Genomic DNA, 72,089 nt, shown 5'->3' on the forward strand with positions numbered 1-72,089 from the left:
CACAGCATACAGCTTTTTGCCAAATGTGCGTGTCAGTGGTCATCATGTTTTTGGTTCACATGTGAGTGAGGGAGTTGAGCATGGAATATGGGGAGGCACGGGTTACTGGGGATCTCAGAGACATTCCTGGTCAAATGACATTCCAGTTGAAATATCGCTTTCAGGTATTTGATGACATAATTTGCTAAGTGTGTTTGATAGTGTATGGGTCTGACCTTCCTTGAGCACTCATTTCTAGGGCCTCTCGATTGGTTGAAAACATTGTGCTTGTGCAAGGATGGCCACAGAACCTTCTGGATTACAGGCAGTGTATGGTTTCCCATTGTATATGGAATTTGTCATTGGCAATTGGTTATACATTTACTCACCAGGGTCTGCTTGAGTTCTGGCTCCAACCTCGTCCACACCTATGCTCTCCCGGCCAAGCCATGTGGAGTACAGAGCTGACCCTCTCCTCCCATTGGGTGAGCTTAGGGGATCAACTGTACATCCTGCTGTTTCCCTGTGATTTTGTGCGAGCAGTGAGCGGAATCTGGCTTTTCAGTGATTCCACCTCTTTTTAATGTCTTTGGTGTCTCAGGGCACCATCCCTACTGCCACCAGTTTATACCACACAACCCTCCATATGGAGGCCATCCTCAGGTGTGAGGCTTTCTTGCTCTGTGCCCCACATAGCTCTTTGGAATGGCCCACAACCTCCTCTTCCAATACAGTGATCTCAGCTTCCATGAACTTTGGCTTCCTGAACTATGTTTTGGTCAGTTTACTTTTAACTTTTTCACAAGACATGTTTGCATCCTCTTTCACCCTTGGATGGCTGCAGTTTGTGGGTGATTTTGAAAGGATTGACATTTTAAATGTGGCTGTCGTGCAGCTTCCCATTTTCTTCATGATGCTATTTCCTCATGGTGCTAATTCTGCCAATGTTTGGCGGAATTACTGTTTGGTAATTCCACCAACTACTGTTTGCAATATAATTGGTGGATTTAGCACTCAATAGTAGATGTTGGTGATAATTGCTCCAGGCAGATTTATTGTTACAACCAGGTGAATTGCTACATGGCCACGGGCTGAGAATATGACCGCAATTCCTCCAGACACAGTGGCAGTACAGTACTTCAGCCTGGAGGAATTACCATCATATTTACCACCTGACTCGTAATGAACCTGAAAGCTTGATTTCTTTCTACAGTCTTCTAATAAGCCTTTCAATGTTCTCACTCCTCACTTCTCCCACCTGCACTGTGATTTATTCCTAATTAGGAATATGCTTTCTCACTGTGACCATATAATAACTGTTCCTCATTCCCATGTTGTGAGGCAGTTGCGCCACACATTGACACCCTATCTTCAACATTGACCACATCACTCATGTCCTAACAACACTACACTGGTTCCCAGTAAAACATTGCATACCTTCAAAACAATGTGCATAACACACAGGGCAATTGGTGGTCAAGGAGCAGAATTCCTACAAAAGAAAATAACAATCTACAAGCCAACGAGACTCCTCAGATCAAGCAAAGAAATCTGGCCGTAACAAAAACCTTACCTTAAGAGAAAAACTTGTAGACACCTCCTTCTACAACCTAGCCACAAAAACCTGGAACAACATCCAAAAAGAAATAAGAAACCCCAAACATCACCTAAAATTCAGGAAATTACTAGAAACCTGGCTCTTCAACACCACAGACTCAAAGTGAAAACCGAAACAAGAGAAAGGAAAAAGGATGACTAAACTTATTAGGACACTGACAACACCCAGAACCGACTAAGAAAATCCCACCACAACTTGACAGATAACGCCAAGTGAAATAGAACGCAACCGACACCCATTAAGACAGAATCAACAACCCCAGCGATGCCCAGCAAACATCCTCACTCGCCCCGTAATTGCTACCAAGTACCACCCTGTTATAGAGTTATCTAAATGTTAGCAATCACCACATTCAAACTGAATTATGGATATTAGCAGGTACCCGGCCGTATGAGTGGAAATGGAAGGCAGGTAAGATTATGAAAGAAGTAGATGGAAGTGGAGGCCAGAGGTGAAAGGGAATGTGAGTACCGGACAAGCCCAGATCAGGACAGAGAAATGCTCCCACACCCCATCTGGGAGATTACGCAAACCCAGCACCTCACTACGAGACAGAAATGCCAACTAACCAATCCACTAACAATTTGTCCCTCTGCATACACCTCTCAAACTCCAAACCAAACACAACCACAAACCAACAGCACAACAAACAACACAAACTTCACTACATTGCAATAGCAAAACATAAAACACACATAGACTCACACAAACACGCCAGGCCCAGCCAACGGACCCACTGGGCTGAGGCCGCCAACAGCACATCACTGCTCTCTTGCACTTTTCCAGCCTCCTCCCACTAACTCCCCTCCCCCTTCCCTTCTTTCAGAGCTGCCAGAGCGCCAGGGGACCACTCCGGTGGTGATAGTGTGCAATACAAATGTCCTTTAACATTAACATTAACATTAACATTAACATTAACATAAAATAATAAAACATAATTAACCCAGTGATCTAAATAGGCAGTCCACACGTTTCATCTCATTCCCGGAACAGATGAGCAAAACCAAGTGAGAATTGTTATGGTGCTGCTCATGGAAGCAAGGAGCAAATAAGAGGAACAGAAACACCTTAAATGTTCTGTGTTCTACTCACTCAGTCCTTATATATTGCACAAAAACATGTAATGGAAGTAAGCTGTAGCCAAGCGAGCAAGGAAAACTCCTTTTCCAAGAACCTGGAAAGGAACCAAGGTTAGAAAATCAGGCAGGTATCCCACTTGCACTCAAGGGGATTGTTCATCTCTCCGTTCATGTATCTGCTCTCCTTGAGCACTTAACAAGTCCATGTTTCTAGTGATGAAAGGTTTGAGACTCAACAGCGAGCAACATGATACCGTGACCTCTTTGAAAAATACTATTTGAGAAAATCAAGTATGGAGAATATCCAAATATAGACCACGGCAGACACTGGGACAGTTATGGTCCTATGGTGAACTGCCTCTGCTGCATCTGGAGACCTTACTTTGGTGACTGTATGGTCAATCTTTCAAGTGTGGCACTGTTAACATTCAGGGATCTAACAAGCAATAAGCTTCCCAACACCCTTCTGTGACAGAACATGGGGTTTATTGATTAAGCTTTCTGACTTACCAGTCATGTGTTCTGCTAGTCAGTTCAAGCAGTGTGTGTAAAGATGATCCAGAAGATACATTTATGCTCTAATTTTAACACTAAGGCCCTTTGGAAATGAGGCACACCAACATGCAGCATGTCGCAGGTTTAGAATAACTGTGCTAACTGCACAAAAACTCCTTCTGCCAGTACATTGTGACATCCCATATTCCACTTCTTAGTCTACATATGTAGCATGCCAGTTTTAAGAAGCTAATGGTTGTGATACTGCCTCATTGCTTTTCAGTGATCTTTTGGGGTTAGTCTTCCTACATCGTACATCTCATTTAACTCATTTAAAAGGTCAAATCTCCCACCTGATTATAGGTATATTTTTCTCTGGAGCAGGAGAGACTGGGTTTGTTGGACTATTTTTCTTCACTGAAAAGAAAAGGGACTATGACTCACACGGTCGGAATTCTTAAAAAGGCTATTTAATAAAAAATGTGTGATTTTCATTTTCTTTTTTAAGGCTAGGTGGTTATCAACATTGAACACCTGCCAGTTAGGTATTCCAAATAGAAGAAGATTGGACGGACAAAGATTGCCTCCCCATCTCTAGCTGTGAAAAAATGGGGCGTAAAAGGTTGTCCATTTACTGATCTGAGATTATGGGTATGGGAAGAACAGTAACCTGTTGCTGAGCAGGTGCAAGAGGAATTAGGTCACGTGGACTAAGCCCCACCCTCCTGTCAATCAGTGCTAAACTGTTAGTGCCTTCCTGTATTGCCGCTGTTTTTCCCTACTTAAGCAGCCCTCCAGCCTCTTTTCGTTTGCTGTTGGTGAGCAGGTGCAAGTGGACCAAGGTCACGTGGCCAAAGCCGCATCCACTTTCTTAGCCCTGCCCTGCCTCTCATTGATGCCATCTTCATCACCAAGACCTGATTAACATCCACCCACATCCTAGACATCCTTCTCTCTGATGACTACAGCATCCAACAAAGACCGGCTGAACAAGACAGGTGGAGGCCGTGTAGTACTCTACAAGACCTTGTGTCCCTGCACCAGACTTGACACTGAAAACATTGTCTCCTTCAAAGTCCTCTCCTGCCACTTCCTGCTCTTCCTGACAGACACAGTCACTTTCCATCTCATCTACAGATCACCCAAACCTAACACCACCTTCATATGAAGATCCACTGACCTGGTCACCACCCTGTCCCTCTCGCATGCCAACAACATCTTCCTAAGCAACTTCAACCTCCCAGGCAACAAGGCCACCAAATAGATGAGGAATCTCTCCTAAGCCTTCTCGTCACGCTTAGCCTCACACAGCACACAAAAGACCCAATGCACGAAAAAGGTAATATCTTTCATCTAATCATCTCTGCACTGCCTTCCCTCCACTACAGCTCTCCTTTTCTGCTTGACTGGTCTGACCATAAGGCTGTGCTGTTCAACATCCTGAACACCACCCCAGTCATGCACTCCCTGCAGAAACCCATCAGACAAACATTCAGGTCCTTCAAGAACTTCCCAGTGGAATCCCTCACGGAAGACCTTGCAAACCTCCACCTCATACGAAGCAAACACCACCAACTGAACTGCAACTCTTTAGTGGAAGCACTCAACACTACCCTCTCACTCTCCATCGACTGAAAAGTGCCTCTGAAACAATAGACCTGCAAACCAAAACCATCAGCACCCTGGTACAAGCAAGAACTCAACCTCAGCAAAAGAGTCAGCATGAAACAAGAGAAAATCTGGTGCTGCTCCAGGACCACATCCAACCTGTTGCTCCTCAAGGAACTCAGAGCAACCCTCTGACAACTAATCAACACAGCCAAGGCCTCCTACTATCAGAACACTATATCAGAAGCCGACATCAAAAGCAGATCCCCCTTCAACGCGGTCAAGCACTGCATCAACCTGCTACCCGACCCTGCCATACCACACTCCATTGATGAATCCACTGCTATCAATACCTTCTTCATTGACAAAATCAGCAAGCTTTGCCAGCACATAGACACTGGCTGTGCATCCACAGACCCACTTCATGTCCCTCCTTGCAATATAGACACACCCTGGACAACATTCAAGAAACTCTCTACAGAGGAACAGGTAGAAACCCTGGCTGCCCTCAAAGCCACATCCTATACAGACAACATCCTCCCAGCATCCATCATCAAGACCCTGCCCGCAGAAACTCTCCTTCCCTACCTCAAGCTCATCAACAGCTCCCTAAGTCAAGGCACTTTCCCATCGACAAATCCTCCATCTACTAATGAAACCCACTCTGGCTCCCAACAACCTAGGTAACTATCACCCCATCATCCATCTTCCATTCACTGGTAAGATCGTCTAGAAAGAGGTAGCCACACAACTGCCGAAACACATCAACACCCACTCAGAGCCAACCAATCCAGAATCAGACCCAGATGCAGCATGGAGTCGGCTACAATACAAATGGTCGATGACGCCCTCAACAACATTGACGACGGCCACCCTTGCTTCCTGGTTCTACTCAACCTCTCGGCCACTTTCGACACAATAGACCACGAGGCAATCACAGACACCCTACATTGACATATGGGGACCAGTGACCTTGTCCTGCGCTGGTTCAAGTCTCACCTTGCCAACCACCAGCAGTTTGTTCAGATGGACTCCTCTAGATTGCCAATGCTAACTGTCACCTTTGGAGTCCCGCAGGGTTCCATCCTCTCCCTAGTTATCTTCAATCTATACATAGAGCTGCTGGGAGCCCTCCTAGCCACACACAACATCCACATCCATCAATAGGCTGAATATACACAGATATACCTCAAGATCGACTCCATCTTGGAAATCCACAGGTTCAAAACCCGCCTCCCGCTGATCCAGTCTTAATTGTCCAATGCATGAAGCTCAACCCCTCTGAGATCGAATTCCTACTCCTCACCAACAACACTGAACACCCAGACATACAGACCTGGCTATCAACCATAAACCCTGAGGGCTTCACACGCTAGCTCATCTGCACTAAATCCCTCAGGTTGTACATCAGCAAAAACCTCTCCTTCAAGACACACAAAGCTAAGAAACCTCAGACAGCTTGGTATCAGCTCTCCCACCTGAGGAATGTCAAGCTCCTACTCCCTTCGGACAGCTTTAAATCTACCGTTCACGTAACAGTCCTATCCCACCTAGATGGCTCCTCGATTGTCTCCCGTCATCCTCCCCTGTGCCCCTGAGAAGTGTTCGACACATGGCTGCAGGCCTCATCAAGGGTCTACAAAGATACAATCACATCATCTCGGCCCTCATTGATCTTCACTGGCTCCCATTGGATGCACAAATCTCCTTCAAGTCTTGCTGCATCATCTATGAGGTAGTCACTCTCAAGTCACCCAGCTACCTCAGAAGAGTTGCTGCGAAACTCAGCATCTCAGGCAGTGCACAGCCAGAAGCGGGGACACATGCAGATTTAAAATCCATCACTGCAAAAAGAAAAGAACCAGAAAACAAGTCTTCTCTGCCTACACCCCAAGACTATGGATCCTCCTCCCCGTCAACATAACACTCACCTCCATGCTCCTACAATTCAGAAAATAACACAAGATCCAACTCTTCATGGAATCTCTCCTCATCAACACCTAGGCCATCACGTCGCCCTGTACCACCTGACTCGCTAGACACTGTCCGTCCCTCTCCTCCCTGCCACACTGTACAGCTGTACCCATCCTCTGTGTCACTCTGTATCCTACCCCCCAGTGTGTATCTGTTCTGTTATTGCCTCTGAAAAGCGCTCTGTTATGCATCTGCATCTGCTCTGTTGCTTCTCGAAGCTAGGTCCCCGCTCAATAAATATAATAATAATAATAACCTGTGAATTTGCTTTTAAGAAATCTGGGACATGATTGATGAACGGCCATTGAGCAGAAGAGGGCCTTGATCTCTATCCTTTTGGCCACTGGCAGCCAGTGGCATTGCATCAGTCCAGAGGAAATATGATCCCTCCTAGAGATTCATAATAAGATGTGAGCTGAAAGTTGAATCACATGGATACAGAAAGGTTTCTTGAGAATGGATAGTGTTTTTGCTTGCTTAAAATCTGCAGTTCCAGTTCCAAAGGATAGGGATACATTCAAGGTTTGTATCCATGTCTCTGAAAAGATCGCTATAGAAATCTTCGGGGGACAGATATGTCTCTGCAAACTTGAGCAATTTGCTGAGTAGATAAGGGTTTTTAAAATGTACCTAGTTAATATCTGAAAATGATAAGGTATATCTGCCAATCTTTGTGACTAGGAGTCTATATGTAGAGTAAGTGCTACAGTCATATTTCAAAGGGAATGGCAAAGAATTTGGAAGAGAAATCACCCTTGGTTCCACAGAGTAGTCAAAGAGTTAACTATGCCATTTCAGGCAGAATGTTTCCCAAGGGTTCCTCTCTCTCTCCTCTGCTTTCAATTTCTATCCCCGCCCCCTGGCTGATCTAATACCATCTTTTGGTATATGCTTCTACACTTATGTTGAAGACACCCAACTGTTTTTCTGTCTTGATTCACAGCTTCCGTGTTTCTCATCTAATCTTAAGAACTGTCTATCCACAGTCTCAATTTGGATGGCTAAAAACTGCCTCAAACTGAATGGGAGTAAGACTGAACCAGTGTTGTCACTTTGTCCACAATGGGATCCATTGATTATTGTAATGGAATCTACCTAGGGAAACTGACTATGTGATCCATAGACTTCAGAATTTGCAGAACACTGGAGCCTGCTTAGCTTTGGGGACCGGGGGTTCTGAGCAAAACTCGTTGCTATTAAGTAAACTCCATTGGCTGCCGGTAACTAGGCAGATGGAATTTAAGATCATGTGCATTGTTCACCGGGCCGTTCATTTCAATGGCCCTATCTTCTTATGACAGACGCTTAAAGCCCACATTCCTTCTCGTAGGCTTCGCTCAAGGGAAAGAAATCTCCTTGAGGTCCCGCATTTCCACAAATACAGATCAGGGGGCTGTTCCTTTTGGTCCTGCCCCAAAGCTCTGGAATGAGCACCCACAGTTACTCTGTGATCTCCCAGAGCCTTTGGGTTTTAGGAAATAAAAAAAGACCATGCTGTTCGCTGCTTGATTATTTTTTCTGTCCTTTCCTTGGTTTCCTTCCCTGCTCTTTCCCTCCAGTCCCCGCTCTCTACCTTAGCGCCCAGATGCCTTACTGGCCTTGGTTTGCGCTCTACAAATTATAATTTAATACAATCGAAGGTTTATTGAGCTCATTTAGAACTGTGAACAGTATTTGTGTAATATGTATTGAGTTGAAGGCCGTCTCAGTACAGTGTGTTTGTTTCCATGCCAAACATTTTGTGACAGCCACTACAAAATAGGTGCAGAGTTTGTCAATTTAGCTGTTTTAGATGGTATTTTCTTTCGGTTCCACGTTCCATCAGATCTTTCCTCTGTGAGGCATTTTTAGTTTTGGCTATTAGGTGGTGCTGAAAGCACTACCTTTAAGCCAAACCTATTGTTATAAAAATAAGAGCTTTAACATAAGAGCTTCAAATAAAGGCTTTGAATGTGGGTCTCTAATGCTTTTCAATGCAGATGACATATGGGGCTGGATTTGTGTTGTTTAGCTATGTGTCTCACCCATTTAATGCCCTTCTCCACCTTAAAGCACAACCATTTTGGTACTCTTTACCGTGCTGAATTTGTCAGCCATTGTTTTTTACAAAGCCCCTATCTTGAAATGTAGTTATTTACAGTTTTATGTTGGTATATCACATCCAAACCAGTAAATTTAGTTGTTTTCTCTGTGTGGGGCCGAAAGAGCCGACAAACTCTCTACACACAATACCATACAAGTGAAGCTGAGGGCGTGGCCAGTCTTTTGACCCAGTGCTGACTGCAGAAGCTGCCAGCACACAATGCTTGGAGTGAGTCTGAGGTAGAAACTCCCGGATCATCCATGCTCAGATTTCCTTCAACAAAATTGCCAAAAATTACCAGCATCAAACATGTGAATCTTTTATGTTTGGAGACTTATGGCTGCACCCCAGTCAAAAAGGAAGATAAACCTGAAATCATTTGGGAGTCATCCGATGACTCCATCCTAGAGTCAACCATGGATTGTTGAGGAAGATTATCCTAAAGTATGTGTGTAGGCCGAAATATTTAATGAGATGACTCTAGAGTCATCACAGAAACTACTCCAGGATGAGTTCTGATTACTTCCAATGATGATCTCTTATTACTCCAGGATGACTCCACGACAACTTCAGGATGACTTGGGATTACTTCAGGATAACTTCGGATTACTCAAGGATGACTCCTTGACAACTTCAGGATTACTCCAGGATGACTTCATGACTACTTCAGGATGGGAGGGGATTACTCAAGGATGGTTCCATTAGAGGTTTAGAATGGGTTTGGAATTTTTAATGATTATTGCCGACAACTCTAGGATGAGTTTAAATTATTTAAAGATGTTTCAAAAAGATTTATGAAAAGGGTTTTGATTACCCCAGGATGTATCCTTTTTGAGAAAGGCTGGTGGTATTACTTTAGGATCAGTCTAGTTACACTTATTAATAGTGTAGTGGAAAAACTCAAGGGAATTTTGCAGCTGTCTCTTTCTATCTTTGCCTTCTATGCTAGTGCACCCAAATGTTGTTAACTAAATTGGCGATTTAGTGTACAAAAGTACAAGTCCCACCCCCCCCACCCTGCATGTCAAGAACCAACCGGGAAACTCCCTAATTTCCATTCTCACCTCTAGCTAACATGGCCTCACACCCAATAAACTCCCCTAATTACAAAACACTGCACTAAAATGCACACTTTCAGTGACCTAAACAGAATCTGTTAAAGGTCCACCTGCATGACAGACTGCCAACAGTCACTTCACCCAATATCACTAAGAGCAGCTAACAATTACTTAGTTTATATTAGGATGTAAACTACTGCAGGTATCAATTTTTGATGTGTTGCTATATTATTTATGTGGCTATGAGATGTCTTCAATCACATAGTCTGAGAAAGTGTTCAACTTTTTTTATTTAACAAATGCAGTTTAATAGCATAGTTGTATTCTATAAAAATCAATACGTTTGCAAATATACAAATAAAAATGTATTATTACGACCCTGGCGCTAAGTGTTTAACGGCACGGTAAAAGGCTGCGGCGCCGTTAAACACTTAGCGCCTTACTAGGAGGTCCCTTTGCGGGACCCAACCTTAACGGCTGGTCTACACCAGCCGTTAAAGTAGAGACCCGCAAAGGGACCTTGGTGCTAAGTACGGTACCGCAATTTCCGGTACCGTACTTTGCGCCTTCCCCATTCCCATAGAGCCCTATGAGGCGAAAATGGGAATGGGGAAGGGCCATGGTTCAATGGGGAATTACCGCCCCGCCAACCTTGGAATGGGGTGGTAATTCCCCATTGAACCATGGCGGACCCGTTACAACACTGGCACCAACCATGGTGCTAATAGCGCCATGGTTTGGTGCCGGTGTTCTAATGAGGGCCAGAGTCTTCTTTAGACCTCTTCTGGCATTGCAGATTTTGGTGGCAAGCTTCCTTCTTATCACCCGTCAGTGCGTAGTATTCCAACTGTTGGCCTTGCAGACAGATCTCAACAATTCTACAAAAAAAGAAAGGATATATGAATATAAATGGACATCTGAATAGGCATTGTTAAATTCCTTATTGTAGAATAAATACAGGATGAATTATTGTTAAAATGTCACCTTATAAATGTAGGGACGCATTTGTACACAGAGGATGAAACAGGCTTAAAATATATATTTGAACTGAAAATGAATCATGGTTTTCTGTGGCTGCATTCAGAAGATTTATGCATTACGAGGTAGGAGGTAGCCATCGCGATATTAGCGCCATGGCTACCCCCTTACCGCATTCTGGGTCCGTGTTCCCGAAATAGGGACTTACCGGGTCATTCTGACCTTGGAGGACCCAGTAAATCCCCATTCCGAGAACCATTACCTATTACCTCCACGTCCACTCTTCCTCGTCCCAGTACTTACTTCATGAGGCCCCTGCCTCTGACACAGGACCTTCTTCTATTTCTTTAAATTCCTATAACTCCTCCCCCACATCCACGCCACTCAGTTTAATTTTTCCTGCCTCCGGCTTTTTCTTTGCAGGTTGGACTTTTTCTTCACGGTGCGGGGCCTTGGGAGCACCGATTGTTGGCCCCCTGGGGGGGGCTGTGTGGTGGGGCCCTCGGCTCCCTCAGGTGAGGCGCTGCTCCTGGGACACCTGCGGGGCTTGGGATCACAGTTGAGTGGGATTGCTCGCTCGATTCTTTGCTGGGCTCCGGACCGCAGCGTGAGCATTGTGTCCGGGGTCCTGCATGGCCCGGGGAAGGTAAGGAGAGGGGAGGACTGGGCTTGATGTTTTTTCCCCTCTCCTCCTGTTTTGGCCATCTTGATTTGACAGGCCTTTTTCTTGTGCTCTGTGTACACATCTTTATTGGAAATGATGGCAAGCACTTGGCAGTATGGGCTAGCCTTCCCTTTTGTTGTGAGGCCTCTCTGCTTCTTGTCATGGGGTGACTGTGGCAGAGAGTATTTGAAAGTGCAGCGGCTCTGTTCTGTCGCAGGCATGAAACATACCACCCGCTCCTCAGACACACACAGCACAGGATGTACCGGATGTTAGCTGCATTCTCTGGGGGAAGGTAAGGAGAGGGGAGGACTGTGCTTGATATTTTTCCCCTCTCCTGCTGGTATGGCCATCTTGACTCTTTCAACATGCTGTTTCCTCGTGCTTTGTGTACACATCTTTGTTGGAAATGATGGCAAGCACTTGGCAGTATGGGCTAATTCTTCCCTTTTGTTGTGAGGCCTCTCTGCTTCTTGTCATGGGGTGACTGTGGCAGAGAGTATTTGAAAGTGTGGGGGCTCTGTTCTGTCGCAGGCATGTCCTATACCACCCGCTCCTCAGACACACACTGCCCAGGATGCACCGGATGTTGGCTGCATTCTTTGCGTGCAGCCTGTGAAAACGGCGCAGATTTGGACGCGTCTGCAAGCGGCCGGAAGGGTACCGACCTGGCATAGTCTACACTTCGGGTTCAAGTCTCTGCGTTGCTGACTCGGCCCTTCATCCTTCCTAGACCAATGCATTGGAACGATTTAGAGCTTGGGGCTACCAGCTACTGGATACAGGGCTCAAGCCACCTCGAGTTAGTGGTGTGTTTGGGTCTGTGCTAGCTATGGACGCAGACTCCTTGTCCTGTCCTCTTCCTCTGAACTGCACGAGGGAAGGTCAAAGGAGATGATTTTCTTTTCCCTTGTCCGGCATGGAATTATAGAAAATGCATCATGGAAGTAATGGCCATTCAGAGGGTTCCCAGTGTCTCTTCATTTGGGGCCTAGGTCCTCCGGTGCTGACATGCTGCTTTCATGCCTCCTCTCAGACTTGTGGGAAGTGATATGGCACATGGTGGCACATGTCTGTGCTTAGAGGGGTTCTCAGAGCCCCTGGTGTCGGTGGAGGGGGAAGTCACTTCAGTGGGTTTTTCCAGTGTAGGAATACCCCAGGTGGGGGGTTGCCTTTCATGTCTGCTATCCAGGATGGATTGCTTTGCCCCGCTTTGTGACAGTACTCTGCCCTTTTGACGCGAGCCTGGTGGCTCCTCTGTCGGCTGGGGGGGGGCCATGGTCTGCTGGACTTCTGGGCTGTCCTGTATCTTCCTTTTGATAAGTGGGATCTTTTTGTGGGCTGACAAGCATGCTGTTATATTGTGGCGCAGGCATGCTTCAACGTCCTGTGATTTTCCTCTGGTGCAAGTGCAGTGACTGGCGGTTTTCCCTGGCTCCTCGTCTCTATCTTCTCAGAGGTGTATGGGACCGGTGGGGTTCGGCTTCCTGGGTAATGGGCTCCTTCCGGAGGGGGGTATCAGTTGCAGTTCTGGTCTCCTCCTGTCCAGGTTTGCATGGTTAGGACTTTGGTACCCAGCTCACGGTCCAAGTGGTTGGCCATGGGATCAGTTCTCTCCGAACGATTGTTGTGGGTTACCGTCTTGCCCATTCCTCTCCCTGTTCAGGGTCAAGTTTTCTACTTGCGGGTGTTCCTGGTCACTATGCCTTCTAGGATGTGTCAACTGCTTATGGGTCTCAAGACCCTGCACTGCTTGTCCGGACTTCTGGGGAGAGCGCACTCTGGATGTTGTGCAGGGGGGGGCGCTTGCTGGCTGGTTTGGGCTGGGTTCTCAGAAGGCAGTGTGTCTCGGCTCGCCTGTTGCTGAAGTTACGGGGCACGTGGCGTCTTGCGTGTTTTCCGGTTCCTTGAGCCCGTCTTCGGTTACGTCCCCTGGTGTCTTATACTCTCTTCCACTGGCTTCCGACGTGTCGGCTTTCGTAGTTGTATTTTCAGTGTCCCCAGCACTGCGAGTCTCCCTGCTGTGGTGGCGGGGGGTTTCAGGTCTACATGCTGAGTTGTGCATGGTCCATCCTCCTGTGGCCTCTCTTACTACCGACGCCGGCAGAAAGGGTCTACATTGGGGGTCCTCTCAGCTCAAGGGTTGTGGGATCTGGGGAGAGCCGGCGATCATCCAATTGGCAAGAGTTGTGCCATTGTCCAAGCTCTGGTGTACTACAAGGAGTTGCTGGACGGTCGGCAGTTTTGATCCGATCGGACAATACGACGGCCTTGGCATATGTCAACTGCAAAAGGGGTTCCAGCTGCTCCTTGAATGCTCTGGCAGCACTGATAGGCACCTGGGAGAAATCTCATCTGGTGTCTCTGGTGGCCTCACGTATCAGAAGGGTGGACAATGTTCAAGCAGATCTTCTCAGACGCCGGTTTTCACTCCTCGGCGGAACTGGTCCTGTTGGCCCAGGTCTTTGCGGTGACCTGTGTCAGATTAGGGTCCCCGGTTCTAGACCTGTTTGCATCCCCGGCCTCAGCAGAAGTTCCCCTCTTCTGCTCTCGGTTTCAGGCCAGGGGGTTTGGGGGATGGACGCCCTCTCTGTACAGTGGCCTTGGGGTTTTCCTTTATGCCTTTCAGCCTATTCCCCTTCTGCCCCGGGTGGTTTGGCGCATCAGAGTGTCCAGGGTGACAGTGTTGTTGTTAGCTCAGTTCTGGTCCTGCCGGAGTTGGCTCCCCTCTCTGTTGGTGCTTCGGTCCTAGGAACCTTGGCTGGTTCCGAGGTGGCCGTGTCCCCTTCAAGGGGATCTGCAGTTGGAATTCCACTGGATGCAATGGGCAGTGTGGCTATTGCTCGGTCTAGGTTGATATCTCAGGGGTTCTCAGATCCTGTAGTTGAGTACATAATGGATGCTCTTAGACCCTCCACTCTGAAGGTGTTCGGCAGGCATTGGGGCCATTTCCGAGACTGGTATGGGTGGTCTGGGATCCCTCCCCTGCGTTCTGGCCTCTGCTATCCTTCGATTCCTCCAGAAGGGCTTTTGACAGCGGCCTGGCAGTTTTTTTTCCCAGGCTTCACTCTCAGTGGGCCTCCATGAAATTGATTTTGGGGGACTCTGATGGTCACTTGGATGGGGAGGTGTTGGTGGGGAAGGTGCTCCAGGCTTTTTCTTCTCCCCGTCCTTGTGCTGATAAAGGGCTTCCCCTTTGGGATCTCCCTCTTGTATTACGGTTCCTTCAAGGGCCTCCTTTTGAGCCCTTTTCCGAGATTGATATCAAACATCTTGCACTGAAATCTGCTTTTCTTATTGCCCTCGCTTCTGCCTGTAGGCTTGGGGAGATTGGGGCTCTCTTATGTCACCCTCCTTTCCTGAGGGTGCTGCCAGACTCGGTGCTGCTGAGGTGTGGTCCGAAGTTCCTCCCTTAAGTTGTATCTCGGTTTTCACACCTCTCAGGATCTGGTTCTCCCTGACTTCTTTCATGTTCCGAGAATGCATGAGGAGGTGGCTTGGCTTAACATTATGTCCGGCGGGACGTGTTGCAGTATTTGGCTAGGTTTGCTTTTTTTCACCAATCTGATAGTCTTCTGATTGTGGTCCAGCTGGGACTGGGCATAACACATCTGTGGTTTCCATTTTCCGATGGTTCCGGGTTGTGATCTCCAGGGCCTATGTGGCTTTTGGCTTGCCTGGGCCTGCGCACGATCAGGGGCGGTCTGCCAGGGGTTTGGCGGCTTCCTGGGCCGATGCAAGGAGGTTTTTCTCTGCAAGAGATTTGTATGGCTGCCGCCTTGGCTGGTCTAGGGATTTTCATCAACCGCTATGGGTTGAGTTTCTCCCACTCGGGGGGTTGGTTCCTTCGTGGTTGGAGTTTTATCTGTGGGGACATGAATTAAGAGTTATTGTGGGTGTGTTTGCTGCACTGTCTTTAGCTCTGTGTCTCATTGGGACCTTTTCCCCGTTGCTGCTTTGGTATACCTCATGAAGTAAGTACTGGGACGAGGAAGAGCGGACGTGGAGGTAATGCTCTGATTACTTACCAGTAATCTTCATTACTCCTAGTCCTACTCTTCCTAGTCACAGTACTGACGACCCTCCTCACCCTCCCTGCGGGGAAGGTCCCATGCTCTGGCTTGGTAATATGAAACTGAGTGACGTGGATGTGGGGGAGGAGTTATAGGAATTTAAAGAAATAGAAGAAGGTCCTGTGTCGGAGGCAGGGGCCTCATGAAGTAAGTACTGTGACGAGGAAGAGTAGGACTAGGAGTAATGAAGATTACTGGTAAGTAATCAGAGCATTCCAATTTGAGCCCCCATAGGGCTCATTTGGAATGGGGATGGAGCTAATAACGGTACTGCAATTTGCGGTACCGTTATTAGCTCTGAAGTCCCGTAACGGGTCCCTTCCATAATGCCTGGTAAAACCAGGCGTTATGGAAGGGACCCACTAAGGGACCTCGGAATAGGGTGGTAAGGGATTACCGGCACCGGTGTCCTTTCCGGTGCCTGTAATCCCTTACCACCTACCTCGTAATGACCCCCATGGTCTTTAGTGGTCAACAGGGTTAATATTTCTTTGCAGAGATGTTGAGCCAGGCAGTGAGTCGGTGGGGATGGGAGAGTAAAAAAAGTATATCAAACATATGTATTCTGAATGGCATTGTGTACCTTTAATAGCTTGTCGATGACAATCCAATGTGTTTCTTCCCTTTTCTGCCATTTTGCTACATTCAAAGTCCAGCAGTTTGTTCAGCAGGTAGTGTGCCAAGTTGCTTGTCTGCCTTTTTTTGCCGTCATCACAATCTCCCTTGGTTCACCATGAAGTGTGTAACAAGAAGACATTTCCTCTGTGCACATAAGACCTGAAAAATTATCAGATTTCTCAAAACTGAAAATCTATATCAAGATATGAAAATTGTTCAGATTTCAATATTTAATAAAGCCACACCCACAAGTATATTCTCTCTTTTTGGTGGTCTGTTTATCTTGTTTCCTTACTGCTGTTCTAGTTTTCTGCCTAAATGCTTATTTATTCACATTGTATCATGCTTTGGAGAATTGTAGCGCTGTAGGCTGATGCATATAGTTATAATTTTACAAGGGTATCGACCACAAGATGTCTTCACAGGAATGCCAGGGGAAGAGGGGATAAATGAGGCAAGAGAAGACTAAGATTTCACTTGCATATTGACTGAGAAAATAAAGCATTTATTTTAATAGGGATGTCAACCAACTTTCTTTTTTTACTCAAGGGTTGCTTATTTCTGATGCTGATGCCGGACCAGGACTGGGATCAGGCACTCGGTGGTTTTGTTCCCCCTCTTTTTCCACTAAAGAGCCAGTTCCAGGCATTGTTCGATTGGCAGCTTCTGATGCAAATCCATTCTATCCCAGTACACTGAAATAGCAGCACACAACATTAATATTACACATTCGAATAGCAACAAATGGCACTTCCTACTGGGCAATGATAGTCAGCAAAAAGATTAAGCTCACTACCTTTGATGGCTTCTAGTTTGACACAAATGGTTTCATTTTATCTGAATACTTAAATGTATTGAACACCATGCTTACAAAAAGCTAGTATTCACCTCTGACATGGAGCCAACCCCCCGGGGACCATGAGCCCTCTAAGCACACCCTGCCCCACGCACGGGCTTTTCAGTGTTTTTTGAAAGCAGTCTTCTGAGAGTTAATTACTTAACTGGAGTTTTAAACCCACTACTGGTGTAATTCAGCCACTCGATTTAGAACTGGTGCGGCAAGTTTGCTGCTTCAGCTAGTTCGCACTGAGACAGGTTGTGAGGTAAATAGCAAGTGCTGTGACCAAATTCCCTTCTACTCCAACTGCTCCCACCCTCTTCTCCCCTAACTGCCCCAGCCCTCTAGTTCCCCAACTACCCCTCCCGCTGCCCCTATCCTTCATGAAACAGTGAAGAGATCCAAAATATCAACAGTATGATGTAGGAGGCGGAGGCAGAGATTTATTTGCTAGCCAAAAGAAATATGCCCACCCTCCCCCACCAGAATAACCAATGTAGGAGTCCCTAATGAGCAGTTATCACAGGGACTTGATGAGCATTGTTGCAGTGAATGTTTGTCTTGTGAACACCTTTTCAATAAGCCATTGCATAGCTTCTGTGCCCGTGGGCTGCAATAATTTGTTAACTTGAATGGACACAAATATGTTCTGTACAAAAACTGCTTCAAATCTCAAACTTGTTTAATTATGGTTCTTGAGCTAAGAGCAGTTCAATTAAAAAAGAATTTAGAAGCATTGCAGTTCAACACTGTTCTTATGTTGAGGGTCAGTAAGGAACACATCATCAAATAGTGGGTTTGCCAATTTATAGAATTTCCTGGCCACAGGATACCACGGCCAAACTATCCATTGCATCCAGCAGTCAGCAGAGAATACTCACAGGCCATTCGATTCATACAGAGGACCTATGTGCTTTAAGAGGGTCAGGATGCGTGTGCCTTGCAGCCAAGCCCTCTTACTTATTTTACCCATTGGGCTCACACCCAACAACCAATTAGGCACTGAATGGAACCATGCACATGTGTGTGCAACACGCATGGTTCACATCACAGGAAATGGCACTAAGCAGAGCCATACAAACAGCTGCTGATGCCAAGCCCATGAATAGTTGATTAGTGGCTGGTGTCCATGATGAATTAATCAGCATCCCACCATTTCCTGCATCTGGGGTGGGTTGGACTAAGCACTTGTTGTTTTGAGGGGTAGTATGAAGTGGCCCTGAGTACATGAAGCAATGGTCACTATATGGCTATTATATGGCAAAACCTCCCACTACCTACTAGGTAACCCTGTCATATAAAATGGTATTAAACATAATTGGTATCATCTGCTGAGGTAAAACTATAATATGCCTTGGTACTCCTGTAATACATCAATTATTGCCCTGATATGCAGAGAATTCACAGTATGTGGCCGATCTCACATCATAAGTCCAAGGACCATATGCATACTTTTCTCTGAAACCTCCCTCATTTGCCAGGCTCAGCCATCGTACCTCCACGGACACACAACACTATACAGGTATTGGCACCATATGCATAGGTTCCATCATTTCCTCGATTCCTTCTAGCATGCCAGGTTTAGACATATGTCCAGGCACTCTCAATGCTATACAGGTATTGGCACCATATGCCTAGGTGCCTTGTAGTGCCATAATATACCCTGCTACCATATTGGTCAGATACACTTGGTATACCCCCCGTGCTGTCATATGCCAGCTACTGCCGTCATATGCCCAGTTGTATGGACCATGTACCCAGGTATTGGAATCCTACGGCCTACTACCACCTTCACATGCCCAGCAATAATACCAAATGCCCAGCAGATTTGATGGGTCTGCAAATTAGCTATGTCTCGAGAGATTTAATTCAACTGACCTTTTTTAATAGAAGAAAATTCAAAATAGAAATTAGCTTTGCCTTTCACAAAATCATACCATGAAAAATAATAGCTAGTATATATTTTCCTAGAACACTGCTGGCAAAGTATAAAAGATGTGCACCTTTAAACCCAAAATCTACATTGAAATATTATATGAAAAGCAAAACACCACATCCATGGAACCAGGAAATCATCCCAATAAATTTGCCCTCTGATCTTTTCCCCTCCTCGCCACGATGTTCCGCTTTCAACTAAGCTCCGTTTTATAAATCAGAACTGAAAAGTACACACATCATGATTTGAACTACTTCAGCAATATTGGAATCCGTATAGAAATATGAAAAGCAAAAAGAGTACGCATGTTGGGTTTTTGTCCCATCTTGAAGCCTACAAATACCAAAATGCAATTCCACAAAATTATTTAAAAAAGGCTTTCAGGCTGTCTTTCAAGACGTAATCATAACAAAAGACAATGGCCCTCATTACGACCCTGGCGGATTTTTTCCGCCATCGACGGACTTTTCCGCCATGGCGTAAAGTCCGTTTACGCCATGGCGGATGGCAGACTTACCGCCCCATTCCGAGGTTGGCGGGGCGGTAAGTCCCCATTGACCCATTTACCCTTCCCCATTCCCATTTCGGCCCCATAGGGCTCAATGGGAGTGGGGAAGGCGTTAATTACGCCACCGTACATTACGGTGGCGTAATTAACACCAAGGTCCCATAGCGCCATGGATTTTTACGCCCGCAAAAAGCGGGCGGAAAAGTGACCATGGCGCTTTGGGAACTCGTAGTTGGCGGTAAGGGGTCGGCGCAGCTAACGCTGGCGTAAACCCCTTACCGCCAGGGTCGTAATGAGGGCCAATGTCAAATAGTAACCCTTTGCATTGTTTAACGAAGGCATGCTTTATATGATGCAATGAAAAGTGACATTCTTCCCCAAAAAAATGAATGCATTTAGCACACCAAATGCGGACATATAAATACTATTGAAATATCTCTTTTTTTGTCAACATATTTTATGGCAACTAGATTTTCTGCATGTGATTTCAGTATTAAATGTGCCTTTTCAAACCCTTGTCCACAACAAAGGTTCATAAATGGAGCATTACTTAAAAAAAGGTGTGTGAATAAAGAGGTGAACACTTCATTGCGATCTTTGTGCTGTGTCCCATGAGGGCAAGGCTCATTCATGAAATGAGGAAAATAAGAGGATCCAAATTGGGAACCCTCCCATCCCCTGCACACTATATTATACTGTCAAAAGACATTCAGGGGGTAATTCATAGAATTAAGCACACAAGTGGCGCACGCGGCTGGTGCACAGTGTGTGCGTGCGACAGTCTGCGCCAGCCGCGTGCGCCAAAATCCATTTCCGCGCACAGCGTATTAATGGATTTTAACATCCATTACCAGCCGTGGCGCAGAGTGGCGCAGCGTCCCTGCAGCAGCGCCAGTTACGCGCCAACCCCTCCCCATGCGCAATGTACAGTGCACAAACCCCGTACATGGCGCACAGGCCAGTGGACCAGCATACAGGCCCCCAACCAAGAAAATGCCTGCAAAACTCTCTGCGCACTCCTCCAAATACATGTACCCCGCTGCGTGGGGAGAATCACACGCGATTGGCCCTGTGCGAGCGGGATACGTGTATTACTGGAGTTCGCGGGGAGATCCACACGCGATTGGCCCTGTGCGAGCGGGGTACGTGTATTTCAGGGGTGCGCGGGAGGTTTCACACGCGATTGGCCCTGCGCAAGCGGGGTATGTGTATTTCAGGGGTGCATGGGAAGTTTCACACGCGATTGGCCCTGTGCGAGCGAGGTACGTGTATTTTGGGGGTTGCGCAGGAAGTTTCACACACGATTGGCCCTGTGCTAGCGGGGTACGTGTATTTCGGGGTTGCACGGGAAGTTTCACACGCGATTGGCCATGTGCGAGTGGGGTATGTGTATTTCGGGGGTGCGCGGGAAGTTTCACACGCGATTGGCCCTGTGCGAGCGGGGTACGTGTATTACTGGAGTTCGCGGGGAGATCCACACGTGATTGGCCCTGTGCGAGCGGGGTACGTGTATTTCAGGGGTGCGTGGGAGGTTTCACACGCGATGGGCCCTGTGCGAGCGGGGTATGTGTATTTCAGGGGTGCGTGGGAAGTTTCACACGCGATTGGCCCTGTGCGAGCGAGGTACGTGTATTTTGGGGGTGCGCAGGAAGTTTCACACGCGATTGGCCCGGTGCGAGCGGGGTACGTGTATTTCGGGGTTGCGCGGGAAGTTTCACATGCGATTGGCCCTGTGCGAGCGGGATACCTGTATTTCGGGGGTGCACGGGAAGTTTCACACGCGATTGGCCCTGTGCGAGTGGGGTACGTGTATTTCGGGGTTCGCCGGCAGTTTCACATGCAATTTCACTGTCAGAGCGGGGTACGTGTATCCAGTGGGGTGCGCGGGGAGTCCCACACGTGAATTGGCAGTGTGGGTCCTCCCAGGTGTGCCCTCTACCCCCTCCATGGCCCCTGTAGGCAGCCCCCACCACAGGGGACTACCCAGCACCCCTGGTCATGTCCCGCACGCAGCCCATCCACCATCGACATGCCCCCCAGCCAGCCCACATGTCACCTTGCACTAGTGATCACCAACTCATGTCCCCCAGCACCCCCACCCCTCAGCAGTGAGGGGCACCTGCCAGAAGGCCCCGACTCATGTCCCCCAGCACCCCCACCACCCAGCAGTGAGGGGCACTTGCCAGCAGGCCCTGACTCATTTCCCCAGCACCCCCACCCCCCAGCAGTGAGCCTCAGGCCCTGACTCATGTCCCCCAGCACCCCCAACCAGCCAGCAGTGAGCCTCAGGCCCTGACTCATGTCCCCCAGAACCCCCACCCACCCAGCAGTGAGCCTAAGGCCCTGACACATGTCCCCATCACCCCCACCCACCCAGCATTGACGGGCAGCTGCCAGCAGGCCCCGACTCATGTCCCTCAGCACCCCGACCCCCCAACAGTGAGCCTCAGGCCCTGAATCATGTCCCCCAGCACCCCCACCCACCCAGCATTGACAGGGACCTGCCAGCAGGCCCTGACTCATCTCCCCCAGCACCCCCACACCCCAGCAGTGAGCCTCAGGCCCTGACTCATGTCCCCCAGCACCCCCATCCATCCAGCATTGACGGGCACCTGCCAGCAGGCCCTGATTCATGTCCCCCACCACCCACACCCCCCTGCAGTGAGGGGCGCCTGCAAGCAGGCCCTGACTCATGTCCCCCAGCACCCCCACCCCCCAGCAGTGAGGGGCACTTGCCAGCAGGCCCTGACTCATGTCCCCCAGCACCTCCACCCCCAGCAGTGAGCTTCAGGCCCTGACTCATGTCCCCCAGCACACCCACCTACCCAGCAGTGAGCCTCAGGCCCTGACGCATGTCCCCCAACACCCCCACCCACCCAGCAGTGAGCCTCAGGCCCTGACGCATGTCCCCAGCACCCACACACACCCAGCATTGACGGCCACCTGCCAGCAGGCCCCGACTCATGTCCCCCAGCACCCCCACTCACCCAGCAGTGAGCCTCAGGCCCCGACTCATGTCCCCCAGCACCCCCACCCACACCCACCCAGCATTGACGGGCACCTGCCAGCAGGCCCTGACTCATGTCCCCCAGCACCCCCACCCCCCATCAGTGAGCCTCAGGCCCTAACTCATGTCCCCCAGCACCCCCACCCACCCAGCAATGACGGGCTCCTTCCAGCAGGCCCTGACTCATGTCCCCCAGCACCCACACCCCCCAGCAGTGAGGGGCAATTGCCAGCAGGCCCCGACTCATGTCCCCCAGCACCCCACCCCCCAGCAGTGAGGGGCAATTGCCAGCAGGCCCTGACTCATGTCCCCCTGCACCTCCACCCCCCAGCAGTGAGCCTCAGGCCCTGACTCTTGTCCCCCAGCAACCCCACCCACCCAGCAGTGAGCCTCAGGCCCTGACGCATGTCCCCAGCACCCCCACCCACCCAGCACTGACGGGCACCTGCCAGCAGGCCCCGACTCATGTCCCCCAGCACCCCCACCCCCCAGCAGTGAGCCTCAGGCCCTGACTCATGTCCCCCAGTACCCCCACCCACCAGGCAGTGAGCCTCAGACCCTGACTCATGTCCCCCAGCACCCCCACCCACCCAGCATTGACGGGTACATGCCAGCAGGCCCCGACTCATGTCCCCAGCACCCCCACCCCCCAGCAGTGAGGGGCACCTGCCAGCAGGCCCTGACTCATCTCCCCCAGCACCTCCACCCCCCAGCAGTGAGCCTCAGGCCCTGACTCATGTCCCCCAGCACCCCACCCACCCAGCATTGACGGGCACCTGCCAGCAGGCCCTGACTCATGTCCCCCACCACCCACACCCCCCAGCAGTGAGGGGCACCTGCCAGCAGGCCCCGACTCATGTCCCCCAGCACCCCCACCCCCCAGCAGTGAGGGGCACTTGCCAGCAGGCCCGGACTCATGTCCCCCAGCACCTCCATCCCCCAGCAGTGAGCCTCAGGCCCTGACTCATGTCCCCCCGCACGCCCACCTACCCACCAGTGAGCCTCGGGCCCTGACTCATGTCCCCCAGCACCCCCACCCACACCCACCCAGCATTGACGGGCACCTGCCAGCAGGCCCCGACTCATGTCCCCCATTACAACCACCCCGCAGCAGTAAGGGGCACCTGCCAGAAGGCCCCGACTCATGTCCCCCAGCAATGAGCCTCAGGCCCTGACTCATGTCCCCCAGCATCCCCACCCACCCAGCATTGACGGGCACCTGCCAGCAGGCCCTGACTCATGTCCCCCACCACCCACACCCCCCAGCAGTGAGGGGCACCTGCCAGCAGGCCCCGACTCATGTCCCCCAGCACCCCCACCCCCCAGCAGTGAGGGGCACTTGCCAGCAGGCCCAGACTCATGTCCCCCAGCACCTCCATCCCCCAGCAGTGAGCCTCAGGCCCTGACTCATGTCCCCCAGCACGCCCACCTACCCAGCAGTGAGCCTCAGGCCCTGACGCATGTCCCCCAGCACCCCCACCCACCCAGCAGTGAGCCTCAGGCCCTGACTCATGTCCCCCAGCATCCTCACCCACCCAGCATTGACGGGCACCTGCCAGCAGGTGCAGACTCATGTCCCCCAGCACCCACACCCCCAGCAGTGAGGGGCACATGCCAGCAGGCCCCGACTCATGTCCCCCAGCACCCCCACCCCCCAGCAGTGAGGAGCACTTGCCAGCAGGCCCTGACTCATGTCCCCCAGCACCTCCACCCCCCAGCAGTGAGCCTCAGGCCCCGACTCATCTCCCCCAGCACCCCCACACCCCAGCAGTGAGCCTCAGGCCCTGACTCATGTCCCCCAGCACCCCCACCCACCCAGCATTGACGGGCACCTGCCAGCAGGCCCTGACTCATGTCCCCCACCACCCCCACCCCCCAGCAGTGAGGGGCACTTGCCAGCAGGCCCTGACTCATGTCCCCCAGCACCTCCACCCCCCAGCAGTGAGCTTCAGGCCCTGACTTATGTCCCCCAGCACGCCCACCTACCCAGCAGTGAGCCTCAGGCCCTGACGCATGTCCCCCAGCACCCCCACCCACCCAGCAGTGAGCCTCAGGCCCTGACGCATGTCCCCAGCACCCACACACACCCAGCATTGACGGCCACCTGCCAGCAGGCCCCGACTCATGTCGCCCAGCACCCCCACTCACCCAGCAGTGAGCCTCAGGCCCTGACTCATGTCCCCCAGCACCCCCACCCACACCCACCCAGCATTGACGGGCAGCTGCCAGCAGGCCCCGACTCATGTCCCCCAGCACCCCCATCCCCCATCAGTGAGCCTCAGGCCCTAACTCATGTCCCCCAGCACCCCCACCCACCCAGCAATGACGGGCACCCTCCAGCAGGCCCTGACTCATGTCCCCCAGCACCCACACCCCCCAGCAGTTAGGGGCATATGCCAGCAGGCCCCGACTCATGTCCCCCAGCACCCCCACCCCCCAGCAGTGAGGGGCAATTGCCAGCAGGCCCTGACTCATGTCCCCCTGCACCTCCACCCCCCAGCAGTGAGCCTCAGGCCCTGACTCATGTCCCCCAGCAACCCCACCCACCCAGTAGTGAGCCTCAGGCCCTGACGCATGTCCCCAGCACCCCCACCCACCCAGCACTGACGGGCACCTGCCAGCAGGCCCCGACTCATGTCCCCCAGCACCCCCACCCCCCAGCAGCGAGCCTCAGGCCCTGACTCATGTCCCCCAGTACCCCCACCCACCCAGCAGTGAGCCTCAGACCATGACTCATGTCCCCCAGCACCCCCACCCACCCAGCATTGACGGGCACCTGCCAGCAGGCCCCGACTCATGTCCCCCAGCACCCCCACTCCCCAGCAGTGAGGGGCACCTGCCAGCAGGCCCTGACTCATCTCCCCCAGCACCTCCACCCCCCAGCAGTGAGCCTCAGGCCCTGACTCATGTCCCCCAGCACCCCCACCCACCCAGCATTGACGGGCACCTGCCAGCAGGCCCTGACTCATGTCCCCCACCACCCACACCCCCAGCAGTGAGGGGCACCTGCCAGCAGGCCCCGACTCATGTCCCCCAGCACCCCCACCCCCCAGCAGTGAGGGGCACTTGCCAGCAGGCCCGGACTCATGTCCCCCAGTACCTCCACCCCCCAGCCGTGAGCTTCAGGCCCTGACTCATGTCCCCCCGCACGCCCACCTACCCACCAGTGAGCCTCAGGCCCTGACGCATGTCCCCCAGCACCCCCACCCACCCAGCAGTAAGCCTCAGGCCCTGACGCATGTCCCCAGCACCCCCGCCCACCCAGCATTGACGGGCACCTGCCAGCAGGCCCGAATCATGTCCCCCAGCACCCCCACCCCCCAGCAGTGAGCCTCATGCCCTGACTCATGTCCCCCAGCACCCCCACTCACCCAGCAGTGAGCTTCAGGCCCTGACTCATGTCCCCCAGCACCCACACCCACACCCACCCAGCATTGACGGGCACCTGCCAGTAGGTCCCGACTCATGTCCCCCATTACACCCACCCCGCAGCAGTAAGGGGCACCTGCCAGAAGGCCCCGACTCATGTCCCCCAGCAATGAGCCTCAGGCCCTGACTCATGTCCCCCAGCACCCCCACCCACCCAGCATTGACCGGCACCTGCCAGCAGGTGCAGACTCATGTCCCCCAGCACCCACACCCCCAGCAGTGAGGGGCACATGCCAGCAGGCCCCGACTCATGTCCCCCAGCACCCCCACCCCCCAGCAGTGAGCCTCAGGCCCTGACTCATGTCCCCCAGCAACCCCACCCACCCAGCAGTGAGCCTCAGGCCCTGACGCATGTCCCCAGCACCCCCACCCACCCAGCATTGACTGGCACCTGCCAGCAGGCCCCAACTCATGTCCCCCAGCACCCTCACACCCCAGCAGTGAGGGGCACCTGCTAGCAGGCCCCGACTCATCTACCCCAGCACCCCCACACCCCAGCAGTGAGCCTCAGGCCCTGACTCATGTCCCCCAGCACCCCCACCCACCCAGCATTGACGGGCACCTGCCAGCAGGCCCTGACTCATGTCCCCCACCACCCCCACCCCCCAGCAGTGAGGGGCACTTGCCAGCAGGCCCTGACTCATGTTCCCCAGCACCTCCACCCCCCAGCAGTGAGCTTCAGGCCCTGACTCATGTCCCCCAGCACGCCCACCTACCCAGCAGTGAGCCTCAGGCCCTGACGCATGTCCCCCAGCACCCCACCCACCCAGCAGTGAGCCTCAGGCCCTGACGCATGTCCCCAGCACCCACACACACCCAGCATTGACGGCCACCTGCCAGCAGTCCCCGACTCATGTCCCCCTGCATCCCCACTCACCCAGCAGTGAGCCTCAGGCCCTGACTCATGTCCCCCAGCACCCCCACCCACACCCACCCAGCATTGACGGGCACCTGCCAGCAGGCCCCGACTCATGTCCCCCAGCACCCCCACCCACCCAGCAATGACAGGCACCCTCCAGCAGGCCCTGACTCATGTCCCCCAGCACCCACACCCCCATGCAGTTAGGGGCATATGCCAGCAGGCCCTGACTCATGTCCCCCAGCACCCCCACCCCCCAGCAGTGAGGGAAAATTGCCAGCAGGCCCTGACTCATGTCCCCCTGCACCTCCACCCCCCAGCAGTGAGCCTCAGGCCCTGACTCATGTCCCCCAGCACCCCCACCCACCCAGCACTGACGGGCACTTGCCAGCAGGCCCGACTCATGTCCCCCAGCACCCCCACCCCCCAGCAGTGAGGGGCACGTGCCAGCAGGCCCTGACTCATCTCCCCCAGCACCTCCACCCCCCAGCAGTGAGCCTCAGGCCCTGACTCATGTCCCCCAGCACCCCACCCACCCAGCATTGACGGGCACCTGCCAGCAGGCCCTGACTCATGTCCCCCACCACCCACACCCCCCAGCAGTGAGGGGCACCTGCCAGCAGGCCCCGACTCATGTCCCCCAGCACCCCCACCCCCCAGCAGTGAGGGGCACTTGCCAGCAGGCCTGGACTCATGTCCCCCAGCACCTCCATCCCCCAGCAGTGAGCCTCAGGCCCTGACTCATGTCCCCCCGCACGCCCACCTACCCACCAGTGAGCCTCGGGCCCTGACTCATGTCCCCCAGCACCCCCACCCACACCCACCCAGCATTGACGGGCACCTGCCAGCAGGCCCCGACTCATGTCCCCCATTACAACCACCCCGCAGCAGTAAGGGGCACCTGCCAGAAGGCCCCGACTCATGTCCCCCAGCAATGAGCCTCAGGCCCTGACTCATGTCCCCCAGCATCCCCACCCACCCAGCATTGACGGGCACCTGCCAGCAGGTGCAGACTCATGTCCCCCAGCACCCACACCCCCCAGCAGTGAGGGGCACATGCCAGCAGGCCCCAACTCATGTCCCCCAGCACCCCCACCCCCCAGCAGTGAGGAGCACTTGCCAGCAGGCCCTGACTCATGTCCCCCAGCACCTCCACCCCCCAGCAGTGAGCCTCAGGCCCTGACTCATCTCCCCCAGCAGCCCCACCCACCCAGCAGTGAGCCTCAGGCCCTGACACATGTCTCCAGCACCCCCACCCACCCAGCATTGACGGGCACCTGCCAGCAGGCCCCAACTCATGTCCCCCAGCACCCCCACACCCCAGCAGTGAGGGGCACCTGCCAGCAGGCCCTGACTCATGTCCCCCAGCACCTCCACCCCCCAGCAGTGAGCTTCAGGCCCTGACTTATGTCCCCCAGCACGGCCACCTACCCAGCAGTGAGCCTCAGGCCCTGACGCATGTCCCCCAGCACCCCCACCCACCCAGCAGTGAGCCTCAGGCCCTGACTCATGTCCCCCAGCATCCTCACCCACCCAGCATTGACGGGCACCTGCCAGCAGTTGCAGACTCATGTCCCCCAGCACCCACACCCCCAGCAGTGAGGGGCACATGCCAGCAGGCCCCGACTCATGTCCCCCAGCACCCCCACCCCCCAGCAGTGAGGAGCATTTGCCAGCAGGCCCTGACTCATGTCCCCCAGCACCTCCACCCCCCAGCAGTGAGCCTCAGGCCCCGACTCATCTCCCCCAGCACCCCCACACCCCAGCAGTGAGCCTCAGGCCCTGACTCATGTCCCCCAGCACCCCCACCCACCCAGCATTGACGGGCACCTGCCAGCAGGCCCTGACTCATGTCCCCCACCACCCCCACCCCCCAGCAGTGAGGGGCACTTGCCAGCAGGCCCTGACTCATGTCCCCCAGCACCTCCACCCCCCAGCAGTGAGCTTCAGGCCCTGACTTATGTCCCCCAGCACGCCCACCTACCCAGCAGTGAGCCTCAGGCCCTGACGCATGTCCCCCAGCACCCCCACCCACCCAGCAGTGAGCCTCAGGCCCTGACGCATGTCCCCAGCACCCACACACACCCAGCATTGACGGCCACCTGCCAGCAGGCCCCGACTCATGTCCCCCAGCACCCCCACTCACCCAGCAGTGAGCCTCAGGCCCTGACTCATGTCCCCCAGCACCCCCACCCACACCCACCCAGCATTGACGGGCAGCTGCCAGCAGGCCCCGACTCATGTCCCCCAGCACCCCCATCCCCCATCAGTGAGCCTCAGGCCCTAACTCATGTCCCCCAGCACCCCCACCCACCCAGCAATGACGGGCACCCTCCAGCAGGCCCTGACTCATGTCCCCCAGCACCCACACCCCCCAGTAGTTAGGGGCATATGCCAGCAAGCCCCGACTCATGTCCCCCAGCACCCCCACCCCCCAGCAGTGAGGGGCAATTGCCAGCAGGCCCTGACTCATGTCCCCCTGCACCTCCACCCCCCAGCAGTGAGCCTCAGGCCCTGACTCATGTCCCCCAGCAACCCCACCCACCCAGTAGTGAGCCTCAGGCCCTGACGCATGTCCCCAGCACCCCCACCCACCCAGCACTGACGGGCACCTGCCAGCAGGCCCCGACTCATGTCCCCCAGCACCCCCACCCCCCAGCAGCGAGCCTCAGGCCCTGACTCATGTCCCCCAGTACCCCCACCCACCCAGCAGTGAGCCTCAGACCATGACTCATGTCCCCCAGCACCCCCACCCACCCAGCATTGACGGGCACCTGCCAGCAGGCCCCGACTCATGTCCCCCAGCACCCCCACCCCCCAGCAGTGAGGGGCACCTGCCAGCAGGCCCTGACTCATCTCCCCCAGCACCTCCACCCCCCAGCAGTGAGCCTCAGGCCCTGACTCATGTCCCCCAGCACCCCCACCCACCCAGCATTGACGGGCACCTGCCAGCAGGCCCTGACTCATGTCCCCCACCACCCACACCCCCAGCAGTGAGGGGCACCTGCCAGCAGGCCCCGACTCATGTCCCCCAGCACCCCCACCCCCCAGCAGTGAGGGGCACTTGCCAGCAGGCCCGGACTCATGTCCCTGTAACGCTCACCTGATTCTCGCAGAGGCGCCGGTCTTGACTGGGCGACTACTGTATCTTCAAAGGTGATGTGTAGCACCCGGTTGGCTCTTTGGGCTGGACCTCTGTGCACTGTATGCCTGACGTGTAGAGTAAGATGTCTGCAGATAGAAAATATGGGGTTAATGAACTGGGGTTATTGGGGTGTCCCTATCTCTTTCCTCTTCTCCTCTCCTGTAGACCCCCAAAGGTTAACGCTCTCACCTTAGGTAAGTGAATGCCGAGCTCTCCATCTGCCTCGGGGCAGGGTGCTGTAACCAGTTTCTTCACTGGATAGGTAGCGCAGGCCTCTTGACTTCAGAGGACTGCTGTCCGTCGTTTACTGCACGAACGGTAAGTTTCGAGTCATTCAAATGTCTTTAAAGTCTTTAGTAATGATGTCTCTTGTTTTGCAGGGTTCGGGCGATGGCGGATGACGGGCTGAAGTGAGTTGAAGATGGAGCCCGTGTGATGAATAGAAGCGCCTGGAAGCACGTGAGTAAGCGCTTGTTGCCTGCTTCACTATGCGCTCTAACTGTCTTTTTATTTTGCAGGTACGAGTTCGGAGCGGCTGCAGGGTGCCGGAATACCCACTGGATTAGATGTGGAAAGGAGTAATGGCACGTGAGTATTAAAGTTCCCCAATGTCTTTAAACGCACCTTGTTTTGTCTTTCAGATGCGGGATGCAGCGCCGAAGGCCTCCGGAGCGTGCGAAGAGTTGGTAAACTTTTGTCTTTCAGATGCCGGAATGCAGTGTGAAGACCTCCGGAGCGCACGAAGAGTAGGTAAGCCTTTGCCTTTCAGATGCCGGAATGCTAACCTGTTCTTTCTTGTCTTTATAGGTGTTGCTGAAGACTGGATTCAGGATGGTAAGCCTTTGCCTTTCAGATGCCGGAATGCTAACCTGTTCTTTCTTGTCTTTATAGGTGTTGCTGAAGACTGGATTCAGGATGGTAAGCCTTTTTCCTTAGGCCCAGGACCGGATGCAGAAGACACGATGAGCGTTCTGCTGCAGAGGTTGCAGAATAACGCAAAGCAAGATTCATCCACCGGGTGTGGTTTAAATAGCCTCCTGTAGTGCTTAGGTGTCTCCTTCCACAGCCACGCCTAAGTAAGAAAAGAGTTCCTGGTAAGAAAAGAGTTCCTGCCTTCCAGAAGAGTTCCAGTGTTCTGAATCTAGGGAGTGGCTCAAGCCCCACCCAACAGGAAAAGTAGTTCCAAACAGAAGAGGATCAGAGGCTCAACTGGCAGGCAAGTAAGCAGCATGGTCTGCTGAAGGTAAGTCCACCCAAGCATTATGAGCCCGGCGCTTCCAGCGCTGGGACTGGGCATATTTATGAGCCTGGTGCCACTGGCGCCAGGACTGGGTCCAAAAGGTCCCAATTGGGACTGGTTGGCACTCGGAACCTGGGTTATGGATCTGCTTCCAAGGGAGTTGGGAAAACCCTGACCTTTTGGAAGCAGAGATCATGACAGTCCCCCAGCACCTCCACCCCCCAGCCGTGAGCTTCAGGCCCTGACTCAAGTCCCCCCGCACGCCCACCTACCCACCAGTGAGCCTCAGGCCCTGACGCATGTCCCCCAGCACCCCCACCCACCCAGCAGTAAGCCTCAGGCCCTGACGCATGTCCCCAGCACCCCCGCCCACCCAGCATTGACGGGCACCTGCCAGCAGGCCCGAATCATGTCCCCCAGCACCCCCACCCCCCAGCAGTGAGCCTCATGCCCTGACTCATGTCCTCCAGCACCCCCACTCACCCAGCAGTGAGCTTCAGGCCCTGACTCATGTCCCCCAGCACCCACACCCACACCCACCCAGGACTTCTCCGGGGGTTTTGGCTTGTCAGGAAATGTTCGGTGAAATCTTTTGATTAGGCGAGGAGCGTGGACATATTCAGCAGGTTCCCAGGATCTCTCTTGGGGGCCGTAGCCTTTCCAGTCAATTAGGTAGAATAGTTTAGATTTGGAGATCTTGGAGTCCAGAATGCTTTTGACTTCAAACTCGAGTTCTCCATCCACTAGGATAGGTTTTGGAGATTTGGTTAGTCGGGTTTGAGGTTGCACGGGTTTTAATAGAGAGACGTGGAAGACCGGATGTATCTTCATGTGCGGGGGCAAGTCCAACTTGACCGCTACTGGGTTTACTATGGTAGTGATGGAATAGGGACCAAGGTATCTTGGGTTGAATGTGCGTGGCCCTTTTAGAGATAGATATTTGGTGGATAACCAGACTTGATCCCCTACTTGATAGTGAGGGGCTTCCTTCCGATGTTGATCTGCTCCTTTCTTGTATTGTTCTTTAGCCCTTTGAAGGTGAGAAACAGCTTCCTTAAAGGCTTGGGTGATTGTATAATGCAGGTAGTCTACTGCTGGTGTTTCAAGATCTTGGAGGGGATCCAACTCCGAGGTTCGAGGGTGACTGCCGTACAAAAGAAAAAACGGGGTTTTCCCAGTTCCCGAATGGACAGAGTTATTGTAGGCATACTCGGCTATCCAAAGGATATCTTTCCAAGTTTTTTCAGTTTGTTGCAGCATGCAGCGTAAATACTGTTCCAGAGTTTGATTGGTCCTCTCGGTTTGTCCGTCGGTCTGAGGGTGGTGACTGGTCGATAGTCTCACATCAATTTGAGCCGACCGACAGCAACTTCGCCAAAAATGAGAAATAAATTGACTACCTCGATCCGAAATTAGAACCGAAGGAAAACCGTGCAGTCGGACGATGTTTTCGAGAAATTCTCGGGCCAGAGTTGCTGCTGTTGGCAAGCCTTTGAGCGGAATGAAATGCGCCATCTTGGAGAATAAGTCCACGATTACTAGAATCGTATTGTATCCGGAGCATGGAGGTAGATCGGTGATGAAGTCCATAGAAAGCGTATGCCAAGGGCGAGGCGGGATGTCAATAGGGCGTAAGAGGCCTGCTGGTCTTTCCTTTTGACTCTTGTTTTGGGCGCATACTCCACAGGACATTATAAAGTCTCTGATATCTTTTTTCCAAGACGGCCACCAGAAGTAGCGCTTGATCTTTTCTGAGGTCTTGGCTATACCGGGATGACCTTCCATTAAAGAGTCGTGATAACAAGAGATTACTTTTTTCTGTAAATCTGTGCTGGGTAGGTATAATCGTTCTTGGAAATACAATAAGTTGTCCTTTACTGCAAAGTCCTTTCCCTGCAGATGCCAATTCTGTATGTCTGCTGGAGTTACAAGTTGCCTGGCTTTATCCTTAACTTCCTCTATGGATTCTGTGGCGATTACACCCAGAATTCTTTGTTCGGGAATGATTGGTACAGGTTTAGGGTTGACCAAGTGTTCTTCCACTCCCATCCGAGAAAGGGCATCGGCTTTACCGTTCTTTGTACCAGGTCGATAGGTAATTATGAAGTCAAACTCGGCAAAGAATAATGCCCAACGGAGTTGTCTAGAGGATTGGGATTTTGCGGTCTTCAAATATTGCAGGTTTCGGTGATCCGTAATCACAGTAACGGTGTGTCGGGCCCCCAGCAGATAATGCCGCCAAGCCTTAAAGGCAGACTTGATAGCCAGAAGTTCCTTGTCAGTAATCGTGTAATTGATTTCAGGAGGCGAGAATTTGCGGGACCAAAATGCCACGGGATGCAACTGATTGGTTACCGGGTCCTTTTGTGATAGAACTGCCCCCATGGCAAGGCTTGAAGCATCAGTTTCCACGATGTAGGGGAGTTCGGGGCGAGGGTGTTTTAAGATTGGTGCAGAGATAAATTTAGTCTTCAAATCCTGGAAAGCTTGTTCCGCCTCGGTAGACCATTCAAAACGTTTGTTTTTCTTTAACAAGGCAGTGATGGGCTGGACTATTCGAGAGAATTCGGGGATAAACCTGCGGTAAAAGTTAGCGAAGCCTAACATGCTTTGCACACCTTTTACGGAGGATCGTGATGGCCATTTGAGAACTGCATCGACCTTCTTTGAATCCATACGCACTCCGCCAGGTGATAATATGAATCCCAAGAATTCAACTTCAGTCACGTTGAAAACACATTTTTCCAACTTAGCGAAAAGTTTGTGTTGACGCAATCTTTCGAGGACCATTTTCACGTGTTTCCGATGTTCAGATTCCGATGAAGAATAAACGAGGATGTCGTCAATGTAAACAACAACACATACATCTATGAGCTCTCTGAGGACATCGTTCATAAAATATTGAAAGGCGGCCGGGGCATTGCAAAGTCCGAAGGGCATGACCTGATATTCAAATAGCCCATACTTGGTGCGGAAGGCCGTCTTCCATTCATCGCCCTCTTTTACTCGTACCAAGTGGTAAGCTCCTCTAAGATCCAGCTTTGTATATATGCATGCTTTTCTGACTTGGTCCAGGAGTTCAGGGATCAAAGGTAACGGATATCTATTCTTAACGGTGATCTGGTTCAGGGAGCGATAATCGATACAAGTTCTAAGGTTTCCTTCCTTTTTTGGAACGAAGAACAAAGCTGAAGAAGCAGGGGACTTGGAAGGACGAATAAACCCATTTGCCAGGTATTGATCCAGGTATTGTCGAAGGTGAAGGTTCTCAGGCTCGGTGAGGGCATAAATTCTACTACAAGGAGGAGTAGATCCAGGTATCAGGTCTATCTGGCAGTCATAAGACCTATGAGGAGGTAGAGAGTTAGCCTGATCCTTCCGGAAAACATCTTGGTATTCTAGGTATTCGGGAGGTAACTGGGGAGTCTCTGAAGAAATTGCGGCCAGTGCAACACCAGGTGGAGGGTGACAAGTAGAGACACATTCTGGAAACTGGACCGTTCTTGCTCGCCAATCGATCAGAGGATTGTGTTTCTCTAACCAAGGTATTCCTAGAATAATCTGAAACTGAGGGGCCTTGATCACATCGAACACGATCTTCTCATGGTGTCCATCTTGACTTACTAGTGTCACCTCTTGAGTGGTATGCGTTACTGGCCCTGAAGCTATCTCCGTACCATCCACCGTAGTAATGACGTCCTTTACAGCCTTGGGACAAAGAGTTAGATTCATCCTCAAAACCATTTCATGATCCACATAATTGCCGATGGCACCGCTGTCGACGTAAGCTTCAATTGCATGTAATCGATCCGGATTATCAGGGCTAATGAGGACCATAGGTATCACGAAATGCGAGGTCACGGAACTGGTTTTCACGCTCGGCAAGAGGACCTCTATTCTTGTCGGGCGAGGTCGTTTCCCTGCTCAGAGTTTGTAACTTTGGTAACTGCAGCTCCTACTGCCTTCTTGGCAGGTTTCACCGGACAGTCTCGAAGAAAGTGCCCTGAGTTTCCGCAATATAGGCATAATTGCAACTGTTTCCTCCTTTCCCGCTCCCTTTGTGTTAGAGGACCTTTCAGACCCCCTATTTGCATGGGTTCCCCGGAGTCTACTCCTTTGGAAGGAGTTGGCGGTTTGGAAAATACTCGAGCATCAAACTTGGAACGATCGGCCTTCCTGTTCTGCAGCCTGTGATCTATTTGAACGACCAAGTCTATATAATCCGAACAGTCTTGTGGGGGATTCACTACTTGGGCTAAAACGTCTTTGAGCTCTCCACGTAGACCTCTATAAAACAGCGTAATCCTTTTGTCCTCAGGCCATTGAGTTTCCACTATTAGTCTATTGAAAGATGCAATATAAGCCAAAAGGTCTTGATTACCCTGTCGCAACGAAAGAAGCTCATTGTCCAAGGCCTGCCCCTGTGAATGTCTTGCGAAGAGTTCTTCCATACTAAGCTGAAAGGCTTGAAAATCATGGAGAACCGGATCATCTTGATTAACTAGAGGGATCGACCAGTCTGCCGCATTGCCACTAAGGTACGAAAGTACAAAAGCTACTTTTGCTTGATCAGTTGGAAAGGCTGCTGGCCGGCATAAGAAGTGCAACCGGCACTGATTGATAAATACTGCAAACCTCTTTGGGTCACCAGAAAATCGTTCGGGCGGAGCCAGAGGTACATTCCCAGGTAGGTTGATCTGCACTGGATTCATAGAGGATGTTCAAGGAAGATTTGCCCCTGATGCGGGTAACGGGGTCTGTCCGGCTTGTGACTGTAGCACTTGTCTAGCAAGATTGTCTGTTCTCTCCTTGGAAATAATTAGTTCCCTTCTTAGAGCATTCGTTTCCTGACGAGCTGCATGCACTTCTGCCCTTAGTTCCCCAAGTAACCGGGCTAGGGGGTCAGTATCCGAGGTTTCCATAGCGCCTGGGCGAGAGTTTTGCGGTAGGCTTTGCGTTCTGTAACGCTCACCTGATTCTCGCAGAGGCGCCGGTCTTGACTGGGCGACTACTGTATCTTCAAAGGTGATGTGTAGCACCCGGTTGGCTCTTTGGGCTGGACCTCTGTGCACTGTATGCCTGACGTGTAGAGTAAGATGTCTGCAGATAGAAAATATGGGGTTAATGAACTGGGGTTATTGGGGTGTCCCTATCTCTTTCCTCTTCTCCTCTCCTGTAGACCCCCAAAGGTTAACGCTCTCACCTTAGGTAAGTGAATGCCGAGCTCTCCATCTGCCTCGGGGCAGGGTGCTGTAACCAGTTTCTTCACTGGATAGGTAGCGCAGGCCTCTTGACTTCAGAGGACTGCTGTCCGTCGTTTACTGCACGAACGGTAAGTTTCGAGTCATTCAAATGTCTTTAAAGTCTTTAGTAATGATGTCTCTTGTTTTGCAGGGTTCCGGCGATGGCGGATGACGGGCTGAAGTGAGTTGAAGATGGAGCCCGTGTGATGAATAGAAGCGCCTGGAAGCACGTGAGTAAGCGCTTGTTGCCTGCTTCACTATGCGCTCCAACTGTCTTTTTATTTTGCAGGTACGAGTTCGGAGCGGCTGCAGGGTGCCGGAATACCCACTGGATTAGATGTGGAAAGTAGTAATGGCACGTGAGTATTAAAGTTCCCCAATGTCTTTAAACGCACCTTGTTTTGTCTTTCAGATGCGGGATGCAGCGCCGAAGGCCTCCGGAGCGTGCGAAGAGTTGGTAAACTTTTGTCTTTCAGATGCCGGAATGCAGTGTGAAGACCTCCGGAGCGCACGAAGAGTAGGTAAGCCTTTGCCTTTCAGATGCCGGAATGCTAACCTGTTCTTTCTTGTCTTTATAGGTGTTGCTGAAGACTGGATTCAGGATGGTAAGCCTTTGCCTTTCAGATGCCGGAATGCTAACCTGTTCTTTCTTGTCTTTATAGGTGTTGCTGAAGACTGGATTCAGGATGGTAAGCCTTTTTCCTTAGGCCCAGGACCGGATGCAGAAGACACGATGAGCGTTCTGCTGCAGAGGTTGCAGAATAACGCAAAGCAAGATTCATCCACCGGGTGTGGTTTAAATAGCCTCCTGTAGTGCTTAGGTGTCTCCTTCCACAGCCACGCCTAAGTAAGAAAAGAGTTCCTGGTAAGAAAAGAGTTCCTGCCTTCCAGAAGAGTTCCAGTGTTCTGAATCTAGGGAGTGGCTCCAGCCCCACCCAACAGGAAAAGTAGTTCCAAACAGAAGAGGATCAAAGGCTCAACTGGCAGGCAAGTAAGCAGCATGGTCTGCTGAAGGTAAGTCCACCCAAGCATTATGAGCCCGGCGCTTCCAGCGCTGGGACTGGGCATATTTATGAGCCTGGTGCCACTGGCGCCAGGACTGGGTCCAAAAGGTCCCAATTGGGACTGGTTGGCACTCGGAACCTGGGTTATGGATCTGCTTCCAAGGGAGTTGGGAAAACCCTGACCTTTTGGAAGCAGAGATCATGACAGTCCCCCAGCACCTCCACCCCCCAGCCATGAGCTTCAGGCCCTGACTCATGTCCCCCCGCACGCCCACCTACCCACCAGTGAGCCTCAGGCCCTGACGCATGTCCCCCAGCACCCCCACCCACCCAGCAGTAAGCCTCAGGCCCTGACGCATGTCCCCAGCACCCCCGCCCACCCAGCATTGACGGGCACCTGCCAGCAGGCCCGAATCATGTCCCCCAGCACCCCCACCCCCCAGCAGTGAGCCTCATGCCCTGACTCATGTCCCCCAGCACCCCCACTCACCCAGCAGTGAGCTTCAGGCCCTGACTCATGTCCCCCAGCAACCACACCCACACCCACCCAGCATTGACGGGCACCTGCCAGCAGGTCCCGACTCATGTCCCCCATTACACCCACCCCGCAGCAGTAAGGGGCACCTGCCAGAAGGCCCCGACTCATGTCCCCCAGCAATGAGCCTCAGGCCCTGACTCATGTCCCCCAGCACCCCCACCCACCCAGCATTGACCCGCACCTGCCAGCAGGTGCAGACTCATGTCCCCCAGCACCCACACCCCCAGCAGTGAGGGGCACATGCCAGCAGGCCCCGACTCATGTCCCCCAGCACCCCCACCCCCCAGCAGTGAGCCTCAGGCCCTGACTCATGTCCCCCAGCAACCCCACCCACCCAGCAGTGAGCCTCAGGCCCTGACGCATGTCCCCAGCACCCCCACCCACCCAGCATTGACTGGCTCCTGCCAGCAGGCCCCAACTCATGTCCTCCAGCACCCTCACACCCCAGCAGTGAGGGGCACCTGCTAGCAGGCCCCGACTCATCTCCCCCAGCACCCCCACACCCCAGCAGTGAGCCTCAGGCCCTGACTCATGTCCCCCAGCACCCCCACCCACCCAGCATTGACGGGCACCTGCCAGCAGGCCCTGACTCATGTCCCCCACCACCCCCACCCCCCAGCAGTGAGGGGCACTTGCCAGCAGGCCCTGACTCATGTTCCCCAGCACCTCCACCCCCCAGCAGTGAGCTTCAGGCCCTGACTCATGTCCCCCAGCACGCCCACCTACCCAGCAGTGAGCCTCAGGCCCTGACGCATGTCCCCCAGCACCCCACCCACCCAGCAGTGAGCCTCAGGCCCTGACGAATGTCCCCAGCACCCACACACACCCAGCATTGACGGCCACCTGCCAGCAGGCCCCGACTCATGTCCCCCTGCATCCCCACTCACCCAGCAGTGAGCCTCAGGCCCTGACTCATGTCCCCCAGCACCCCCACCCACCCAGCAATGACAGGCACCCTCCAGCAGGCCCTGACTCATGTCCCCCAGCACCCACACCCCCATGCAGTTAGGGGCATATGCCAGCAGGCCCTGACTCATGTCCCCCAGCACCCCCACCCCCCAGCAGTGAGGGGCAATTGCCAGCAGGCCCTGACTCATGTCCCCCTGCACCTCCACCCCCCAGCAGTGAGCCTCAGGCCCTGACTCATGTCCCCCAGCACCCCCACCCACCCAGCACTGACGGGCACTTGCCAGCAGGCCCGACTCATGTCCCCCAGCACCCCCACCCCCCAGCAGTGAGGGGCACGTGCCAGCAGGCCCTGACTCATCTCCCCCAGCACCTCCACCCCCCAGCAGTGAGCCTCAGGCCCTGACTCATGTCCCCCAGCACCCCCACCCACCCAGCATTGACTGGCACCTGCCAGCAGGCCCTGACTCATGTCCCCCACCACCCACACCCCCCAGCAGTGAGGGGCACATGCCAGCAGGCCCCGACTCATGTCCCCCAGCACCCCCACCCCCCAGGAGTGAGGGGCACTTGCCAGCAGGCCCGGACTCATGTCCCCCAGCACCTCCACCCCCCAGCAGTGAGCCTCAGGCCCTGACTCATGTCCCCCTGCACGCCCACCTACCCACCAGTGAGCCTCAGGCCCTGACGCATGTCCCCCAGCACCCCCACCCACCCAGCAGTGAGCCTCAGGCCCTGACGCATGTCCCCAGCACCCCCGCCCACCCAGCATTGACGGGCACCTGCCAGCAGGCCCGAATCATGTCCCCCAGCACCCCCACCCCCCAGCAGTGAGCCTCAGGCCCTGACTCATGTCCCCCAGCACCCCCACTCACCCAGCAGTGAGCCTCAGGCCCTGACTCATGTCCCCCAGCACCCCCACCCACACCCACCCAGCATTATCAGGCACCTGCCAGCAGGCCCCGACTCATGTCCCCCATTACACCCACCCCGCAGCAGTAAGGGGCTCCTGCCAGAAGGCCCCGACTCATGTCCCCCAGCAATGAGCTTCAGGCCCTGACTCATGTCCCCCAGCACCCCCACCCACCCAGCATTGACGGGCACCTGCCAGCAGGTGCAGACTCATGTCCCCCAGCACCCACACCCCCCAGCAGTGAGGGGCACATGCCAGCAGGCCCCGACTCATGTCCCCCAGCACCCCCACCCCCAGCAGTGAGCCTCAGGCCCTGACTCATGTCCCCCAGCAACCACACCCACCCAGCAGTGAGCCTCAGGCCCTGACGCATGTCCCCAGCACCCCCACCCACCCAGCATTGACTGGCACCTGCCAGCAGGCCCCAACTCATGTCCCCCAGCACCCTCACACCCCAGCAGTGAGCCTCAGGCCCGGACTCATGTCCCCCAGCACCCCCACCCACCCAGCAATGACGGGTACCCTCCAGCAGGCCCTGACTCATGTCCCCCAGCACCCACACCCCCATGCAGTTAGGGGCATATGCCAGCAGGCCCTGACTCATGTCCCCCAGCACCCCCACCCCCCAGCAGTGAGGGGCAATTGCCAGCAGGCCCTGACTCATGTCCCCCTGCACCTCCACCCCCCAGCAGTGAGCCTCAGGCCCTGACTCATGTCCCCCAGCAACCCCACCCACCCAGCAGTGAGCCTCAGGCCCTGACGCATGTCCCCAGCACCCCCACCCACCCAGCACTGACGGGCACCTGCCAGCAGGCCCCGACTCATGTCCCCCAGCACCCCCACCCCCCAGCAGTGAGCCTCAGGCCCTGACTCATGTCCCCCAGTACCCCCACCCACCCAGCAGTGAGCCTCAGACCCTGACTCATGTCCCCCAGCACCCCCACCCACCCAGCATTGACGGGCACCTGCCAGCAGGCCCCGACTCATGTCCCCCAGCACCCCCACCCCCCAGCAGTGAGGGGCACCTGCCAGCAGGCCCTGACTCATCTCCCCCAGCACCTCCACCCCCCAGCAGTGAGCCTCAGGCCCTGACTCATGTCCCCCAGCACCCCCACCCACCCAGCATTGACAGGCACCTGCCAGCAGGCCCTGACTCATGTCCCCCACCACCCACACCCCCCAGCAGTGAGGGGCACCTGCCAGCAGGCCCCGACTCATGTTCCCCAGCACCCCCACCCCCCAGCAGTGAGGGGCACTTGCCAGCAGGCCCGGACTCATGTCCCCCAGCACCTCCACCCCCCAGCAGTGAGCCTCAGGCCCTGACTCATGTCCCCCCGCATGCCCACCTACCCACCAGTGAGCCTCAGGCCCTGACGCATGTCCCCCAGCAACCCCACCCACCCAGCAGTGAGCCTCAGGCCCTGACGCATGTCCCCAGCACCCCCGCCCACCCAGCATTGACGGGCACCTGCCAGCAGGCCCGAATCATGTCCCCCAGCACCCCCACCCCCCAGCAGTGAGCCTCAGGCCCTGACTCATGTCCCCCCGCACGCCCACCTACCCACCATTGAGCCTCAGGCCCTGACGCATGTCCCCCAGCACCCCCACCCACCCAGCAGTGAGCCTCAGGCCCTAACGCATGTCCCCAGCACCCCGCCCACCCAGCATTGACGGGCACCTGCCAGCAGGCCCGAATCATGTCCCCCAGCAGTGAGCCTCAGGCCCTGACTCATGATCCCCAGCACCCCCACTCACCCAGCAGTGACCTCAGGCCCTGACTCATGTCCCCCAGCACCCCCACCCACACCCACCCAGCATTGACAGGCACCTGCCAGCAGGCCCCGACTCATGTCCCCCATTACACCCACCCCGCAGCAGTAAGGGGCACCTGCCAGAAGGCCCCGACTCATGTCCCCCAGCAATGAGACTCAGGCCCTGACTCATGTCCCCCAGCACCCCCACCCACCCAGCATTGACGGGCACCTGCCAGCAGGTGCAGACTCATGTCCCCCAGCACCCACACCCCCCAGCAGTGAGGGGCACATGCCAGCAGGCCCCGACTCATGTCCCCCAGCACCCCCACCCCCCAGCAGTGAGGAGAACTTGCCAGCAGGCCCTGACTCATGTCCCCCTGCACCTACACCCCCCAGCAGTGAGCCTCAGGCCCTGACTCATGTCCCCCCGCATGCCCACCTACCCACCAGTGAGCCTCAGGCCCTGACGCATGTCCCCCAGCAACCCCACCCACCCAGCAGTGAGCCTCAGGCCCTGACGCATGTCCCCAGCACCCCCGCCCACCCAGCATTGACGGGCACCTGCCAGCAGGCCCGAATCATGTCCCCCAGCACCCCCACCCCCCAGCAGTGAGCCTCAGGCCCTGACTCATGTCCCCCCGCACGCCCACCTACCCACCATTGAGCCTCAGGCCCTGACGCATGTCCCCCAGCACCCCCACCCACCCAGCAGTGAGCCTCAGGCCCTAACGCATGTCCCCAGCACCCCGCCCACCCAGCATTGACGGGCACCTGCCAGCAGGCCCGAATCATGTCCCCCAGCAGTGAGCCTCAGGCCCTGACTCATGATCCCCAGCACCCCCACTCACCCAGCAGTGACCTCAGGCCCTGACTCATGTCCCCCAGCATCCCCACCCACACCCACCCAGCATTGACAGGCACCTGCCAGCAGGCCCCGACTCATGTCCCCCATTACACCCACCCCGCAGCAGTAAGGGGCACCTGCCAGAAGGCCCCGACTCATGTCCCCCAGCAATGAGACTCAGGCCCTGACTCATGTCCCCCAGCACCCCCACCCACCCAGCATTGACGGGCACCTGCCAGCAGGTGCAGACTCATGTCCCCCAGCACCCACACCCCCCAGCAGTGAGGGGCACATGCCAGCAGGCCCCGACTCATGTCCCCCAGCACCCCCACCCCCCAGCAGTGAGGAGAACTTGCCAGCAGGCCCTGACTCATGTCCCCCTGCACCTACACCCCCCAGCAGTGAGCCTCAGGCCCTGACTCATGTCCCCCAGCAACCCCACCCACCCAGCAGTGAGCCTCAGGCCCTGACTCATGTCCCCCAGCACCCCCACCCACCAACCAGTGAGCCTCAGGCCCTGCCTCATGTCCCTCAGCACCCCAAGCCCACCCAGCATTGACAGGCACCTGCCAGCAGGCCCCGACTCATGTCCCCCAGCACCCCCACCCCCCAGCAGTGAGGAGAACTTGCCAGCAGGCCCTGACTCATGTCCCCCTGCACCTACACCCCCCAGCAGTGAGCCTCAGGCCCTGACTCATGTCCCCCAGCACCCCCACCCCCCAGCAGTGACGGGCACCTGCCAGCAGGCCCCGACTCATGTCCTTCAGCACCCCCACCCCCCGGCAGTGAGGGGTACCTGCCAGCAGGCCCCGACTCATGTCCCCCAGCACCCCCACCCCCCGCATTGATGGGCACCTGCCAATAGGCCAAGACTCATGTCCCCCACCACTCCCACCCCCCAGCAGTAAGTGGCACCTACCAGCAGGCCCCGACTCAGGTCCCCCAGCACCTCCACCCCCCCAGCAGTGAGGGGCACCTGCCAACAGGCCCCGACTCATGTCCCCCAGCACCCCCACCCCCCAGCAGTGAGCCTCAGGCCCTGACTCATGTCCCCCAGAACCCCCACCCACCCAGCAGTGAGCCTCAGGCCCTGACTTATGTCCCCCAGCACCCCCACCCACCCAGCAGTGAGCCTCAGGCCCTGACTCATGTCCCCCAGCACCCCCACCCCCCATCTTTGAGGGGCACCTGCCAGCAGATCCCGACTCATGTCCCCCAGCACCCCCACCCACCCAGCAGTGAGGGGCACCTGCCAGCAGGCCCTGACTCATGTCCCCCAGCACCCCCACCCCCCAGCAGTGAGCCTCAGGCCCTGACTCATGTCCCCCAGAACCCCCACCCACCCAGCAGTGAGCCTCAGGCCCTGACTTATGTCCCCCAGCACCCCCACCCACCCAGCAGTGAGCCTCAGGCCCTGACTCATGTCCCCCAGCACCCCCACCCCCCATCTTTGAGGGGCACCTGCCAGCAGATCCCGACTCATGTCCCCCAGCACCCCCACCCCCCATCTTTGAGGGGCACCTGCCAGCAGATCCCGACTCAGGTCCCCCAGCACCTCCACCCCCCCAGCAGTGAGGGGCACCTGCCAGCAGGCCCTGACTCATGTCCCCCAGCACCCCCACCCCCCAGCAGTGAGCCTCAGGCCCTGACTCATGTCCCCCAGAACCCCCACCCACCCAGCAGTGAGCCTCAGGCCCTGACTTATGTCCCCCAGCACCCCCACCCACCCAGCAGTGAGCCTCAGGCCCTGACTCATGTCCCCCAGCACCCCCACCCCCCATCTTTGAGGGGCACCTGCCAGCAGATCCCGACTCATGTCCCCCAGCACCCCCACCCACCCAGCAGTGAGGGGCACCTGCCAGCAGGCCCTGACTCATGTCCCCCAGCACCCACACCCCCGAGCAGTGAGGGGCACATGCCAGCAGGCCCCGACTCATGTCCCCCAGCACCCCCACCCCCCAGCAGTGAGGGGCACTTGCCAGCAGGCCCTGACTCATGTCCCCCAGCACCTCCACCCCCCAGCAGTGAGCCTCAGGCCCTGACTCATGTCCCCCAGCAACCCCACCCACCCAGCAGTGAGCCTCAGGCCCTGACTCATGTCACCCAGCACCCCAACCCACCCAGCATTGACGGGCACCTGCCAGCAGGCCCCGACTCATGTCCCCCTGCACCTCCACCCCCCAGCAGTGAGGGGCACCTGCCAGCAGGCCCTGACTCATGTCCCCCAGCATCCCCACCCCCCAGCAGTGAGCCTCAGGCCCTGACTCATGTCCCCCAGGACCCCCACCCACCCAGCATTGATGGGCACCTGCCAGCAGGCCCCAAATCATGTCCCCCAGCACCCCCACCCCCCGGCAGTGAGGGGCAACTGCCAGCAGGCCCTGACGCATGTCCCCAGCACCCACACACACCCAGCATTGACGGCCCCCTGCAAGCAGGCCCCGACTCATGTCCCCCTGCACCCCCACTCACCCAGCAGTGAGCCTCAGACCCTGACTCATGTCCCCCAGCACCCCCACCCACACCCACCCAGCATTGACGGGCACCTGCCAGCAGGCCCCGACTCATGTCCCCCAGCAGCCCCACCCCCCATCAGTGAGCCTCAGGCCCTGACTCATGTCCCCCAGCACCCCCACCCACCCAGCAATGACGGGAACCCTCCAGCAGGCCCTGACTCATGTCCCCCAGCACCCACACCCCCCAGCAGTTAGGGGCATATGCCAGCAGGCCCTGACTCATGTCCCCCAGCACCCCCACTCCCCAGCAGTGAGGGGCAATTGCCAGCAGGCCCTGACTCATGTCCCCCTGTACCTCCACCCCCCAGCAGTGAGCCTCAGGCCCTGACTCATGTCCCCTAGCAACCCCACCCACCCAGCAGTGAGCCTCAGGCACTGACGCATGTCCCCAGCACACCCACCCACCCAGCACTGATGGGCACCTGCCAGCAGGCCCCGACTCATGTCCCCCAGCACCCCCACCCCCCAGCAGTGAGGGGCACTTGCCAGCAGGCCCGGACTCATGTCCCCCAGCACCTCCACCCCCCAGCAGTGAGCCTCAGGCCCTGACTCATGTCCCCCCGCACGCCCACCTACCCACCAGTGAGCCTCAGGCCCTGACGCATGTCCCCCAGCACCCCACCCACCCAGCAGTGAGACTCAGGCCCTGACACATGTGCCCAGCACCCCCGCCCACCCAGCATTGACGGGCACCTGCCAGCAGGACCGAATCATGTCCCCCAGCAGTGAGCCTCAGACCCTGACTCATGTCCCCCAGCACCCCCACTCACCCAGCAGTGAGCCTCAGGCCCTGACTCATGTCCCCCAGCACCCCCACCCACACCCACCCAGCATTGACAGGCACCTGCCAGCAGGCCCTGACTCATGTCCCCCATTAACCCACCCCGCAGCAGTAAGGGGCACCTGCCAGAAGGCCCCGACTCATGTCCCCCAGCAATGAGCCTCAGGCCCTGACTCATGTCCCCCAGCACCCCCACCCACCCAGCATTGACGGGCACCTGCCAGCAGGTGCAGACTCATGTCCCCCAGCACCCACACCCCCCAGCAGTGAGGGGCACATGCCAGCAGGCCCCGACTCATGTCCCCCAGCACCCCCACCCCCCCGCAGTGAGGAGCACTTGCCAGCAGGCCCTGACTCATGTCCCCCTGCACCTACACCCCCCAGCAGTGAGCCTCAGGCCCTGACTCATGTCCCCCAGCAACCCCAACCACCCAGCAGTGAGCCTCAGGCCCTGACGCATGTCCCCAGCACCCCCAACCACCCAGCATTGACGGGAACCTGCAAGCAGGCCCTGACTCATGTCCCCCAGCACTCCCACCCCCCAGCAGTGAGCCTCAGGCCCTGACTCATGTCCCCCAGCACCCCCACCCACCAAGCAGTGAGCCTCAGGCCCTGACTCATGTCCCTCAGCACACCCACCACCCAGCATTGACAGGCACCTGCCAGCAGGCCTCGACTCATGTCCCCCAGCACCCCCACCCCCCAGCAGTGAGCCTCAGGCCCTGACTCATGTCCCCCAGCACCCCCACCCACCCAGCAGTGACGGGCACCTGCCAGCAGGCCCCGACTCATGTCCCCTAGCACCCCCACCCCCCAGCAGTGAGGGGCACCTGCCAGCAGGCCCCGACTCATGTCCCCCAGCACCCCCACCCCCCGCATTGACGGGCACCTGCCAATAGGCCACGACTCATGTCCCCCACCACTCCCACCCCCCAGCAGTGAGTGGCACCTGCCAGCAGGCCCCGACTCAGGTCCCCCAGCACCTCCACCCCCCCAGCAGTGAGGGGCACCTGCCAGCAGGCCCCGACTCATGTCCTCCAGCACCCCCACCCCCCAGCAGTGAGCCTCAGGCCTTGACTCATGTCCCCCAGAACCCCCACCCACCCAGCAGTGAGCCTCAGGCCCTGACTCATGTCCCCCAGCACCCCCACCCACCCAGCAGTGAGCCTCAGGCCCTGACTCATGTCCCCCAGCACCCCCACCCCCCATCTTTGAGGGGCACCTGCCAGCAGATCCCAACTCATGTCCCCCAGCACCCCCACCCACCCAGCAGTGAGGGGCACCTGCCAGCGGGCCCTGACTCATGTCCCCCAGCACCCACACCCCCGAGCAGTGAGGGGCACATGCCAGCAGGCCCTGACTCATGTCCCCCAGCACCCCCCCCAGCAGTGAGGGGCACTTGCCAGCAGGCCCTGACTCATGTCCCCCAGCACCTCCACCCCCCAGCAGTGAGCCTCAGGCCCTGACTCATGTCGCCCAGCAACCCCACCCACCCAGCAGTGAGCCTCAGGCCCTGACTCATGTCACCCAGCACCCCCACCCACCCAGCATTGACGGGCACCTGCCAGCAGGCCCCGACTCATGTCCCCCTGCACCTCCACCCCCCAGCAGTGAGGGGCGCCTGCCAGCAGGCCCTGACTCATGTCTTCCAGCATCCCCACCCCCCAGCAGTGAGCCTCAGGCCCTGACTCATGTCCCCCAGGACCCCCACCCACCCAGCATTGACGGGCACCTGCCAGCAGGCCCCGACTCATGTCCCCCAGCACCCCCGCCCCCCGGCAGTGAGGGGCAACTGCCAGCAGGCCCTGACTCATGTCCTCCAGCACCCCCACCCCGCAGCATTGACGGGCACCTGCCAATAGGCCACGACTCATGTCCCCCACCACCCCCACCCCCCAGCAGTGAGTGGCACCTGCCAGCAGGCCCTGACTAATGTCCCCCAGCACCCCCACCCCCCAGCAGTGAGGGGCACCTTCCAGCAGGCCCGACTCATGTCCCCCAGCACCCCTACCCCCAGCAGTGAGCCTCAGGCCCTGACTCATGTCCCCCAGAACCCCCACCCACCCAGCAGTGAGCCTCAGTCCCTGACTCATGTCCCCCAGCACCCCCACCCACCCAGCAGTGAGCCTCAGGCCCTGACTCATGTCCCCCAGCACCCCCACCCCCCAGCTGTGAAGGGCACCTGCCAGCAGATCCCGACTCATGTCCCCCAGCACCCCCACCCACCCAGCAGTGAGGGGCACTTGCCAGCAGGCCCTGACTCATGTCCCCCAGCAACCCCACCCACCCAGCAGTGAGCCTCAGGCCCTGACTCATGGCCCCCAGCACCCCCACCCACCCAGCAGTGAGCCTCAGGCCCCGACTCATGTCCCCCAGCACCCCCACCCACCCAACATTGACGGGCACCTGCCAGCAGGCCCCGACTCATGTCCCCCAGCACCCCACCCACCCAGCAGTGAGCCTCAGGCCCTGACTCATGGCCCCCAGCACCCCCACCCACCCGGCAGTGAGCCTCAGGCCCCGACTCATGTCCCCCAGCACCCCCACCCACCCAGCATTGACGGGCACCTGCCAGCAGGCCCCGACTCATGTCCACCAGCCCCCCCACCCAGCCAGCATTGACGGGCACCTGCAAGCAGGCCCCAAATCATGCCCCGCCACATGACATTAAGATGCACAATCATGGCCCACATATCCACCAAAATACCACAGCATGCCACCCCAGTCTTGAGACGCAATGATTTCCCAATCCACCCCACATTGACATGGCTATCTCAAGACACAAACCAAAAGTCAACTATGTACATCAACACATGTCTGTCACACACACACACTGGTTGGCATTGATTGTGTAAACCCACATTTTCACATGCATGAAATCAAAAAGCAAATTACACACATGGAAGTAAAATATCAAAATGTATTACAATGATCTAAGCACGCTGTCTTTTTCTGCATTTACCCTCAGCACCATACAATAGATCCTATCATCTGCCTTGTATTTTTGTTATACATAACTGTGAACAACATTCTCATGGGAAATACTTCTCCCTCTCTTTTTCAGCCCCTCCCTTTTTTTCCCCTTTCTCTTTATTTTCTACAATTGTCTTTAAAGTTCCTCAGTTCAATTAGACTCAAGAAGAAGAGGAAAAAACCTCGAAATGCGTCAGCCAAGTAGATTGAACTTATGGGTGTTTTCTCTTGCATTGAATGTCAATACACCCACAATTGAAAAAATCTTTCTGTTTGATTAAATATTTCTAACTTTTAAAACTGAGATTATTATTGAATACAATTGAACGTGTTTTGCATGTTAAATCTTGTTTGAAGCATTGCATGTCTTTTGACAGTATAATATAGTGTGCATGGGACGGGAGGGTTCCCAATTTGGATCCTCTTATTCTCCTCATTTTGTGTAATACTGGTCCTGTGCCAAGACCATTTTTTTTCCACTGCACCTTAAAACTCTGGAATGGTAATACCCTTATCTGAAAAATTTACTTGAAACTACTAGTGTGCACCGATAAGCCCACCGTTTTTCAAGGCTCATTCATGTTCTGAAGTGAAGTAGTTAACTTACACATTCGTCACTATCAGCTTTCTCATCTTCAGTTCAATGACCCCGGCCGCTGATGGCACTGCAGCAGGGATTGAACCAAAGAAAGCTGATACAGTGACAGCCAGCCAGGGAAGTTCACTCCAGCTGCATTCCTGTTAATCAGGGAAGTTATTGTACTTGTTGCAGTTTGTGTCTGCTTATTACCTGTTTACTGAACAAGCGCAACAATAAGCGCTTAATAGGGGTAATAAGCGGACACACACCGCAACAAGCTACCACCAAATACTATAAGCCACTTTGGGCAAAAAGAAGCCCAAAGTCGCTTATGTTAGGCAGACCTGGCAACACTCAGTGCGGCCATCACCGGACACGGCACCTGCAGCTCTTCTGAACAACAAAGGTAGGTCTGCCTCGTGAATCAGGATACCTACCCTCTATGAGTCCTCAGAGACCTGGAGATCACAAACATACTTAGCTAGAGAGCACAAACATGCGCAGCCAAAGCCTCACTCGTAAACACACGCACCACCTCCTTACCTTATTCTAGCTTTTGTTTTTTGATCCCCAGCAGCCGGCCCACCACTCTCGAATCTTCATCGCCATTGCTACAAGTTCAGAAGGAAGAAACAAGCTGCATGTCCTTCCGAAACAGGCCCAAAACAAGCCGACTCCCATCCAAATAAGCAGAAAAAAGCAAGCGCACACCGTAAACACTGTGGATAGGTCTCAAAAGTAAGAAGCAGAGCACAATAACATAAACATAGAGAAAACACACACATACTATGTTACAACAAAAGTATTTATTAAAAATGCAGTTTATTTTTTCTGCCAATTAGTATGTTCACATCATTGGCATTTCCTCCTAATAGGATAAACTTACATAGAGAGAATGCAGACATAATATGTTAGAACACAAAGTATTTATTAAAAATGCATTTCATTTTTCTGACAATTCGAATTTTCACATCATTGGCTTTTGGTCCTTCACTTCTGATCCTTCGTCCAACTGGTTGTTGATTAGTATGCTCTGGTGGCGGTCAGTGGGGCCCCCAACAACTGCCCCCATGTTGCTAGTTTGCAGTCTTATAACACAGAAATACATTCCTTTATATATTACTTTCATACTGGGGTTTTAAATGTGTGCTTTTCAGCGCTTGCCTTACAAGCTGAGTTTGCTTGAGCCTTTCTGTCTGTCACCTCCCTTGGAGTACACAGAAGTGTTCTTATTAACGTGTTGCACTTTAACAACGGTTTCTCCACATTAGCCACTTGCTAACAAAGAAGTATGTGTAGCTTTTCAGTGGGGATTTAGTGTTTCAGCTCCCTCTGGCTGGTGACCTCGTGAAAATCGGCGGCTATTAACTCCTGGCTGTATTTTATTCTTTCCATTATAATGCAAGCACCCCACAGGTGCCTCAGACTGTTTTCCACTCTAAGCAAGGGGTCCCCCAAACATCATGTTGAACTAGGCCCCCTTACCTCTTTAGCCAAGCCTGATCATAAGTGTTATCTCATCTAGAGAGTGCATGCTATGTTTAGGTCTGCAGCTTTCACTTTGGCCTAACATAGTCTCAAGCTTTACCCTTCCCACATTGGGGATTGTGATGGTACTGGGTGCCTGATTTTGGCTGGGATGGCAAAGGACTCTCACCAAGAGAGTGCATGCTATGTTTAGGAATGTGGATTTCACTTTGACCCAACATAGTCTCAAGCTTTACCCATGCCACATTGGGGACTTTGAGGGTGCTGGGTGCCTGATTTTGACTGGGATGCAAAGGACTCTCACGTATGGAGTGCATACTATGTTTAGTACTTACTGTGGCTTTCACTTTGACCCAACATAGTCTCAAGCTTTACCCTTGCCATATTGGTTATTGTGAGGGTGCTGTGTGCCTGATTTTGACAGGGATGGCAAAAGATTCTCACCCAGGGAGTGCATGCTATGTTTAGGACTGCAGCTTTCAATTTGGCCCAACATAGTCTCAAGCTTTACCCTTGCCACATTGGGTATGGTGATGTTGTTGGGTGCCTGCTTTTGACTGGGATGGCAAAGGACTCACACCCAGGGAGCGCATGCAATGTTTAGGACTCCAGCTTTCACTTTGGCACAACATAGTCTCAAGCTTTACCCTTGCCACATTGGGGATTGTGAGGGTACTTAGTACCTGCTTTTGACTGGGAATGCAAAGGATTCTCACCCAGGGAGTGCATGCTATGTTTAGGCCTTCGGCTTTCACTTTGGCACAACATAGTCTCAAGCTTTACCCTTGCCACATTGGGGATTGTGAGGGTACTTAGTACCTGCTTTTGACTGGGAATGCAAAGGATTCTCACCCAGGGAGTGCATGCTATGTTTAGGCCTTCGGCTTTCACTTTGGCACAACATAGTCTCAAGCTTTACCCTTGCCAAATTGGGGATTGTGAGGGTGCTGGGTGCCTGCTTTTGTCTGGGATGGCAAAGGACTCTGACCCATGGAGTGCATGCTATGTTTAGGACTGTCTTTCACATTGACCAAACATAGTCTCAAGCTTTACCCTTGCCACTTTATGTATTCTGAGGGTGCTGGGTGCCTGATTTTGACTGGGATGGCAAAAAACTCTCAGCCAGGGAGTGCATGCTATGTTTAGGACTGCAGCTTTCACTTTGGCCCAAAATTGTCTCAAGCTTTACCCTTTCCACATTGGGGATTGTGAGGGTTCTGGGTGCCTGCTTTTGACTGGGATGGCAAAGGATTCTCACCCAGGGAGTGCATGTTATGTTTAGGCCTCTGGCTTTCACTTTGACACAACATAGTCTCAAGCTTTACCCATGCCACATTGGAGATTCTGAGGGTGCTGGGTGCCTGCTTTTGACTGGGATCGCAAAGGACTCTCACCCAGAGAGTGCATGCAATGTTTAGGACTGCGGCTTTCACTTTGGCCCAACATAGTCTCAAGCTTTACCCTTGCCACATTGGAGATTCTGAGGGTGCTGTGTGCCTGCTTTTGACTGGGATCGCAAAGGACTCTCACCCAGAGAGTACATGCAATGTTTAGGACTGCGGCTTTCATTTTGGCCCAACATAGTCTCAAGCCAAAAAGATGTGCTTATCAAAGCATTCTAAAACCATTCAGCACAAGTGCAACTAAGCAAAAGCTGAATGACTATCGGTATTAGTCTGCAAATCATCCTACAAACTCTGATGCTCTGAAGTAATCAGTAAGTCATCCCCAAATCATCAAGAACAAACATGTTTCATGGCGATGATCTTGACGTAATCAGCAGGACATCCCAGAATCATCCCCAAGTCATCAAGGACAAAACTGCAATCTCTTGAAGTAATCAGCAAGTCATCCTAAAATCATCAGTAGCAAAGAGGTTTCTAAAATAGGGATGATGCTGGCATCAACAAGTCATCCTAAGCTCATCCCCAAATCATTACCCTCCATTCTGAGACATTTGCTGATGACTTTAACAGCCTGCTGACTTCTGATGATGTGGGAATGACTTCTAATGTAGTTCAATGATCATCAGATGACTCCAGGATAATCTCTAAAGTCATCCTTTTAGAGCCGGGAAATGTACTTTTCAAACGATGGCATTTTTATTTCGCTGTGTTTTGTGAAAATAGCCGTTAAGGGCAGGAAGAAGCGCAGAGAGGTCTTCCGATTCCATTTCTATCTGGGACATGGAGGCTCATTTACTGCCCGAAAGCACACACCTGGAGCTGTGCTCAAAGTCTATCAAGGCCACGTCTGACCTTTATAAAAAGGAAATTCGAAGGAAAGGGCATCCGCCACTCTCAAAACAAAAAGTGCTGTTCTGTCCATAAAAAATACATACAGTCAATTCCAGCATCCCCGTTTTCCTGCTATATTTGTGTGCGTTTGCAGTTTGCGTGTATGTCCGTGTAGTAAATTTATCTGAGTTACACAGAACAAAGTCTCCTTTTTATATTGTTTGTCTGTTTGTCTGTTTGGACTCCATGTCCCATGAAGCCACACCACTGTTTATGGCGGGTAGCACTGTTGGGAGTTGTAGTCCAAAACATTGCGTGAGCCAAATGTTGCAGTCAGCCCCCTGGGCGGTCAGAGCCGACTCTACGCATTTGAAAACTCTTCACTGGATATTGCTACTTAGATGAATGTTAAAAGTGTCCTCTTGCAAAAAAGAAACGACCCAATTGATTTTAACCCGCTAGAGCTGGACAGGTGTGCTTCCCTCCTACCGAGGGGCAGGCTCCGCACAGATTGTTCATTTTACAGTCGCACATAGCGTTTTATTGCAAACAATCTAATCTCAGTCAAACCCATGTCGTGAAGGTTGCCTTGTAATTATCACCATTGTAAGATTGCAAAACGTACACGTGGACCACTTTATAGACCAGTATCTCAGAAGAGGCAGTTGGCCCAATCGAATAGTCCCGAGAATATGTTATTTCCTAGGTGTTCCATTTTGGATGTTGCTGTTAGTAAGGTTTCTGGGGGACAGGGGGCAGTCTATGGAACATCTATGTGACTATTCCCAGATGCTGATGTTGGGACAACGTCCTCCTTTAGGAAAGTCTAAGGTGCTGATTCATGGAATTATGCCCGCCAAAAAACGGGCTTTGTGCGCCATTCTGCCTGCAAATCCCTGTTTCACAAATGGCCCGTTTTTGGCGCACATAATTCCATGAATCATCCCCTAAGTGTTCTCGGAAGTACTAAAATTGCTGCCACTCGCTTCATGAAACCAAGTCACCCACACAGGCCCAGGCAGTTTAAGATCTTTCCTGCTAGCTGTAAACACATGCCTTTAACATGTCTGTATGACGAGATGTTCTGTTATGCAGCTAGGATTTACAGTGTGCGGTGCTACCATTTGCATAGGCTCCAGGCATGCTGGGAGTTCTGAAAGGGAGGCTGTGTGTAGGTTGGTGGGTAGAGAGGAACACTGAAAGACAGCTGTTGTACTGATGCAAGCAGACTGGAAGCACCCTGAGCTCTACATGCGGGTTTGCTTCTTGGTGTTCTGTGTCGAGAATGTAGGAGTATTTCTATCCAGAGGGGACCCCCATGTTCCTGTGTTATTAGGATGAATTGGACAGCACTGTGATATGTTAGTTGACTGTAGAAGTTAAGAGTTCTGTTGTTTGATGTCTGTTGAGATGTTTCTTCATTCGGGTGTGGCTTAGATGGTATGCTCATAGTCTGTTTGAGTGTAGAGGTGGAGCATGTTGGTACACAGAGATTAGTTGAGGGTGCAGTGGGTTTTTAAATGTGTATTTGATGTGCTCAAATTCTTCTTTATTAACATTCTGTGACCCCCCTTAACTGCACCTCCCTCGGCATGTGCAGAGATACCCTTGTGGTGTAAGAGCCGCGCTTTCCACTGATATGTGTTTGTCTGTGCACCGGGTTACAGCCACGGCATCCCCCAAGAGATGTGGCGTGGGTGTGTTTTGAAAGCAGAGCATTTCCCAAATCAGGCAGCACTGCATGGTGTGTGCATTAGGTGTGTGTGTTTTGAGAGCATGGTATTTTCCAAATAAGGAAAGCACTGCACTGCACGGGTGTGACGTAGTTGCTATGTGTGAAAGAGATAAAGCACATGGATTGTGCTGGTTTTTAGGAGATCTGAGGAGCACTGCATCTCCTCTTTACACCCTATTGCCTATAAGTGCATAATGCAAAGAACAACAGTAAACACCAAAACTATTGGCATTGCCAATGCTTGTTATACTAAGATTGGGACTGATGTGGCGTTAATTAATGATTTACGGGGAGGACAATATTGTATAGAGCCTGAGTAAGGCTATTAATGAAGGGCCACATGCCTGCTGTCAGTAAAATATTTTGTCAACAAATAATGAGCCCCAAAGGCCTCAGGAATAAAGGTTTATTAGGGCACATTTGTGCAAGGAGGAGTTGGGAAGACATGAGATCTTGAGTTTGGGTACTTTAATAAAAGCTTATGTTTTTAATTACATGAGAAACAAATCCTAGAGGGTGAATTAGAGGGGCACATTGGTACTAAAATTAGAATCAGAAGATAAATCGCTATCCACAGTCTGAACTTAGATGGGCGTTGGGCCTAAAGATGTGTGTTTGAGGTTCAGCAAGGAAATTATGTCTAAGAATTTAGGAGGTTGTTGTATTTGTGAGATATTCCAGCCAGTATTAGTTGCGCAATACACAAACATTTGGTTTGGCTACAACACAAGATGAGGTAAAGTTCTCTTCCTCTATATTATGGAGGCCATTTTACTAAAAGTGATTATTGCATGGACGGTACCAACAATGTCAGCAATAACATGCATGTGGGTACCCTCCATGCAATTTCCCATAAATGCACAACAGAGTGCAATAGCAAAGCAAAAACGCAAGTGAAATTGCCTTGAAATTTTCGTTTTACAGTTTCTTTTGTAGCAACATATAAATGTTGCGTGCAGGTCATGCAAAGCAGGTAGCATATACAGGGCATTTCTACAGCAGGGGCTAAAACAGCCAGATTGCATAGGAATCCATTTATTATGCATGCATGAATGTGCCATGCACTCATGTATGTATGTATGTATGTATTTATGTATTTATTTATTTATTTATTTATTTGACATTTGTATGGCTCTGATACACAGACATTTCCAGGTGCCACAAGACAAGATGTGGGTGTGGGGGACATGGGAATCAAAAATGTAGAACAAAAACAAAAACAGTTATATTGGCCTTGTGACAATCCTACCATGCAAGTGCATGAGCAAGGTGGTAAGTGCAAGGGGGAGAAGGTAGAGGAAGAAGTACAGAAATGGAGTACCCCCACGTGTGGGGGCGAGCAAGTGCTTGCCGGGCCAAGGCGGCAAGTACCGATGAGTGCAGTGGACAGGGAGGACCAAGTTAATAATAAAATAATAACAAGTGCTGGCAAAGGATGCTGGGGGGACTGGTAGGGGTGGTCTGGCCCCTGTATGAATCTGAAGGGACCAGGCCCCAGTCGCAGTGGCAGATGGTGAGTTTGCAGGGGAGGGGGAGAGTAAAGGATGAGGCGAATAAAAAAGTCTTTCGAAATGTCGGAATTTAAGACGATTGGCTTAAGTCTGAGGGGTGGGGGAAGGCTGTTCCAGAGGTAGGAGCCAGCCGGGGAAATGGATCTACCTCCCACTCTCTGCTTGGAGAAACTTTTGACCTGCATAGAGTTGGGGCCAAAAAACCAAAGTACTCTGGCCACAAGGTATTTAAGGAGGGAAAGCTGTATGTAAAGAGGTTGCAGGCCCCAGGCAGCCTTATGGATAATGCAAAGGGTCTAGAATGTGATCCTTGTGATCACCAAGATCCAGTGGAGAGGTTTTAGGACTGAAGAAATGCAGTCCCTTTGCTTGAGGCCAAGGATAAGTCTTGCAGCCCTATTCTAGATCAGTTGAAGGGGCCGAAGAGATTAAAGAGGCAGGTTGAGGACAAGTCTGTTGCAGTAGCCTAGCCTAGAGAGTACCAGGGCTCTGGAGACGTTGAGCTTATGTGGAAGGTAGATTGCCCCTGAGAAATCGCAACTGAAAATGTGACTTCTTGGCAAGGTTCATGATGTGTGGAAAGAAAGAGAGGGAGGAGTCAAAGATGATCCGAAGGTGTCTTGCCTCACAAGTGGGTGAGGGGAGCGGACCCAGGGAGTCTGGTCAGAGAGTGAGCGGGAAGCAAGGAGAAGGCGTCCCAATGAGAACGATCTCTGTCTTACTGGCATTAAGGCAGAGATCATTGGCAGAGCACCATGTCTGAATAGCAGTCAGGCATGATGGAGGAGGAGGTAGAGGAAGGCAGGTTGAAAGAGAGCTGTGTCTCATCTGCGTAACACTGGAAATGAGTGGAGAAAGCGGAGATCAGGCAGGCCAGAGGGGACAGGTAGATGTTGAATAGCCAAGGATATAGGATAGAGCCCTGAGGGATGCCTAAGGTAGAGAGTGGGGTGGAGGAGAGAAAAGGGCCCATTTGCACTCAGGGAGGTCTGTTTGAAAGGAAGGACGTCAGCCACGTCATGAAACCATTTGTCAGTCATGAAACTATATGTCATTTATAGATGGAGCAGGAATTCACAGTGGAAACACTGGTTCCACTTTGTGACCCTACTACACCTCCAAATATCTATAAAATGCCATGGTGGGTAGACGTGACACATAACAGCTTCCACCTTGTTTTTTCACCTCATATCTTCACTATAGGTGATATAAAATGTCTTCAGATTAGAGTACTTAATTTCCAATGTCTTACTATAGAAAATACATCTCCACACCACAAAAAGTGTTGCTGTAAACTAAAGCTGTGATTAATGGAGTGGGGTTTAAGGGTCAGTGTTTAGACAAATGTATTTATGGAACAAAACATCTCAGGTGGTGCAGTACCTGCTCATGTCTACCAATGTACGTTAGTCATGAACAGCACACGTTTGTTGTCAGATAATGGTTGTCATGTAACACGAGGTGTACCCTTATACATTTAGCTTAGTAGCATTCTGGCATAAATGCATAGGCCATGTGATTCCATAATGAGGCACCAGAAAAGGAAAGTGTTGTACTATTCCTCCTTTTTACTCTGAACTTAAAATGTTGAATGTTGCTCACTTTTGGTATTAAAACAGAGGTTTGCAAATGTGCTCTCATCATGTTGTAAATGTGTCTCATCCCAAGGCGTATGGATCTGGCATGGTACACCCGATGCATGCCACGCTCTCCAACACCCCCCACACACATCAACCTGCATGCCAACCTGCACAGACACTTGACTCTGCACACTGATATTTTATCATCTTATCATGGATCATACATTGACAACCTTGTAGGAGCATTCACAAATGCAAGGTAAAGGATAAGGAGCTTCTGACCCTAAAATGACGATGCAGAGAAGTCACAGTGATGATCAACTGTAATGACACAGACGGAATTCAATCAGTGATGGGAAGTTGGGCTCCTGCTATTGCTGGTGGACAGTTTTGGGATCCACTCTTCATATGTGAAGAGAGGTGATTATATTCAGTGGCTGTAACTGAGTCTGCAAAACAAAGGTCATCTTGGTTTGGGTACAAATGCTTGTAACAAATGAATGTCATTGGCAAGACTGCATGACATAGACACACATGACAGTTCTTGTCAGTAACTTGTAGGAGTGAATCCCACAACAGTTTTGGGCAGGCAGCAGATTTTATTCAGTCTCTATAAATGTGTGTGCCATGATTTTGTGACAACTTAGACAAAAAAAAGGAGTGACCAAAAGATATAATTGTTTGGATGCAGTAGGTCATATTAAGCAGATGTATCACCATAATAATATGGTGCCATAATTTTGGGATGAATGAGAGAAAGTACTTTGAAAGAGAAACACCTAGATTGTTGGTAGACATGATCATGCATTCCCTAAAAAATGGCTTCGCTTTGGGTAAGAAAGAATACTTAGCAGGTGAAAATCAGCGAATTACTGGGAAGCTGTGCTTCTAACTGGGTGTGCTATCTTTTGTGACAAGAAGAATATGAGCAAAGAGAAAATGAGAGAATTATTTTAGGCCTGTTATTAGTTAAGTGACTGTCTCTGAATGTGTAATACACACGCCATCTGTTTGTGGCTACTAATACTAGGGAACAGAGAATCTCAGTGACCACCCGCTATGACATTAACACATGCCATGTCTCCTTTGGCAAGTAGCAAACAAAATAAGCAGGCAGGATATTACAAGAGTGGATTTAAATAAGTGTGCAATAATTTGCGATGAGCCAGAATATCACTAATTAAGAAAAAAAAACACATTGTTTAAAAGCAGGAAATCGGATTGAGGGGCTGTAGCTGAATGTGCATCATGTGCCATCTTCTTCAAGGTACAACTATATCTGGACTGGAGTGAATCACCAGAGGCCGCCTGTGCTGCAAAAGCAACTGTAAAATGCCTTGCCTGAGATTAGGGAGGAGAAATAACCATCATGAGGACTATGATATGATATGATAGTTTATTTATATAGCGCCTATACACAATGTGTTTCAAAGCGCTTCAAGGAGGGAGGGGACATAGGAAAATACAGTTGCATTCAGTAAAAGTCCTTGAAACAATACAGAATGTGAAAAAAAAACTATCGTAATAGGTCTGTCGACATTTCTGATAGTGCAAGTGCATAGAACAAGTAAGGTAAGAGGTAATGGAAAGGAAGGAGAACAAAGCAAGCAGTAACATTACTATGTCTGACGACAATTTACGCAGTGCAGGTGGTAACATGAGGTGGGGTGGGAGGGAAGGGGGGCAATGGAAGGAGGGGGAAGGAGAACAAGGCACGCTACTGATCAAAAATATCGGAGACAAATTTAAAAAGCAGGGGAGGGGGGAGGAGGGAGAAAACAAGGGGGGAGAGGAGGGGAGACAGACACGCTGCTATCCAGAGTCACGGGACAGATGATAGGAGTAAGTGCTAGGAGGGGCACACAGACACTCAGGGGGGGCGGGCGATCCGGCGTACCGCGGTGGACAGCGGTAGACAGGGCCTTAGTTGATGGCCTTCGGTGTGTGGCCGGCTCCCGCCTCCCGGTTTCAGCCATTGGCTTAAGGGCCAAAGGCTACCAATGGGAAGGGGGGGCGGGAGCTGGCCAAAGGAGCAGGAAGAAAACAATTGCATTTTCCAGCAAGAATGACAAAGCAGCCATCTTGAAGGGCTTCAAATCATACTGGTAGTTGGCAGGGCAAAAGATATACAGTAAACAATGTCAGGTAGAAAAGGCGCGGAGCGCAACATGCTGCATAAAGAATCCAGAATTACAGAGACACGATGCGATTCGTGCAATTACCAGCAAACATCAAGGTCGAACGTCGCCGCACTCGAAAAATGTCCACAAAGTCAATGTTTCTTTTCCCAGCAGTGCGCACCAGGGAGAAAGTCCGGCGCAGTTGGAAGGTGCTGGGGGAATGAGGGAGGAAGGTCCACAACGAAGACTGGACCTATCATGCATGGAGCACTTAAACATTTCCGGAGGGGGGGGGGGAATGGAAGATGCTATTTTTCATCAGCAACGGCTGCTGATGTGTGCGTCAGGGATGCCAGAATACTGTATCATAAATTCAAGGTTGCAGGGGACATTACCACTCAGGTAATTCCCCGGGGCCCATAGTTACAGCTTTCTCTCGGGCCTGTAACTATGGGGCCCTGGGGCATTATCTGAAGTGGTAATGCCCCCCCGCCCGTGGCCTAATGCTTAATTCTCTCAGATTAAGCCGCACCTTGTGCTAAAGTCACTCTGGTGTGCACAATAAAGCCGCATATGTTCAGCTATTGAAGCAGAACAAGGGTGTTCAGCCCATTGTCTATGGGGAAGAAGAAGGAGAGCAGCAGCATGCCCCCACCGATGAGCAAAGAGAAACACACAGGTTAGAGGAGTCTAATGGACCAGGAGAAACACACAGGCTAGAGGAGTCTAATGGGCCAGGAGAAACACACAGGCTAGAGGAGTCTCACAGGCCAGAGGAAATGCACAGTCTAGAGGAGTCTAGCGGGCCAGGAGAAACATAAGGGCTAGAGCAGTCTAGCGAGCCAGGAGAAACACATAGGCTACACAGGCTAGATGAGTCTATCAAGCCAGGGGAAAAACACACAGGCTAGAGGAGTCTTGGAAGGCCAGGAGAGACACACAGGCTAGAGGAGTCTAGCGGGCCAGGAGAAACACACAGGCTAGAGGAGTCTAGCGGGCCAGGAGAAACACACAGGCTAGAGGTGTCTAGCACTAGCGGGACAGGAGAAACACACAGGCTAGAGGAGTCTAGCAGGCCAGGAGAAACACACAGGCTACACAGGCTAGATGAGTCTATTAGGCCAGGAGAAACATACAGGCTAGAGGAGTCTTGGAAGGCCAGGAGAGACACACAGGCTAGAGGAGACTAGCTGGCCTGGAGAAACACAGAGGCTAATGGAGTCTATTGGGCCAGGAAAAACACACAGGCTAGAGGAGTCTAGCGGCCCAGGAGAAACACACAGGCTAGAGGAGTCTAGCAGGCCAGGAGAAACACACAGGCTAGAGGTGTCTAGCACTGGTGGGACAGGAGAAACACACAGGCTAGAGGAGTCTAGCAGGCCAGGAGAAACACACAGGCTAGAAGAGTCTAGCAGGCCAGGATAACAATAAAGTATAGCACAAGGAGTGGATATGGGAAGTCCCTAGTCTAAACCAACACGCACATCCAGCTATTCCCATGATTTCTATTCAAACACCGCCACACTATGGGCCAGATTAGTAAAGTAGTTTTACAAAGGTAGCGGGCGCCCCTCTCTCGCAAGAACAGACATGATAACCTGTTCAAGGAACCTGGGATTGGTAACCCTAGGTCTCCTGGGGGCAACCAGACGTGGTCTCCCTCTCACTGTGCTTAGAGAGGCATCAGCTTCACCTCACTGATGATCCCCAACAAGGGTGAAACACGTGTATGGGGTTGCTGGTGGTACTCTCGTTCAGGTTGGAATTGCCATTGCATTTCGGTGCTGGACTGCCCCTGGGCAGGACAAAGACTGATATGCAAATGGATATTTCCCATCTGTGAAAGGCACAGTGAGTAAAAGCAGTGGCTGCGAACTCTCAAGTGGTTAATAACCACTGAACAGGTTATCAGGCCTTGTTCTGTCGAGAGAGGGGCGCCCGCTACCTTTACAAACTAAATTTCAAGGAACCTGGGATTGGTAACCCTAGGTCTCCTGGGGGCAACCAGACGTGGTCTCCCTCTCACTGTGCTTAGAGAGGCATCAGCTTCACCTCACTGATGATCCCCAACAAGGGTGAAACACGTGTATGGGGTTGCTGGTGGTACTCTCGTTCAGGTTGGAATTGCCATTGCATTTCGGTGCTGGACTGCCCCTGGGCAGGACAAAGACTGATATGCAAATGGATATTTCCCATCTGTGAAAGGCACAGTGAGTAAAAGCAGTGGCTGCGAACTCTCAAGTGGTTAATAACCACTGAACAGGTTATCAGGCCTTGTTCTGTCGAGAGAGGGGCGCCCGCTACCTTTACAAACTAAATTTCAAGGAACCTGGGATTGGTAACCCTAGGTCTCCTGGGGGCAACCAGACGTGGTCTCCCTCTCACTGTGCTTAGAGAGGCATCAGCTTCACCTCACTGATGATCCCCAACAAGGGTGAAACACGTGTATGGGGTTGCTGGTGGTACTCTCGTTCAGGTTGGAATTGCCATTGCATTTCGGTGCTGGACTGCCCCTGGGCAGGACAAAGACTGATATGCAAATGGATATTTCCCATCTGTGAAAGGCACAGTGAGTAAAAGCAGTGGCTGCGAACTCTCAAGTGGTTAATAACCACTGAACAGGTTATCAGGCCTTGTTCTGTCGAGAGAGGGGCGCCTGCTACCTTTACAAACTAAATTTCAAGGAACCTGGGATTGGTAACCCTAGGTCTCCTGGGGGCAACCAGACGTGGTCTCCCTCTCACTGTGCTTAGAGAGGCATCAGCTTCACCTCACTGATGATCCCCAACAAGGGTGAAACACGTGTATGGGGTTGCTGGTGGTACTCTCGTTCAGGTTGGAATTGCCATTGCATTTCGGTGCTGGATTGCCCCTGGGCAGGACAAAGACAGATATGCAAATGGATATTTCCCATCTGTGAAAGGCACAGTGAGTAAAAGCAGTGGCTGTGAACTCTCAAGTGGTTAATAACCACTGAACAGGTTATCAGGCCTTGTTCTGTCGAGAGAGGGGCGCCCGCTACCTTTACAAACTAAATTTCAAGGAACCTGGGATTGGTAACCCTAGGTCTCCTGGGGGCAACCAGACATGGTCTCCCTCTCACTGTGCTTAGAGAGGCATCAGCTTCACCTCACTGATGATCCCCAACAAGGGTGAAACACGTGTATGGGGTTGCTGGTGGTACTCTCGTTCAGGTTGGAATTGCCATTGCATTTCGGTGCTGGTCTGCCCCTGGGCAGGACAAAGACTGATATGCAAATGGATATTTCCCATCTGTGAAAGGCACAGTGAGTAAAAGCAGTGGCTGCGAACTCTCAAGTGGTTAATAACCACTGAACAGGTTATCAGGCCTTGTTCTGTCGAGAGAGGGGCGCCCGCTACCTTTACAAACTAAATTTCAAGGAACCTGGGATTGGTAACCCTAGGTCTCCTGGGGGCAACCAGACGTGGTCTCCCTCTCACTGTGCTTAGAGAGGCATCAGCTTCACCTCACTGATGATCCCCAACAAGGGTGAAACACGTGTATGGGGTTGCTGGTGGTACTCTCGTTCAGGTTGGAATTGCCATTGCATTTCGGTGCTGGACTGCCCCTGGGCAGGACAAAGACTGATATGCAAATGGATATTTCCCATCTGTGAAAGGCACAGTGAGTAAAAGCAGTGGCTGCGAACTCTCAAGTGGTTAATAACCACTGAACAGGTTATCAGGCCTTGTTCTGTCGAGAGAGGGGCGCCCGCTACCTTTACAAACTAAATTTCAAGGAACCTGGGATTGGTAACCCTAGGTCTCCTGGGGGCAACCAGACGTGGTCTCCCTCTCACTGTGCTTAGAGAGGCATCAGCTTCACCTCACTGATGATCCCCAACAAGGGTGAAACACGTGTATGGGGTTGCTGGTGGTACTCTCGTTCAGGTTGGAATTGCCATTGCATTTCGGTGCTGGACTGCCCCTGGGCAGGACAAAGACTGATATGCAAATGGATATTTCCCATCTGTGAAAGGCACAGTGAGTAAAAGCAGTGGCTGCGAACTCTCAAGTGGTTAATAACCACTGAACAGGTTATCAGGCCTTGTTCTGTGGAGAGAGGGGCGCCCGCTACCTTTACAAACTAAATTTCAAGGAACCTGGGATTGGTAACCCTAGGTCTCCTGGGGGCAACCAGACGTGGTCTCCCTCTCACTGTGCTTAGAGAGGCATCAGCTTCACCTCACTGATGATCCCCAACAAGGGTGAAACACGTGTATGGGGTTGCTGGTGGTACTCTCGTTCAGGTTGGAATTGCCATTGCATTTCGGTGCTGGACTGCCCCTGGGCAGGACAAAGACTGATATGCAAATGGATATTTCCTATCTGTGAAAGGCACAGTGAGTAAAAGCAGTGGCTGCAAACTCTCAAGTGGTTAATAACCACTGAACAGGTTATCAGGCCTTGTTCTGTCGAGAGAGGGGCGCCCGCTACCTTTACAAACTAGATTAGTAAAGTAGGTCACATGTCAGCTGCCAATAACAGTCCAAAGTGTGGAATTATTTCATACAAGACAACTAAAAGCATAATCTTGCCCTATGCACTCTGTAAAAGTAAGCTATGGACCAGGGGAGGCTGGGACCATCTTGGGTAAACAATCCTTCAAGTCTCCTATGAAGAAACAGTGTTAACAGCATTGGGACAGACTCAAAAGACATCATGCCTTATTTACAGTGTTTTTTTTCAATGGGACTGCACCATTGTAAAACCCTTTTTCAAATGAGGTCCATCAACCGCAACTCCCCTGGCAAAAATCAATCAGCATACCATGCCAGTCTATACCATCATCCCAGTAAATATTACTGTTGTACCACCTTTGTTCTGAACAAAAGCCCACCTGGTGCTTCACACAATTGTATCCTTTTGTGCCAGATCACTGTGAAGAAGGCAGGGATGTCATTTCACCAAGATTCCAGGGGTAGCAGAAGTGACATCAAACGACCCTTAACCTCTGATGACATCAGAGGAAGAAATGTAATTTGAGCCCACCCCGAAGTGACATGGGGAAAGCGATGGAACATGACCTTTCATGCCTTGACAAAGCAGGAAGTGTTATCACGTAGCATTGTTAATAAGTACACAACGAAATATATGGTTAGGATATCACTATAATGTCTTAAAGATTCATTATATGTTGATTTAGGGACAATGATCACCCAAGGCCATCTGCCTTCCTTTCTCAAATTTAGAAACAAGATGGAGGAATTACTATCTTCCACCATGATTAGTCATGAGGATTTGATATTAGGACTTCTGTCATGTAAACTCAAATGTTGTCGTTATCATTGGTGTCTCCTAGTTGATAAGATCCACACTTATAAATCCTTTTCTGAATATGCTAAATTTCCAAAGCAGTGGGGTTATCGTCCAAAGTATCATGAAATTATTCCATGCAATATTGCTCAGAGACTATACCTAAGATTCCGTTTGAACCAGTTGCAAACAAATTGGAAACAGTTCAAAAATAAGAATAAGAATGGGGACTGTAGATTCTGCAACATCAATAATATCTAAGAATCATTGAAACATCTGACTGTTTACTGTGTTAATTTTGAACCTGACAGGAAAGCTATGTTTAGAGAGTATCTTGGCTCTGGATTCGCTTTGAGCAGGGAGATTTTATGGCAAAGATGCATGTGGGGCAGGAGTCAAAAACTTATTTTGTGTTTAACTCACTTTTTGACATTATTAGAAAGAAAATTACTTGAAAAATCAGTGGCTACCCTGGGATTAGATTTGGATTGATGCCAAAATGCTTTAGAAAGTGCTGATTATAAGTTGTTGTGATTGAGTTTTGTGTTTATTTTTTCTATGATCCGAACCAATATGCTATTATGTTTTTAAAGTCTGAGGATGATGATATAGGTGCAATTGAAGGAATGGTCTCTTCTTTCTCGAATGTTTAGTTATTGGGGACTGTATTATATGAACTTAAAAAATGTGATTGTGAATTATTGTATTTATTGATTTATTGTTACGGTTGCTTTAATTGATTTGGTTTGTCTAAAAGTTTTGATGATGAAAAATTGTAAATGTTCTTGTTATGTGAACTGATTTGTAAAGGTTTTTTTAACCATAAACAATAAAAAAAAATTAAAAAAATATCACTATAATGTGTTATACATGTCATACAAGAATGGATCACATGTATCATTAATATCAGTGTGTATAGGCCCATATTACCAAATTACTGTGAATGCAAGCAGACTTCCAAGACCAAATGATAATGTTGTGTTATTATATAGCATTTAGGATTAAGCTGTTTATATAGAACAAGCATACATAAAATATCACCCAGCCTGTGTTGGTACTCATTTATCGACCTCAGAAGTATGAAAGGCTGAGTTGCGGTGTTTAAGAACAGACTATTTCAGTGACTCACTCCCTGGAGTGTGCCTGAAATAAACCTGTAATGAGTCTAACAATTCTTGTATAGAATTCCAGAAAGACAAATTATTTGTTATTCCTATTATTTCTTATTTAGGGTCACTGTTACGCCTGTGTAACCCCCTGTTTTTTTTTTTGTTTTTTTGTTTTAAAGAGACGTGAACAAGGAAGCCAGCCACTACAGAAACAAAGAGCCACATGGTTCTGGCCTCAGTCCAGGATATTACATTTTAAAAAATAAAATAATAAATTAACATCTTTTAAAATATTTTTTAGGGGTAGAAAGGGAGACCTCGTGGTTTTATCTACGACCCCTGGTGAACCCCAAATGACATCCCTAGAAGAATCCATTTAATGGTGGATAGAAATATCACAGGTATCCTCTCAGTAAAATTATTTATGAATCTGTAGTCATATTATATTGTAAAAACAGAAGTTCATATAAATCCCCCATATCGATCTCCCAATCAGCATTACCTTCCATGCAAGGCTGTACCAGTGTTGACTAGCAGGGTTCTTTAACAGGAGTGTGGGCACTACATCAGTCATATGAGATGAAACCCCATCCCACCATGGACATTTAGACCAGTACAGAGTACACTGATTAGGTGTCATTCGCTTCACACTGCAGAGACGTTTTTATGGGAGGGCAAAAGGGGCACTTGCCAGGGCACCTGCCTTGGAGGGGGCCCCACCAGGCCAGCTGATCTGAAGAACTAATATTCCATTGTTCACCTGTCCTAAATAGCACACGTAAGTATATTTTATGGGGTGCTGATGAGGCTCTAAACCCATTGCTAAACTCATTGCCTTCCTGTTTTGGCAAGTACATTCTGCCTTGATCAATTAATCATGTATTGCTTTCTGTGTTCACTGTGGTATAAATAGTATCCGTGTTCTTTATGGTATAACTCAGCATTCTTTCTTTCCTGTGGGAATTATGTTGATCAAATGCAATAGGCAAAGGTGAAATGCATATTGATAAATTGAGTGCCACAATGGTCCAGAAGTTAGCTCAGTGTGTGAAGCACCCATTGCAGAGATATGTGTTCATATGAAAAATTAGAATATCACATACCAGCAAGGCTGGCTGAGCCTTTCCTATGTCTGAAGTTTATAAACCTGCCTGCATATGTACTTGGTTTTGCGGAACAACATCTGCTATCCTCAGCAATGTACCTGTACCAGAAAGGGGTTGCTATAAAAACTAACATATCATCCGTATGGTGACGGTCTAGAAATTGGTTTGTTCAGATGGGGTGTTGTAAAACCTAGGCAATCGCCTCCAACGATGGCATAAACAGTTAGTCCAAGAGATGAATAAGTATCAAAATTCAAGATTATGGAACAACAGCGTTCATGTTTGTATCCTGGATTTCCCAGCAGACGAATCAGTGATCGTTGTCATATCATCTACTATATCTTACATTACTGTGCTGTCTTCTGTGAGGTTTGCTTTCTTGCATGCTACTGGTATCGTTTAGCCCATTACTTGATCGTTCTTCTTATGTAGGCCATTTGGGTGGAAGGGTTGGTAGACAAAAGAGAGCGGACCATATGTTGCAGGCCTCAGGCAAGCATATTTTAAGGTCTGCTTGTTTGACACAAAAAACGGTTTGCTTTTTGGTAAGAGTCAAAGTTGTTATGCACGTTTATTAATGAAAATGTCACAAGCCATTGTTTTGGAAGTATTTGAGGTTTTAAAATACAAAAGACAAACTCAGATTAAGGGGCTGATTCATGGAATTATTTGCACCGAAAAACGGGGATTTGTGCGCCAGTCTATCGCAAATCCCTGTTTAACGAATGGGGATTTGCAGGCAGAATGGCGCACAAATCCCCGTTTTTTGGGGCAAATAATTCCATGAATCAGCTCCTAAATGTGTTAAATCACATCGATTGGTATGCTGTTACTTATATACTTCCCTTGATGATGGAGGGAATGAAGCTATACCCATTCCCATTTTGCATAACACCCTTCTATAATATTTTGTTTCAAAAGGGTCATGTTTGGTAATGTGATTTGTGTACTTTCCAAAACCATTTTTTTTAATAAAATGAGATTGTTTTAGTTCATGGTAAGAACTGGAAAAGAAAGTGTTCAAATGCAGGAATTACAGAGTTGGCACACATTCCAGCTTCAGCCCTTCACTCCTTAACCAATGTGTGATCCTGGGCATCTCATTTAATCTTGTATTGCCTAACCTCTCAATATTGCCAGTCCCTAAACCTTTAAAAATGTTCAGCCCTTCCGAGTGATTTCCTTCTCCCTTTGTAGACTGCTAATGTTGGTCTTCAAATGCAACTTCTTTATCATTCTGATTAGAACAAGAATGAAGAGGGCAAGGGGACTTAAAGGGAGTAAACGTGCTTATTATGCTGCGAGACAGCATATCAACCTATATGTTGTGAGCAGGACGGGTGGGGGTGGGGGTGGGAGTGCGACCAGTATTCTTGATCCCTTAATTCCTTTGGTTTGATGGAGGGGCCCCCCAAAGATGTCCGTGCCCAGGGCACAAAAAGCGCTTAAAATGGCCTTGGCACACTGTTTAGCCTTTCTGTCTTCTCCTTCCCAAGAGTGGTCCCAAACAGGAAGTAACCCACTGGGGCTGCAGGTGTATGCGGTTTGGCGACAGAATTTAATGGCTTACACCACAGGGCAGAGTCGTTGTTAGGGTGGGGGGGCTCTGGGGGAGTATAGCCCCTGGTCTTTTGGTTTTAGCCCCAGATAGAATCTCAGGGGCTGCAACCAAAACGCTAGCTAGCCCTGGACCTTCTCCAGACCTAGCAACACCCCTGCAACAGGGTAGATGGCATCTAGGCGAATGTAAAGGATGTGGTGGCACAGCTGCTAAACCACTGACACCTACTGATGGGATTTGCTGCAGCTGAGAATGAGCCCATTTTCCCTCAGCCATATCTATGGTTAAGGCCATGCATGTTAGATATTTTACACATGTCATTCACCTTGTGGTAACACATAACTGGTGGATGTAGCACAGGTGATCAGCTCACCATTCAGTTGTGTGTACTGGGATATCATTGTGTTATAGAAAGAGGGGTGTGCGAGCGGACATCACTATACTCTAAACATCAAGGGGGTAATTCATAGAATCCAGCGCACAAGTGGCGCACGCGGCTGGCCTGTTGGAGGCTGCCCCTGGGGAGTGGGGGGTGGGGGTGGTGGGAGACATGGGTGGGGGCCTGGTGGAGGCTGCCCCTCGTGGCTGGGGTGTGGGGGTGGTGGGAGACATGGGTGGGGGCCTGTGGAGGGTGCCCCTGGTGGCTGGGAGTGCAGGGGGACATGCGTTGGTGGGCAGTAGTGCAAGTTGACATGTGGGTTGGCTGGGAGGGCATGGCCATGGTGGATGGGGTGCCTGCAGGACATGTGCAGGGTAGGCCCCTATGGTGTGAGCCACCTGCAGGGGCCGTGGAGGGTGTAGAAGGAACACCTGGGAGGGCCCACACGTGCAATTCACGTGTGGTGCTCCCCGCGCACCCCTGTAATACACGTACCCTGATGGAATCACGTGTCGAACTTCCTCCGCACCCCGAAATACACGTACCCTGATGGAATCCCGTGTGGAACTTCCCGCGCACCCCTGGAATACACATACCCTGCTCGCACGGGCCCAATCGCGTGTGGAAATTCCCGTGCACCCCTGAAATACACGTACCCTGCTGAAATCGCGTGTGGAACTTCCCCCGCACCCCGAAATACACGTACCCTGATGGAATCGCGTGTGTAACTTCCCCTGCACCCTGAAATACATGTACCCTACTGATATCGCGTGTGGAACTTCACGCGCACCCCTGAAATACACGTACCCTGCTGATATCGCGTGTGGAACTTCACGCGCACCCCGAAATACATGTACCCTGCGGGAATCGCGTGTGTAACTTCCCCTGCACCCTGAAATACATGTACCCTGCTGAAATCGCGTGTGGAACTTCCCCCAACCCCAAAATACACGTACCCTGATGGAATCGCGTGTGTAACTTCCCCTGCACCCTGAAATACACGTACCCTGCTGATATCGCGTGTGGAACTTCACGCGCACCCCTGAAATACACGTACCTTGCTGATATCGCGTGTGGAACTTCACGCGCACCCCGAAATACACGTACCCTGCGGAAATCGCGTGTGTAACTTCCCTTGCACCCTGAAATACACGTACCCTGCTGATATCGCATGTGGAACTTCACGCGCACCCCAAAATACACGTACCCTGATGGAATCGCGTGTGTGACTTCCTGAGAACCCCTGAAATACACGTAGCCCGCTCCCCCAGGCCCTATCGCGTGAGAGAGTTCCCGCGAACCCCTGAAATACACGTAGCCCGCTCCCCCAGGCCCGATCGCGTGAAAGAGTTCACGCGAACCCATGAGATACATGTAGCCCGCTCCCCCAGGCCCGATCGCGTGAGAAAGTTCACGCGAACCCCTGAAATACACGTAGCCCGCTCCCCCAGGCACGATCGCGTGAAAAAGTTCACGCAAACCCCTGAGATACACGTAGCCCGCTCCCCCAGGCCCGATCGCGTGAGAAAGTTCACGCGCACCCCCGGAATACACGTACCCCACTCAATCGCGTGTGTAACTTCCCGCGCAACCCCGAAATACACGTGCCCCGCTTGCACAGGCACTATTGCTGTATGTTGCCACTTTTGTAATGCGCAGGGACGCTACCGCCTGCCTTCGTGTGGCGGACGTGTTTCGGCTTGTGCGTATCTTTCGCTGTGTGTGGCTTTGCCCTATTCGATTCCATGAATACGTGTGGTTCGGGTGCGTGTGGGCGTTCCATCTGCTTCCCAGCAGTACATCCCCAGTTACGCCCTTATTTTCGCAAGTTGTTCCCCATTCCGCGCGTTACGCCCCGTGTTCCGCCCACTTTCTAGTGTATGCGCCGAGGTTGTGCGCTTTCACTGTGCGCGTCGCGCACGTCTTTCGGGATGTTGCAGTGACGTGTGCGCCATGCACGGGTTTGGCGCACATCCCGAGGAAGACACGCGCAGGGACTTCCATGTATCGCACGCGTGCGCCTGTTTTTTTCCGCTTGCGCCTGCTTGCACCTGCTTGCGCCTGCTTGCGCGAAGATTTTCGGCACGTTTGTTCCATGAATCGGCCCCCAAATATACTTGCAAGAAAATCCTTATTTGGTGTCTACCAGAAACTGCATACTCCAGGACGACACGACTACGAAAATGAACGGATGATATCTACCACTAGAACTGGCGAACACCTTTTTAGTAAATAGTACCACATTAGAAATGAAAAACAGTCACAGATTCACAAATTGCAAAATCAAATATTTCATTTTGTTGACAACATTCTTTAATGTCATGGGCTGGGCCTTCTTTGGAACTGAAGTGGCAGAATAGGCAGCCAATGCATTTCAGACTTCGCGCCCATCGTTAGGGCTAACTCTGTCTGCTGTGGCACATGTGCCTCTGGTGGATTACTCAAATAAAAGAACAAGTCTTCTTTGAAAATAGATATTCTTCAAATGTGATGTCACGTGAACTCCAAAATGCATTGGCTTCCGATGTTGCCACTTTAATTGTAAAGAAAGCACAGCACATGACATTAAAGAATATCGCCAGGAAAATGAAATATTGTATTTGTAATTTGTGAACCTGTGACTGTAATTTCAAATGTAGTAGTATTTACTACAAAGGTGTTGGCCAGTTCTGATAGTAGATATCTTCAGTTCATTTTCGTAAAATGATTGTGTCATGCCATTGGCAGATGTGATACATGTTCCCA

General features: G+C 52.2%; 1 long non-coding RNA gene across 1 annotated transcript; it reads right to left on the bottom strand.

Annotated features, from left to right (window-relative positions):
• Nucleotides 1-10,178: 10,178 nt before the first annotated feature.
• Nucleotides 10,179-49,863, bottom strand: LOC138511727 (uncharacterized). Its single transcript, XR_011280660.1, has 3 exons — nt 49,785-49,863; nt 16,193-16,386; nt 10,179-10,772 (listed from the first exon to the last, which is right to left on the bottom strand). It is a non-coding gene; the product is annotated as an uncharacterized lncRNA (long non-coding RNA).
• Between the last annotated feature and the right edge of the window lie 22,226 nt (nt 49,864-72,089).

This window comes from Ambystoma mexicanum, chromosome 6p (genome assembly GCF_040938575.1).
Source record: "Ambystoma mexicanum isolate Mex_15411 chromosome 6p, UKY_AmexF1_1, whole genome shotgun sequence".
In the NCBI taxonomy this organism is placed as follows: domain Eukaryota; kingdom Metazoa; phylum Chordata; class Amphibia; order Caudata; family Ambystomatidae; genus Ambystoma; species Ambystoma mexicanum.